The sequence below is a fragment of the Cibotium barometz genome, chromosome 25 (genome assembly GCF_041138505.1).
Source record: "Cibotium barometz isolate CiBa-2024 chromosome 25, ASM4113850v1, whole genome shotgun sequence".
In the NCBI taxonomy this organism is placed as follows: Eukaryota; Viridiplantae; Streptophyta; class Polypodiopsida; order Cyatheales; family Cibotiaceae; genus Cibotium; species Cibotium barometz.
The window spans coordinates 48,760,490-48,832,578 of record NC_141070.1 but is presented as its reverse complement, the minus strand read 5'-3'; the positions used below and the strand labels follow the sequence as shown (position 1 = coordinate 48,832,578).

General features: G+C 42.7%; 1 protein-coding gene and 1 non-coding gene across 3 annotated transcripts; both read right to left on the bottom strand.

Annotated features, from left to right (window-relative positions):
• Window positions 1-14,102: 14,102 nt before the first annotated feature.
• On the bottom strand, window positions 14,103-14,174 carry TRNAP-AGG (transfer RNA proline (anticodon AGG)). Its single transcript has one exon. It is a non-coding gene; the product is annotated as a tRNA-Pro (tRNA).
• A 2,026-nt stretch (window positions 14,175-16,200) lies between these two features.
• Window positions 16,201-62,579, bottom strand: FTA (farnesyltransferase A). 2 transcript variants are annotated; one of them, XM_086819687.1, is made up of 6 exons: window positions 62,284-62,577; window positions 37,423-37,532; window positions 37,167-37,287; window positions 36,784-36,879; window positions 16,630-17,098; window positions 16,201-16,571 (listed from the first exon to the last, which is right to left on the bottom strand). In XM_086819687.1, the coding sequence occupies exons 1-5, from the start codon at window positions 62,527-62,529 to the stop codon at window positions 16,667-16,669; spliced, it is 1,005 nt and encodes a 334-aa protein (XP_086675813.1). In that variant the 5' UTR covers window positions 62,530-62,577; the 3' UTR covers window positions 16,201-16,571; window positions 16,630-16,666. The 2 variants fall into 2 exon arrangements, with proteins under 2 accessions (XP_086675813.1, XP_086675815.1); XM_086819689.1 differs by lacking the exons at window positions 16,201-16,571; window positions 36,784-36,879 and having other exon boundaries at window positions 16,667-17,098; window positions 62,284-62,579.
• Window positions 62,580-72,089: the final 9,510 nt, after the last annotated feature.

The window sequence follows — 72,089 nt, the reverse complement described above, 5'->3', positions numbered from 1 at the left end:
CACATAAACTCACAATACCACTCCCTATACTCTTACTATTTTGAACCTCTAGTCAAATTTTTATTAATAGTAGTGAAGTGATTTCCATAACACAACCTCAAATACAACCTTTTACGTTACTATTCCATATATTCCCAATAATATTTCCTACTATAGAGAACTTATCTCATTTTTCCTCTAACAACTCCCTATATTGAGACTATTATCACTATTCCAATTCCTTAAACATTTATTCATGCATGACACTTTCTATTTCCATCCTTTACCTCCTTTAATCACCTATTTCCTCAAAACGCATCACTATTCCACAATATTTTGACACTATACCTCATTGTAGTTGGCAATATTCCCTCACTATTATCTCCCTATTTCTCACTATTTTCGTCCATATAATCATGTTTTTCTCAAATTTGAAATGTGTGAAAGACTTGGACTAGTGATGCATATTCTTTACACTATCGGAGTTGCCAAAAGGTGCAAGTCCAAATGCATGCCTCTTCATATCCTAGGCATAAGAACCCCTTTGAATCTTCCTAAAACCTATAAATAAATGAGAGATGGAGCTCATTTGAAATTCAATTGATGCATGAGAGAGCACTTTAGTCTCAAGACCAACATATGAGTCCTTACCTCATGTTATTATCTTTCCCATCCTTGATGGAATTAAGTTGAAATCTCTCCATGTTATTATCCTTCCCATCCTTGATGGAATTAAGTTGAAATCTCTCCATGAAGACATAATCAAAAGATGTAATCAAGGATGAAGGTTAACAAAGTTTGAAGATATTAACAAAGTTAGAAGATAAAAATCAAAGTACTTGAAGTGCAAAGATAAAGATTCAAACATGAGAAATATTGGAGATCTTTCTTGAATCAAAGTTTTGAAGAATTCCTTTGGAAGTAATACATGAAAGTCTTATCAATGAAATATAAAATTCCTTTTATTTTCAATATTATCCACAATCCATTGTTATTAAAATTTTCAAGAGGGACTTAAATTGAAGTTTTGTTACTTTTCAAATAAAATTAAAATGATTAAGTGTTTTAATTTCTTGATGGTATTACAAGATAGACTTTCTTGCTTAAAGTTTTTCGTAATTAAATTTTGCTCATTAGGTATATAGTGATGGAAATATTGTGGAATAGTCTGTGGAACTTAGAATCATTTTGGGTATTTTTCAGTGTTTTGAATTATGAAAAGTATGATATTGTGGATGTGTTTAGGATGCATTTATGCACCTATTATAAATAAAATGAACAGTATTAAAGTGTGTGATATTATGATTATTTAGTGTGTTATTAGTTTCCCCCCACTTGAAGGATGAAGCATCCTCACAAACACAAAAGACTCTTTCTCGTATCATGTGCATTCTCTACACAAAAGACTCTTTCTTGTATCATGTGCATTTTCTACAACGTTAGTGTGATGGAGTGTATGGAAGAAAATATATATGGAGAACGGAGATCTTTATCTCATTGGAAAATTCCTTTTACATCAAGCAAGCTCATTTCCCAAGTGATAATGAATCATACATAACTTGTTTTGTTAGAGTAGCAACATACACATAGATGCAAGAAGCAGAGATACAGAGAATCACAACACTCAAAGTAGATTAATGAGAATGAGTGAAGTAAAAGTGAAGTGACATGATAAGGTCACTTACACACTCATAAGAGTGTGTATACACGCTTGGGGGGGGAAAACCTCTTAAGGAGGGAAAAAGTGCATCAGCCCATTATTAGTCTACATCCACACATCACTACCATATAAATGGGTACAAATCCCCCCTATAATGATAATCTGAGCATGTACAAATATCATGTGGTTGATTAATCCCCAAATGAAAATTAACCCAAAGCTTTGCAAGACAAGCTTCTAACTTTTCTAGTGACCACATTGTCATACATAGAGACATAAGCAAAGCTAATCTCTCTTGCAATGAGCTTGTTCCTGAAATAATAATATAATGCAACTTAATGTGCTTTATGTGAGCATGAAAGACTAGGGTTCCACATAATTGCTAATGTAGTTTGGCTATTAATGAAGTTGGAGGTGGGGGACTGCTATACACCAATACCACCCTTTCTATTTATGTAATTAGGAAGGGATCACAAGTAATCATCATCATTATAATCACTAAGGATCACAAGACAACCTTGAGAAGGAATGTATTCTACAGATCAACAATCTTGAGTTGGCCTTTAATGAAAAAATTGATGCTATTAAATTGGTCCTTCAATCACAAATTCAAGGCATTTGTTGGAAATGGGGTACTAGGATTAAACAAACCGACTAGGGGTGATGAGCACAGTTTTACTAGGGCGATCCAACACGCACTGCGGTAGTGGAGCGGGTGGTTCAACCCAAGAAGAGGTGTTGGTGGTGGGGATGAAGGCTAGAAAGAGGTCCCAAATTAAGGGCTATGAATGATTAAGCAGAGAGAGAGAGAGAGAGAGAGAGAGAGAGAGAGAGAGAGAGAGAGAGAGAGAAATAAAGAAAGATATATTAAGCGTCTACTAAAGACCCAATGAGCCTATGAGACCAAAGTGATACAATAATGTCCATGGCATATCTCATCATGGAATGGGAAATAAAATAGAAAGAAAACATAAACATAGCTACCTCACTAGGGTGATACAAAACTATCCATGGAAACTCATCATGGAATACTAAGAACATAGAAACATCAGAGCAACATCAGCTCCAAGTAGATGGTATCCCACTCTCCAAAATATCAATCATTGGGGCTAATGAGTATGGCTGAGAGGTCTCCCTCAGCTATGTCACGTGGAAAGGTAGTTCGATGGTGGTGGAGCATGTCCTGGATCTGAAGAAGCTGATGAGGTGATCGTGGCCAACCGGGGGGCCGGGGGTGTGAGGCACGCTGGAGTGCGGAGGCTCTGTCCAAGGTAAGTCCTCTCGGGAGAAGGGATGGCTTTTTGACACCCTCGTCACACCAGCCTTGATGTATGGAGCAGCTCGTGGAGGGTCCACAAGATCGACTATATCAGTGTCCTCCACCTCCTGGGTCCGAAAGAAATTTGTGATGGTTGGCTGGCGAGGTGGTGGCTGGGGCCTAAGCTCTCTCAAGAAGGTGTCCCTATGTCTGCGGAGCTCAAGCAAGAAGAGGCCTAGGCAATGTTGGTCTTGGAAGTCAATGATCTTGGAGAGTGGACCAAATCCCTCATGAAATAGACAGTGAAACCTCTCGCGGATCTCATAGTATACTGGGCAGTGGCATATATAATGCTCCTCCATCTCCACCTCTGTGTGGCATAATCGGCAGATCCCCTTCTCTCAGGGTCTTCGTAGTCCCTTAGGCTATTCTATGCTAAGGGGTGATATTTAGCTACATGCTTTTAGTGATTCCAATTAGGCTGGATATTATGACATGTGAGTCCACTAGTGGCTTTTGCTTTCATCTTGGTGATTCATATACATCATGGAAACTCAATAGAAGCAGCTAACTATGGCAACTTCAAGCTGTGAAGCTGAGTATAAGGCAGCTTTTACATCAACTGTGGAGTCAAATTTTTCACCAAAAGATGCCACATATAATTCTACTAGTTCCCCATTCAACTCTCTTAAGATTGCAAGAGCTCCCTAGCCCTATGACCTTCTCTCTTCTGACCTCTCTTAGGGACTTCCCTCCGGCTTACCTCTTCAGGATCTAAGCCCTGTGGTCTAGGTAAAGTGGTTTGCTCTCTCTCTCTCTCTCTCTCTCTCTCTCTCTCTCTCTCTCTCTCTCTATCTCTATCTCTCTCACACCAGTCTTGATGTATGGAGCAGCCTTCTAGGGGGAAGATTTATCCTATGAGGATTGGCAGTGAGTTGAGAGACCCCAAGACATGATGCTCCCATATGATCCGTAGTAGCAAGCCATCAGTCCCACACCAAATTATCTAGGTAGAGTTTGCTGCAGCCCCGATGGTAGTGGATGCACTCTTCCAAACAGTCACATACCTCCATTGCATATTAGTCACATGGATCCCCAGAGGTACTCGAGGCTTGCCCTGGAGTCCTCAAGACAGCTAGCACTTGAGGGCCACTCTGGAAGTATGGTATGCACTAGTTTCCACTTGGTTCTCAGTATATGGGCTCCACATGGACCGCCTATCCTTCAGTATAGTTTGGACTCCCCTTTTCTCTGGCCATCTCACAAGGATACCAATCGGGTTATCCGGTTAGATCTTCTTAGCCTCTACACCATTGCACATGGATCACACCTCTGGAGCTTCCCACCACGAAGATGTAATTCTACAGAGATCACTTCCTTACACTCATTGAGGATGGATTCATCCAGTAGCCGGGCTACTTGAGTGTTCACATGTCCCATGCCATGCGGATTGTGATTTTCTAGATACGGGTTTCATCCCACCGCCTCAGAGACCGCCTCAGAGTGGAGACAGGTAGAGCCGAGCGCATCTTCAGAGCTGGGAAGCGCACATCTTGTCCCAATGCTTACTTCTGGATGAAATCATTCACCTGCATCCTAGAGCCTGCACCTATATGTACTAGTGTAGAAATAGACTTACATTATTTGAGACACCTAATGCAACATGCAATCAACATGCAAGATGTGGATATAGAGTAGCATGTATGAGATTCCCCAAGTACTTACACATTTATGGGAGGTATCACAAAGGTTTTCGAACATGATCTAGTTATTGAGACTAGTAATTTACCACTCTCTTTGTGTCAAAGGTCACGTTCATAAGAAGACATACATTCATTCAACCACAACCAAGCAAGAAGCATAGCTAGCATCAAATTACAAATTACAATATTTTTCTTTACAAATAATCTCCAAATGTCTAATCTTCTTGATCTAGCTCCCATACAAATCAAACCTACATATAAGGCCAACTAGAAATCTTCCCATTCAAGATAGATATAAGGCCAACTAGAAATCTTCCCATGCAAGCTATGTCACGATGCCAAGAAGTTAACAACCTAGTTTTCCTCTCTCTTTGACCCCCTTTGGACTACACATAGAAAAGATATTTGACTTTGTTGATTAACTTGGTTGTCTAGATCCTCTATCTTGCAACATACAAATGACCTAGTGTTGATATCCAATTTAGCATGAGGGTTATAAAGACACTTGGTGGCACTATAGGTTGGTAACTCGTAAAAAATGAACCTTGGCAAGACCAAGGTCATGATCTTTAACACCTCACAACATGTGGCATCTAGTCAATGCTTCACTTATACACAAGATCATATAGAGATTGTTACCTCTTAACTATACCTAAGAGTTACTTCCACTAGCCTAATCTTCACCATGTAATCATCATGTGTGCCAAATAGACTAAGTTTGTCTTGTGAGATGATATGCCACTCTATCTTACTTAGAAAGGTAGTATTTCTAGGCATAGTTCTAGGAGCCTAGCACTAAAAGTATTTCTAAGCATACTTCTAGGAGCCCAGCACTAGTTTTTTTCATACATTAGTGACACATGAAAGATGCAAAGGGTGTCCTTTTGGGAACCCAACCTTGTGGGGACAATTAGAAGAGGAGAATAGAGAAACTGTAAAAGATGATGTTCTTATGCATGATTAGAGGAGGAGAATAGAGAAACTACAAAATATGATGTTCTTGTTCATGATTAGAGGAGGAGAATAGAGAAACTACAAAATATAATGTTCTCATGCATGATTAAGAGTAGTAAAGCATTAGTGCCTCATCCTATCATTCTTGTAGATTTTGAAGCAACACTACTAGTTGTTGATGCATTTTCCTAGATAGTGAATGCATCCACACCATGGATACACACCAACTCCCTAAGTTTACAAGTGACTAGAAAAGCACACACTAGACATGGTGTGGTATGCCATGATTACTACATGATGGTTTCTTTGACATGGGCTCTACATTGACCACCTACCATTGTTCTATTATAGTTTGGATTCACCACAATTACGCACCATTGTTCTACTATAGTTTGGACTCACCACAATTATGCACCATTGTTTTATTATAGTTTCACCACAATTATGCATAATCAAGCAAGACATGTGTCTATGGATCTGGTCGATTTAGAAATTGGATACACCACTGGAAAGCAGGTGGCAAGGTGGGAAAAACTAGTAATTTAAATTTCATGAGATGATGGAGTTAGCCTAAGGGTGAAGAGACTGTCTGCTTCGTAATCACGTAGTAATATGTTAGTGTGTGTTGTGTGTGATGCACATAGCCACCAATCGCCTCTTACTTATAAGAATTATGAACGGACATCAATATGTAGGATGATCATGTACCTTTCTGGTGTAAGGATTTTCTTATAGATGCAAGATGCATGCTACTATTTAGCTAAACACTAGACCAATTGTGTATGATGCCCCCAGGTGGAACTCTACTCAATACGTGTAGATGTCATTACCATACTTTAGGAAGATGTATTTTATTATATACAAGGGGTGGAAGTCCTCACACAAACAAAAGTTTGATCGCTCAATTGGCGATTTAAGGTTAGATCAACAAGGGTCAAGTCGCGATGATTTGAAGGCTCTAGTGATTTGTAAAGCCGCGTCATCGATTAAGAAGTAGAATCGACAATCAAAGAAGTAGAATCACCCACAATAGTCTGATCACCACCACACGATCTAAGATCGACGAATAAAGAAATTTTTCCCCCTCCTTTGGGGGGGTCTTTATAGGCATCTAACCCCTCTAGGGATGCACACTAACTTAGGTTTAGCCTACCATGCAACTAGACATAATTATGGGCTCAAATAGTTGAATTATGGGCTAAAAAGCACGATCTGAGTTTGAGTGAGAACTAGTTAAAATGGTGGCTACTCTAGTTGAAATGTGGGTAAGCATTAGTTTATGATGCTAGAGTAAACCTTAGTCCAATGCATGTGCCAAAAATATCAATTTCAACTAATACCAATACTCCAGTGAAAGAAGCATTATATGCAAATTCCAACATGTGAAGATAGTTTAACTATCTCTTTAGTTTTCATCCATAAAAGGACCTTAGAGTATTCTCAAACAATGACTGGATCTACTCTTTCAGTTTGTCCCATCAGCCTCTCTGAATGATAAGCTGTACTAAGATCCAGGGAAGTCCCTACTGCTTTGAATCCAAAAACATGAAGTCAACTTTGCATCTTTATCACTTATTATCCTGCGAGGTAATTCATGAAGTCAAAAAATATCTTACAAAAATACCTTGGAAATGGAAATATCCATTGCAGTAAAGAAGTTCCATGTCATCTATAACATCTACAAGCCTATGATCCTAGGATATCTAGCAATAAGTCAATCTATCGAACTACAAATATAGAATCATATTTGGCACTTGAAGAAAATCCAGTAATGAGATCAGCACTTATACATTCCCACTTTATTGTTAGAATATCCAGAGGATGCAATTTTCCATGTATTTTTACATTTTTTCTTTAATCCTTTAACAAATAAGGCATTAATGAACATGGTTCAATACATCCTTTTCAACCTTGGCCAAAAGAATCTCTTCTTAACCATTATGAATCTTTTCACGTATCTAGGATGTCTAGTCATTAGGTTGTAATGAGCTTCAACTAAAATATGTTTCTTGAATTCGCTTGAAACACACGTGGTTGTTGTTATAATATAAACATTTATCCTCAAGTATAAATCCTTGAACCTTGTTTAGTTCTTGAGGCGTCTTGCTCTCTTACATCAACAAAGAAATTATTAGAGCAAAGAATTTATTTGTCCCAATCTTCTTCTTAATTTATGCAGGTAGTGGGTTGGAAATTATTGTTATAAGCAAGGAATTATTCTAAGGGAAACTGTAGAGCTACAATTTCTTTCCTTAATCTATAGTGAATCTCAAAATCAAATTCTTGTAATAATTGCATCCACCCCTTTTGTCGCATATTAAGGTCGCTTTGGATAAATATCCACTTTAGACTTTTGTGGTCAGTTACCAAAGTAAATATTTATCTGAGGAGATACTGATTCCACATTTTTTAAGGCATGGGTGGTGGACAGCTAAGAGTTCTAGGTCATGGATTACATAATTTTTCTCATGAGGCTTGAGCTACCAAGATTCATATGATTATATTGGCTTCCCTTCTTGCATAAGGACCCTGCCAATTATAAATCCACTTGCATCAATAATCACCTCAAAGGGCTTGCCAAACTCTAGAAATTTCAGCACTAGTTGGTTACAAGGTAGTCTTCAACTTGTCAAATGCACTCTGGCACATAGGGGTCCATTTAAATGGCACATTCTTTTTTAGAAGAGTTTTTAGGAGTGAAGCGATCTTGGTATATATTTGGATAAATATCTAGTACCATCTTATTAGACCAAGAAAACCTTAAACTTCCTTTATAGTCTTAGGTTCTATCGAGTCTATGATAGCTTGTACCTTAATAGAGTTAGCTGAGATTCCATCTTTAGACACAATTATTCCCCAAATATTTAATATGCTCTGTGAAAAATGCACACTTACTTTTCTTTGCAAAGAGTCTATTCTCCTTTAGAATGTTTATGACTTTTTGGACATGCTTCTCATAATCAACAACATTCTTGGAATAAACCAAGATGTCATCAAAGAATACCAGAACAAAGTCATCTAGATGCTCTCTAAAAATCTCTTGAATTAACCGATTAAAGGTTGCACAACCATTTGTAAGACCAAAGGGTATCATAGTAAATTTGCAGTGTCCATATCTTGTGTTACAAGCTGTCTTTGTCCTACTCCTTGATTCTAATATGATAATATCTAAACCTCAAATCAATCTTTATAAACATTTTCTCTCCATGCACCGATCTAAGAACTCATCTATCCTAGGTATCGGGTATCTATTTTTGAATATTAAACCTCTATATTTTAATGCATAACCTTAATGTTCCAACTTTCTTCTTTCACCCACGGGGATACAATGAGTTAAATACATTTTTGCCCAAGATTTGCTTTAGTTGCTCCTTTGGTTGCTTCAAGAATAACCATTACAGTCGGTTGTGCACTAGATATGAGTTAGCAGATCTAACTTCTTGATAAATCTATTAAGATGGGTTGAATCATCCATAGGAGGGGTGAATCACATCAGATTTGTGTAAGCTTCATGATATGCTTTGAGAGTCTTCCCTTCTTAAGAAAGTTCTACTTCATAGAGCCAAGAGGACAAATACCTCTGAGACAAGTATGTCTTTAAGTCATCCCATCTTAACTAGTCTTCATTCAAACGGTTTGCTTTAGCATGGTTCTTCCATTGAAAACATGATGAGCTAATGCCATTTTGCTACATTCATTGTTACCAACTATATAGAAATATATGTTTGTAGTATCAACCCGGTTATGAATAGTTTTAACCAAATTATTTTCTTCTCCTTGGAAGGGTGCGGGCTGAGATTTTGTGTAATGCCTCTTTAACGTCATTATCCAACACTTCTTCAATTACATGATAAGGCATGAGTCCTTTCCTAAAATTTGAAGTAATAATTTTTACTATCTTAAAAAAATAACAAGCTCTTTCACACTTCAGAAAAATTCCTCTTTGCAAAAGATATTTCTATTACTTCAAAAATTATTACATCATTTAGGGATTTCTCAACCTCTAAACAATTTTAGCCAAATTATTTCCTTCTCCTTAGAAGGGTGTGGGCTGAGATTTTTTGTAATCCCTCTTTAACATCATTATCCAGCACTTCTTCAATTACACGAAGAGGCATTATTCCTTTCCTGAAATTTTAGCAACAATTTTCATTATCTTAAAAAAGGATAAGGTCTTTTACACTTCAGAGAAAAATCCCTCTTTTTGCAAAAGCTATTTCTGTTACTTCCAAAATTATGACATCATTGGGGGATCTCAACCTCTAGTTGGTCCCATAATTATAAACTTTTGATGAGGAAGGTACATGCTTAGATGATTCAACCTAGATAAACTTTTGATGAGGAAGGTACATGCTTAGATGATTCAACCTAGATAAATATTCATCTAAGGTATACTGGATTCTACCTCGAATCTTATATTCCTTTACTAAATTTATCATTTCCATAATCATGGAAAGCATATTAGGGTAAATAATATCAATTTCTATACCAAACTTTACTTCACTTTGACGCCACACCTGCCTCCACACGAAAAGAGGCTGATATGGTCGGCCAAAATAATACTCTCTACAACTCTGATAAAATAACAACTGCTCGGCTTAATGTTGAAACACGACCTCAAGAATCTCTTGCTCTTGTGTCGATGTCAAACTCTAAGCCATTATTTCACTTTGCAACTTTACCATTGCTCTTGTCTTTTAGGTATGCCAAAAAGACATGATTGGGTTACCTGCCTACTACTATGCCATCTCAAAAGAAACTTTACTTGCATTTAACTTCTCCAGCTCAATTGCTCTCTTTGGAATTCCCTACTTTCATTGACATTTGGCACCCCTTGGATGAGGGTTTTGTACTTACTTCTTTCTCATATGGCAAGGATAGAGAATGTAGCTTGATTAAGCTTTATTGGGGTAGGTAAGTTTATAGCCTTGTCATCCTCTTACAACTAAAGCTCTATGTTTTCTATGGTAAGTTGAGAATGTCAGTAGGAGGCATGCTAGAGATAAGAAGAATATTGAAATCCTTGCGAGTTACCTCTTAGCATGTTGCTAATGTGGACAAAATGTTGGTGCGCTGAAAGCTTGGTAGGCTTCTCACTATTGGTTAACCCCCCACCCCCTTTGTTCATCGTGGTGGTTGCATGTGGACATGTATAAAGGGAAAGGAATTTTTTACACTAGATTTGGCACCTGAATGTACTTATTACCTTCAAAATACCCTTATTCCCTAAGGAGTGGTTCAGCTCCCCACCTTATATTTGGTGTGGGATGAGCTTGTGGGGTTCGTGGGCTGGTGTAGGTGCTAGATCTTATGGGTGCCTATGTGTGCAAAAAATGCTTGTAAATTGCAAACTCCTTGTGAATAATGTAGGTGTCGTGTGCATGAGCTATTAGGGCTAAAGGTGTGCCCGTGTGTTCTCCTCCAAGTGAAAACTCTAATACCTTCTTTCTTCAACTCTTAGTGCTACTTTCTTTGACATTTTTCATTTTTGTTGTTGAGAGAGAAAAAGAAGGCTTTTTCATGCCAACGAGTGTCGTTTGAGGGGCACTCGATGGAATCCAGATCCATCCAAAAATGTACTTGGATGGAGAGGAGGTACTTAGATTCCAACGGCTAGCAACCGTGTTCTCTGGTTGGCCTCACGGTTTTGGCAAATTGGTCAAGGAAAGCCATGGGCTTCTCCTTTGAAGGCAGTGGTGGGGCTGAGAAGCTTCTATGTGTGGTGTATATGTGTTCCTTGTGCAGGTGTTATGTCCTTAGTTTGAGGGGATTCGCATGTATGATTTGAAGTGCTTAACGAAGAAGGGGGTTGACTTAAGCATAGACCTAGACTCTCTGAATAGAGATGAGTAAAAATAAGGGAAAAACAACGAATTTAAGTGAATTTTTAAATGTATGAAGGGTATACTAGATTTAAGGCTTTCAGCTTACCTTGTGTAAAGTCAGACTTAAGCAAGGGTGCTACTATTATTAGAGATACAATATATAGAACCCAAAGGAATTGCACTCAACCTAGCCAACATTAAAGAGATTACTCACTATCACGCTTGTCTCAGAAGCCGGCCTCATACACAGTTAATACATCATTTAATCATTAATTCAAGAGAATACATAGCACCTGTACCCATTAATTCAAGAGATAGCGTAATACACAGTTTAAAGCATGGGACGATAGAATTTCAGAAACGACCACACGACAAGTCCCCACAGGTAGCCAATATTAAAGGTCCATTGCTTGATATGCATTAGGGCTAACATTCACAAAAATCAGAGGAGCACAATCAGAAGCTTTTTCCAGAATATATATGTGTGGCATGCAAACAACAGGATGCACATGCCAGAGTTTTAATACCCCAAGAAAAACCTTTTAGATGGGATTCATAAAATCATTCTCCCATAAGCACCCAACCTTCATGAGCAAAATATGTATGTGTCAGAAATCAAACGGTTCCATTAATCACAAGTGTTAAGAGCCCTTTGCATTACATGCCAATGCGTTACTAGGACAAACTGATGGAGTATTCAGAGAAATACAATTAAAACCATAGTCTATATGGGGCATGCAACAGCAAGATGTGTATGCCCTAACATCAAAGAGAAATTTTTTAAAATATCATCAGGTACCATTAATCATCGATTTTAATAATCCTTTACATGACATGCGTATGGTAGGGCAAACAGTAGCAATATTCAGAGACATAAGAACATAACCAAAATCTATATGGGTCATGAGGCAGCAAGATGCATATGTCCAAAAATCACAGATCCTTAGTGCTTGTAATTAGCAAAAAGGGATTCAAGTAATCATTATCCCATGCGATAAGACTGCCATCGGTAGCATAGACAATACATCAAACCCTTACAGAATAGTAAGTACCTAAGAGGTTGAGCTCCCAATCGAAGCAAGAACGATGGACATGGCCAGAGAAAAACCAATAATGTACAATACATGCTAAGTGAGTTTGTGTAACTCACCCCATATGGTGTCCATTTTATAGTCGAGGCTGAGCACATGGTGCCAGCTACCACCGCCATGAGCTTTCATGAGGAATCAGTGTGTGCAGATCGATTATGTGCATGCAGCCAGAGTAGCCAATGTAATAGCCAGAGGTGCGCAACCCCCATTATGGTAATAAAGCGAAAGATATTGTAGCCAAGTTAAAAGCCCTTGATAATGGTTATATTGAAAATTTATCAAGTTTTTGCACTATTACTAGCTCAAATATTATTATTAAAACATCATTTCATCAAAAGAAGAATCCTACATAGAGCTTATGTGGATGTAGCTCCATCAAAGGAAGAAATAAGTGAGGAGATAGGGTGGTCATGAAGGCTAACTCCAAAAGTAAGGTGATGCCAAGTGGTAGGTGGGAAATAATGTGACCTACCACTCTTAAATGTCCCGTGTTGGTGGAAGTCTACCAAAGAAGCTCACGGAACTTGCAAAGGATAATCCAAGCATAGCAGTAGGGTGTAACTGAAAAAAGCACACCATCAACATTTTTGGATTTTGTAACCCATGTAGGGTTTTTGGTTAAAAATGGAGTTAGCTTTGTCGAAAGTTGAAGACATGCATGCAAACAATCCTTTAACCTTATTTATTAACCCATATCCTATAATGATGGGGATTGGTATTTGATTGATCTCTGTAAACCTTAAAATTCAAACTTGTCATTCTTGACATCTTGTCTTCTTGGTAATGCCAATATGTAATAGTTTGTGCTAAAAAAATAGAGTAGCTTTAAAGTCAAAAATAACATGTGAATAGGCTAAAGATAATGAATGAGATGTGTGTGTTTGTAGATTCAATTGAATCAAGCTTGTAAAAATAGGGAGATTCTACAAAGATAGCTTATAAGAATCTATAGGACTTGGAAGTGAATAGATGTCTCTGCATGAAGTTGGAAATAGGTAACCTTCTATAAAGGAATTGAGTAAGCACTTTTTTTAAGTCACTTGCACATCCTCTTGTAGCTTGTTTCACTCTACTAATTTATGATTTTATATGTCGCTTCAAATCCTTGTTTAATAATCTCATGCTTTCATTCACCACGAGTTTAAAAAGCATGATGTACTTAGACACATGACAAAAGAAGAAAAAGGGCTTGCTCTTTTCTCTCTCGAAAAAAAGCAACTCATATCCACACATAAAAAATGGGTGTAACAACATTTTGCATACATGAAAAATGGGGAAAAAATAAAATACTTATATGAAATGACACTAGATCAAAAGACTTGTAATCAAGAACTAAGTTTATTCACAATATTTTTATTGCACATTCAAATAAAGATCTTAAGATGTGAGGCTTCAAGGTGTGGAGGCTTGCTAGAAGGCGTTCAATTAGAGAAAGGATTAAAGCTTTTGTGTTAGTTTAAGGGGAAGCTCTAAAATTTTATTTAAGATGTGAAGCTTGCTAGGAGGCTTTCAATTAGAGAAAGGATGAAAGCTTTAAAGGGAAGCTCTAAATTTATATTTAAGAGGTATTCAATTAGAGAGAGGTGTAAAATCTCTCAAAACGTGTCATGGTATAGTACCAAGAAAAAAATCGGGGCATTCCGAGAATTGAACTCGGGACCTCTCGCACCCTAAGCGAGAATCATACCACTAGACCAAATGCCCGTGTTGACAACATTGCCGAAAGTTACTATTATATTTAAAGATACTGCAAGAATACCGTTCAAAACAAAAAGTGAAGCTTCGAATCACATTTTTAAGAAATTGAATTGAAATTGCTCCTCTTTTGACTCATTGGTTTTACCAGCAACAAGGTACGGAGCATTGCTTTTTGCAGGGTTTTTGTTCCTCTTGTACTAGAGAGCTAGGGGGAGGGACAAAAAGATCAAAGCCTCCATGCTCAAATCACAGTATACTGGTAGAGATGACAATGCACCTGCTGTTTGGTTGTACTGATCTATTTGTGAGTGTGTACTTGCCGTGTATAGTCTTCAATAACTGGGTAATTTAGTATCAAGCCCACCTCTAAACCTCACCTAGAGCTCTCAAAGGTCCACATGTGGTGAAGTAGTCTAGAAAGCCTGAAAGCCTACACAATGAGTTTATATGTATTATTAAGTATGGCCATAGCGTTCACCTTATGTTTATAAACATAAGTTTGGCCATAGTGGTCACCTTCTGTTTGAAAACAGATTTTCAAGCATGAGTATGCTTTGTCCTAGTGTCAACAGTGGGTTGTGCACGCATGGCTCTTGTTGTAGAAAGTGAGAGACTTCTTTCACTTTAGTGAATTTGCAAAATTTTGCAATGTGACTCTACCTCTCTTTAAATGGATTACTTTTGATGGGATATCCTCCTCATGTCCTGAACTTCACCATCCCACCACCATCCATCAGGGAAGATGCTAGCCTTCACCATATATCCCCCCCCCCCCCCCCCCCCCCCCCCCCCCCCCAATTTCCACCCACCCTAGATGGTCTTCACACATATCCTTTTTTACACACCGATGATGTAGCCCTCATCTCGGACTCAGTCGAGGGGTTGAAGCTGCATTGTAGGCCTTTTGTGTGATGAGAGGGACCTCATGGTAAATCTTGGGAAGACCAAGATTATGCTTCCTTCACATACAGAGGAGATGAGGTTGGTTTGGTCAGATCATATGTATATTTACGGATCACTTTCACTGGCCTGCTTACTATGCACCCGGCCGCCCAAGCAAGACTAACACAGGGATATGTTTTTAGGCTCACTTTGAAATATGAGTACCAAATGCTGCCAATGTTGATGATTTGGTTCAAGGGGTCCTTCCAAAGAACCATGCCAATGTTTTTTTGCGAGGCTCTCAACAATCAAAAGGTCATAAATTTTGAATGGCAATGTAGATTTAGATGTAATGAACGGCAAGAGTGATTGCTTTTTCATATTCCATCGCTTGAATATTGAATCTAGGGTTCAAAATTGCCATATGAGCTTAATCTCTTTTTAGAGCCTCTCACAAGTAACTACTTCTGTAGGCTGGACTAACTTGAAGAGTTGTTTAAGGAAAAAGCCAATGTTTTCTTGTTGTCTATCTAGCCATGAGGTTAACTTGATCATTTGCTAATTATAGGCTTTTAAAAATGGGCTATGTCAACATGACCTCCATTGGAGCCTTTCCAATCTTCATGGGCTAGGACCTTTAGGTCCATCAGCCAATCGAATTATGGTAATTCCCAGCTTGTCCTCGGAAAGAGCATAGGAATTAGTCTAAGAAGGTTACTGAACACTTTTTGAATCACAATTATAATTAGCCCAGGTCTTCCTTCACTTAAGATTAAAATGAAAATCTTCCAAAACGTTAAAACTATGATTGATAGCTAACTAAATGTTAAAAGAAAAGCCAGACCCTGTACAACTTTATCAAGGCACAAGAGAACATGACATTTTCAGTCAGGGGCAAAGCCAAAATGGAGGGCTTGAAAAACCCTCTCGAGCTGGTGTGAACGTGCATGTAGCTAGATAGATCAAGTTGCATTGCCAAGTTTAACAATGGCTCTGTGCAAGAAGAGAGAGTGAAAATCCCATGATTCCTGTACATACAGAGTTCACCACGGTGACGACAGACACATACAAACACAATAGAGCACCTTGTTTCTAGAATGTGTTACAATATTAATGCAATTCTTACTCTTCAGTGCAAATTCCAAAGCAATGGCACAAACCCAACTTGCAATTTCATGTACCCAAAGGTTGCCATTAGTCAAGCTTCTACTATAGTTTTTTTTTCATGCATTGAGAAGCTAGTAATATGCATGTCAATACATGTGCCATCAATAGGCCTCCTAAAAAATACAAGGACTTGTACTCTTTGAAAAAGCACCTGATGAAATTTTCGTTTGCATGATGGCACTAAGTTGTCAAAGTAGGTCGTGGATGCTTACTTGAAGATGATGAAGCATACAAGTAATGTATTTTGCTTTACAATACATTCTAATTTAGCACCTTATAACCTTTCTTAGAAGCTTTAAAATCGTTGTTAAGCAACGTGTACATTTAATGTCAGAAACATTCTGTGAAAAGAAGGCAAATCGTTGTTAAGCAACGTGTACATTTAATGTCAGAAACATTCTGTGAAAAGAAGTCAGAAACACCACAAAACATCATCATAAGAAGGCAAATCAAGATATGGTGGTAGGAAGGGTGGCTAGACGCCAATCCCAATAAGGAGCACGCATTGAGTCTATCTCTTTCAGGTGTGCACATAAAAAATGAGCAAGGTGAAGAGGAGTACATGTATCTTCATCCAAATCAAGCATGAGCATCAGGTCATGAGGAGGAGGAGGTTCATATCCTAAACATAGGAGGTCCAGCAGAAGATCAAGTGCAAATATGCAGTCCTTGTTCTTTGTTAGTTCCTGCAAGCAAACATCTGCAACCACCTCACTCTTGACCAGCAACTCATTCTCCCCTTTGTAAAGTCCTTTGAGGTATCTCCAAGGACTCTCATTTGCAGAGTTGGCTGCTATTGCATCTCTACAATACTTCACTTCCGACTCTCGCATGCTTTGTATTCCCCCAAGAAGCGGACTATTCTTGATTACAAAGTACCGCTGCACTCAAACCCAAAAAAATCTTAATAGAAGTCTCTTTTCTGGAAAAAAAAAACCCAAAATCTTAAAACTTCCGGAAAAAAGACACTACTAACTAATTGATTGGGGTTTAATGAGCAAGGATTGCCCCCCCCTGATGTGCAGAATGCTAGATAAAAATGTGTATATAATGTTCTTACTTTATTTGGCAGGCTAAGTTGTTTTTATTAAATTGCTTTCTAGCTTTTATTTTGCAAGTAGCCTAGTGGTGTGGGTTTGTGACCAAAAAGGGAGAGGCTACCTAGTCATCATAAAGAGAAACACTCCTAAGAGTCAAATGTTGGTAAGGTTGTATTTAACCACGTTCTGTATCTAGAAACTTCTTCTAGTTCTGGTTTCGGGATCACCTGAGTCTCCTACTAATTCAGATCGGATTCTTCCGACATTTAGTCCTGGTCCAGTGTCTAAGGACCCCTTATCAGCCTTTGGGTGCACCATGCCAACCATCAGGAAACAGCCTTTGGGTGCACCATGTCTAAGGACCCCTTATCAGCCTTTGGGTGCACCATGATTGGATGGTCGGATAAATTGCTTTGGTCGTGAAGCCCCATTTCCCCCACCAAACTTAGGACATTAGCAAAGAACAGATTAGATGGGTATGAGAGTGATCCCGAGTTCAAATCCCCCCAGGCTCCCCGATGGCATCCAGGCCGGTCACTGCCCTAACTGTACCGCCTCCGAAAGGGAGGCCAAACCACCTTCAGTTGGGCACTCAAGTTGCTACTACAGAAGGATGTACTCAAGGAAAAAAAAGGGGGCTCAGCCTTAGAAAAAGCCCACAAAAAAACATGCATAGGTTTTTCCCTCTACTGCTGAGCAAGGATGCAGAAGAGCATAACGACAAATGGACAAGTGCAAGCAAAGACAGCAAAGCCCTGAACACGTGTGCAAGGCATGAAATAAAAAATGCAAATAGGGCCAACAGAGAAGAGTGCGTCAGCGATAGCGTATCCATCATCAATTGTGAGTGCATCAGTAGTTGGATGAGATCATCAAGAAGGACAGCAACCCTGAAGAAGCATCAGCATTGCTAGTCTAGCTGTACTAAAGCGGCTGGCCCAGCCCAAAAGTTTTATGGCTAAGCCACTTCGAAATTAATTGGCAATTTCCACGCTGATTTCCCCAGCGTGGAAATTCGCCCCCAATCATAGCTACTGAGTTGCTTTTTTTAAAAAAGTTTGGAGAATTAGAAATTATAACTCACACTCTCCATCTTTACAAGACTCCAGTGTGCAAAGCCTTGAGCACAAAAGCTCCAACAAGTAGCCTGCATAGGAAAGTCAGAAGTGATCTCCTATGGGGGCAAGAGCAGCTGTATGCACATGCACAAGCATTACAATGTGAAAGGGGGGGTCGAGTGCACGTGGGCTGCAAGCAACCATAGTACTGACAACCTGCAAGCTGGCCTCCTTTGCCAAGACAGGTCCAATACTAATGTACAGCTACTTGGCTGAGGGAAATTTGACTCAGCTAAGACTGTTCAAAGACCTAAAGCACAGCCATATTTTCCTATGCGATCCCATTGCATTCTGTTACATACCTAGTGCTAATCCTTGGGATTAAGTGGCATAATCCAATAGAGTTAGGGGAGCCCTAGGATAAGGAGAAAGCAGGCTAACACATGCGGGGAAGGTAATAAATCCATGTGCACTGGCTATTTACAACAGGAATCAAGATGGTTATTTATAGTAGCAAATTGCAATGCGCACTATAAAAGTGGAACATGGATTATTATTGTCATTACCTAACTACTAGTCAGAGTTCAACCAAGACTCCGGCCATGCATGTAGTAGAGCATAGATCGGCATGCCAAAGGCATGGATTTGTGGGAGTCAAACCTTAGCCCTTGGCTCGGGGGTCGTTCATGGCATGGATATGTGGGAGTCAAACCTTGGCCCCTGGCTTGGGGGTGGTTCAAAGCATAGAACCTATGGTTGGGAGGTGAGCTAGCATACACCCCTCTAAGGGGGTTTGCACTAATCACTCATGTTTTACGTTTAGGAGATCAATGGGGTTGTAACAATATCTCACTCCGTGACAGCATGGCTTCTTGGCCAACTCCTACACGGAGCTCTATGAAGTTGTCACCATTTGCTCTCTCTCCCGAACGAGGCTAGACGTCGAGATGCAAGTCTCAAAACCGGAGACTTCCAAGTTTATATGCATTTGCACCACTCTTGTGCATGCATTAGAGATTTCATAGCTGTATGAAGAAAGGGCCGGGAATTCCGCATAAGCCCCTGGAACTCATCCTCCAACCAATCCATATACTAAGAAGGCAAGAAACGGACTTTCAATCCCACCTCAATGTTGAGATTACATAGTGCGAGAGAGAGAGAGAGAGTGTGGGAGCCAAGGTGGTTCCAAATGTAGTGAACGATACGTTTAGTACGTTTGGAAAACGTGCTGAAAAGATTCCAAACGTAGTGAACGCTGTCCCCGATATATATACATATACAAAATTTATAGTTTACTTATAAAATTTTGAAATATGAAGTTTGAAGATTCATCAATGAACATTAAAGCACTTACTAATACTATACAACCTTTAGTTTCAATTTTGCGGGAGGGGGAGAGAGAGAGAGAGAGAGAGACTTGGGCGTGTGTGGGAGAGAGAGAGAGAGAGAGAGAGACTTGAGCGCCGCATAGAGACGCCCGCAGGAGAAGACTTGAGCGCCGCACTGAGGCAACCACACACATGTAAGGAAAAGCAGAAAAAAAAACGACGTTGACTTGCATCTGTTTTTTAAACCTATAAAATCACAAGTGCACTTTCACTACATTTCCAAATATTAGTGACAGGGTTGTTTCCATATGGCGTATGACGGCTTGTCGTACGGAATACCGTATGGTACATACTCGTACGGATTTTCTCAGGAAAAAAAAATTCTGAAAATTTTTTTAAATAATTTTTTTCCCCAAAAAAAATAAATTTTTAAGGAGGTAATGGTCTTTTTTTTGCTTATCTATGGCTGTTTGAGCTTCCTCTGTACTATGATGCTTCCCTCCTTTCTAAAATACTCCATATCTAGACTTGGAAATACCTAAGTTTATAAGTATTTTTTTAAAACACCGTATCTTATCGTACGATAAGAAAAAAAATTTATATCGTACCGTATTTTCTCGCACGGTATCGTACCTGACAACTATGGTTAGTGAACGTTCTGAACGTTTGGATTACATCCAAACGTAGTTTGGATGCAACTATGGTGGGAGCACAATGGAAAGAGCGTGATTGCACAACACAATGATTAATGAATTATATGCCCAAGACTTCCACCATTGTCATGTGCACATATGCCCAAGACAAGTTCCTCAACTAGTCCAGCAGGGGCAGCCAGAAAAAGACCAGAGTTTAGGAGCATGCTACAGTTTTGGGCCAAGGTTGGACTTGGAGCAAGGGCATGGAACACTTGGGTGCTGTCAGCTGAGACAAGGAGGATGTCGGCTGAGACCAAGGAGCTGTCGGCTGTACCTGATCAGAGGGCGGCTGTACGGCAGGAAGTTGTTGGCTGCAAGCGCTACATGGAGTATGAGCTAGACCAATCGGACAAGCGTTAAAGGGATTTGGACGGTGGACTGGCTGACCAGCAGTTGGCCAATTGACCAAGTCTTTGTAGTGAAGGCCTATAAATAGGGATGAAGGCTCCTCATTAGAATCATTCAACTCCATAAGAGTTGGGTCCTAAGGGTCCTATAGTAGGACAAGATTTTGGGTGTTTACCACCTTTTGTATAAGGCAGCCTATGGCTGTAGTGGAGGTACCTTTTTGTACCATATTAATATACTGAATTTCCAGCACATCTCTCTCTCTCTCTACTCTCTCTCCATATCTGCGTTTTGCATCAGCATGTTGTTAGGGCTGAAAGAAGACCCCCAGAGCTCCCGCATGTAACATTGTTATCAGAGCATCAGGCTCAGCAAAGCTAAACACTAATTCAGTCCCATATGATGGTGTACAGGTTCTCAAGGTACAGGAAAGTACACGGATACGAAGCCCAAGGCAAGGAACACAGAATCAGGAAGAGCTCCCAGGAGGTTTGTTGGTGGTGTTCCACAGAGCCAGAGGGGATGGCAGTCCTGTGAGCCAGATAGGTTCTCAGGCAACGGTCCCAAGGGAGGATTACCCTCCAAGGGTGATGTGAGAGTGCCAGACTCATTTCTCAGGAATGAAGACCAAGACAGTGTTCAGAGTCAGGGCAGGAATGGATCATGGACTAGAGGGAACAGATGCATAGATCTTAGTCTGTGACAGAGTAGTTGGAGACCGGGCCGGGTTTTCAGAGGAAGAAGGTTCCCAGAGATGGATGGATGACAAAGGGATTTCGGGAAAAAAATGGGATGATGACAGTCATCCAAGAGCAGGTTGGAATCCCGTCATCAAGTTTAGCAGAGGGGGATGTCATGTGCACATATGCCCATGGACAAGTTCCTCAGCTAGTCCAGTAGGGGCAGCCAAAAAAAGACCAGAGTTTAGGAGCATGCTACAGTTTTGGACCAAGGTTGGACTTGGAGCAAGGGCATGGAAGACTTGGGTGCTGTCAGCTGAAACAAGGAGGATGTCGGCTGAGACCAAGGAGCTGTCAGCTGTACCTGATCAGAGGGTGGCTGTATGGCAGGAAGTTGTTGGCTGCAGGCCCTACATGGAGTATGAGCTAGACCAGTCGGACAAGCGTTAAAGGGATTTAATGGACTGTGAACTGGCCGACTGCTCAGTTGACCAAGTCTTTGTGAAGGCCTATAAATAGGGATGAAGGCTCCTCATTAGAATCATTCAACTCCATAAGAGTTGGGTCCTTAGGGTCCTATAGTAGGACAAGATTTTGGGTGTTTACCACCTTTTGTATAAGGCAGCCTATGGCTGTAGTGGAGGTACCTTTTTGTACCATATTAATATACTGAATTTCCAGCACATCTCTCTCTCTCTCTCTCTCTCTCTCTCTCTCTCTCTCTCTCTCTCTCTCTCTACTCTCTCTCCATATCTGCGTTTTGCATCAGCATGTTTCTAGGAGTGTTTAGGGTTGAAAGAAGACCCCCAAAGCTTCCGCATGTAACAACCATGTACAATGCTTTTTTAGGCACTAGGGCCCTATCCTTTGTCCCTTAATAAGAGGTGGTTCACACCTAATGTGTTCACACCAAAAGACTTAAATAACCTTTCACACCACTGAGACTCTGACTATTCCAACAACCCCCCTCAGAGCGAAGATAGTGAGACTAGAACGCAAAAGAAGCAACCAACCTCCAACTGCATCACTTCACTGCAGAGAGGCAACCTAACCATGCGCACCTCCCGTGCCATGCTATTCCCTCAATCAGCTTATGACCAAGCTGAGATTATTGCTTAATCAACACCCCCGCCCCCCAACACCCAGGGGCGAATACATCTTTGCCTTTTATAGCATCAAGGCTTTACAACATATCCAAAAACATTTAAAAAAATCAGATTTTGGAGGAAAACCCGAGCAGAGAACCCATGACTTCAAAATAATTAGATTTTGGGGGACATGTAGAGAACCCTTAACTCAAATAAAAAAGGACTAGAAGTTGAGGAAGAAGAGTCTCCCCTCGATGCAATGAAGATCCTTTTGCGTTGTCGTTTCCAAGCCAATATGACTTCGATCGAGCTCATGCATATTTTTCAAGGTTCTAGCCTCTTGCACCTGAGCTACACCTCTGTTTGCAGCACATCATCCCCCTCCGGTAACCCTACTGTGCACACCGTCTCCAGCCGTATTCTCCATGCTCGTCATTGTCTAGGTAGATTAGATGTGTTCAACGTTCACCAAGTACAATGCTTTTTGTAGGCTTGGGAGGAGCCTTACCATTTGACACATAACAAGACACATGTCAACACACACACACACTAATGACATGTGGCACACTTATCCTATCCACACATAAGAGTGGGTTCACAGACACATGGACAGATAAACACATACAAGGGGTGGTTCACACATACGACGCTCCAAATACCAAGCAATTTACAATCCTTAAGAGTAAACCTTTTAAGCAATCTTTGTATATACTGCATCACGATTAAATTTCAGCCTTTAAGGCTGAATTACATGCTTCTTTTGAAAGGTCAGATTTGGGCCTGTTGCATTACTATTTGGGGATTCAGTTCTTATAGCATGATGATGGGATAGTCATAGGTGTCCAACGAAACCTTGAAGACTATCACTCCTTAACGAAGCTTGGCATGATAGAAAGCCATATGTGGCTCATGTGCGTGTCTTCGGTTGCTTGGTTTATGCTCTTGTGCTTGAGCAACATTGTACCAAGCTTGATGACAAGGCAGTGAAATGTATTTTTTTGTGGGCTATAGTGCTGCGAGTAAAGGGTGCCATCTCTACCATCTTGCTTCTTAGTGGGTCATGGTTAGTCGAGACGATGTCTTTGTAGAAAATTCATCTCAATCCTTGCTTGAATACAGAAAACAACCATTTGTTGGCTCACATGATCTCTTTGATCCTCTTCTCTTATGGGACACACATACTAGGTGTTGGGGATCTGGACACAAAGAGAGGAAAGCAATTCAGCAAGATAAATTGGTGCCTCCTTAGATGTCACAAACCTTGCGGGACAGCAATGTAGTGGCTCCTTTGGCAGGGCGAACATGTACTAGTTCTCACCATACATCCGGACATTTTGTGGATCATGCTCTCATTGCCTCTACTTGCAATGACGAGGAACCTGTTTCCTTTGAGGAAGCACAGGAAGATCATAACTCTGCCTTCTTGAACAATGATTTGCACAAGGAGGTATATGTATCTCAGCTTTGTTTTTTTGTTCAGAAGGGTCAAGAAAACAAAGTGTGTAGGTTATGGAAGGCTTTGTATGGTCTTAAGCAGGCTTCGAGAGCTTGGTATGAGAAAACAGATGCATACTTGGTTTCACAAGGGTTTGTAATTAGTCCCATAGAGAGCACGCTCTATGTCAGAAAGATGAAAGAGGGTAATACTCCTGGGATGGATGGTTTGCCCAATGAATTCTTTCAGGCGTATAAGGAATGGATTGCTCCCTATCTTTTGAAAGTTTGGTTTGAGACTCTCAGCTATGGTGCCCTCCCTATCTCTGTTAACATTGGGGTCATTAAGCTCATTCATAAAAGGGGGAGAAAGGACTTGCTTGACAACTGGAGACCCATTACCTGTCTTACCTCTACCTATAAGGTTTTTGCCCTTACCCTTGCTAGGAGGCTCAGCCCTTTAATGGATGATATCATTCTACAGGAGCAAAAAGGCTTTATTAAGGGCAGATATATCCTTGATGCCATTATCAACATTTGGGAAGGGTGTGAGTTTGCCCAAGACATTGGGCTTGATTTTCTTTTCTTCAAAATTGATTTTGATAAAGCATATGATAGAGTTGAATGGGACTTTGTTCTACAATCCTTGTCTGACATTGGCTTTGGGAAAAATTTTATTAAATATGTTCATGTGCTACTTGGTAATGCTAAAGCTATTGTCTCTCTTAATGGATCTCTTACAGAGCCTATCACTCTTAGGAGATCTATCAGGCAGGGCTGCCCCATTGCTCCTCTTTTGTTTGTTATTGTGGCTGATGCTTTAGGTTGGCTGGTCAAGGATTCTCTTGATAAAGGTGAGATCAAAGGTATTCCTGTCCCTGGTTTTGATCATGATCTATGTCTGCAACAGTTTGCTGATGACTCTAATTCCTTTATTGCCAATGATGACTTAAGTGTTAAAAATTTTTGGAACTGCCTTGACATCTTCTGTGAAGCCAGTGGTTCTATTATTAATCACTCCAAGACTGGAGTATGGGCCTCTAAAGGTAACATTCCTGACTCTATCTCTAATGCTGGTTGTACCCAAGTCCTCTCTGGGACCATTTTCAGGTTACTAGGGATTCCTATGGGTTTTGGCTGCTCCATCAAGAGTAGATGGTCCTGGGTTATGGAAAAAGTCAAAGCCAAGTTCAAGCATTGGAATGATTATAACTCTACCCTAGCCTCTAGACTCTTTGTTTTGAACCACTATATCCTTCCTACTGTCATATACTTCCTTGCTTGTTGGAGGCCTCCTGAGACACACCTTAGAGAGCTTGACAGGCTCACTGCTGACTTTCTTTGGGGTAACAGTGCCACCAATAATAAAATCCATAAGGTGGCACCGTGGCATTAGAGAAGTGTACCCTGCCTAAAGATCAAGGAGGTTTTGGGCTTCTGGAGGAGGTTTTGGGCTTCTGGACATCAGAACCATGGCTGATAAACTGGCTTGCAAATGGAAAGTTAGAAGTGTCTCCACCAGAGACTTCTGGACTTTTTTCATTCACAGAAACTGTGGGCGGTTTCATCATAGGAATCTTAAGGCTTGGGACAAATTTTCCCCCAATGAGATATTTATGTCCAATGCTCCATTTAAGGCTAAGGGTACTACTCTTGCTAACCAGTATTGGAATGCTTGGTTTAAGTATAAGAGTTTGGTGAGCTTAAAGGACAAGAAAGAGCTCCTCTACCTGCCCTATGATTCTATATGGTTCAGTAAATTTGTGCAGCCTATCTCTGATTCTCAGCTACGCAGAGGTCACAAGTTGTACAAACTTGGCTTTTGTAGTTGGAAGGACCTCTGGGTATCTAATCACTGGGCTGACCAGTATGACATCCTTAGCATTGCTACTGTCTCTCCTGCTTGTCTTAATCTTTTAATGGAAAGGTTAACACTTATATCTTCCATCTTCCCTTTGTTGATCCCTACCCCTCCTCAGCCTATTACCCAATTGGTCTGCTGGAACAACAGTAGCCCTCTCCTGCCTGTCCCGAACCTGTGCAGAGATAACTCTAAACTTATCCTCTTGCTCAATGATAAGTGGAACTTTAAGTGGAGTACTAGCCAATGGAGCTACAGATTTAAGTCTATTTGGGCCTTCTCCCCTTCTGTTAAGCATTCTTGCTTTCTCTGGCTCATCCTCCATAAGGGGATCTGGACAGGTGCTTGTGCTGCCAAGATTGGTAAAGGTAATGGTTTGTGCCCCCGGTGTAATGCTAACATTGAAGACATTCCTCACATGTTTTTTCATTGCAGGTACAATGCTAAGTTTCTAAACCTTCTGTATACCTGTTTTAAGAGTATTCACCCCAACCCATTTTCTCCTAAAGAGGTTCTTTTGGGGGAATGTATGCACCTTGATCCCCCATTGTGGCATATGATCAGATGTCTGTTCCTCCATGAAATCTGGAAAGAAAGAAATGATTATGTCTTCTCTAATGGAGGGAGGAACCATATCTGGGCTTTAAAAGCTCACATTTCTAAAGTTGCTGTGCAGGTTATGGGGGAGATGAAGGATGCAGTGGAAGATTTTCAAAAGACTTTCCAAGAAGTCAAGCTTGGAAGATGGCAGACTTGGAAGTCTAGGCTCATGAAGATCTACTCAAGAGATCGACTGTCAATGATTGATGGAATCCTTTCCTCATAGTACAAGAATCTTGTTATTTTGTTAGAAAGCCCTCAGATGTTCCTATGCAGGACTATGTAAGCAGTTGTGCCCCTCGCAGAGCCTTTATCTCTGCTGTAGCTGTAACTTTTCTTTTCTTCTAATTTAAATCAAAGCCCCGATAGCATAGTCACTGGCATCAGTTTCAAGAACATAAGGCCGACTAGGATCAGGTAATGCTAAGATAGGTGCTTCCTTGACTTTATCTTTCAAAAGTCTGAAGGCCATATCCAAATCGTTATTCCAAGTGATAGGCTGATTTGACTTACATCCACGACCTTTCAATAAATCGGTCATCGGTAGTGTGAGCTGAGAGTACTCCCGCACAGATTTCCGAAGAAAAACTACAAAACCGAGAAAAGAACGAAGTTGTTTCACTGTTCGCGGTATAGGCCAGTCCAGAACCTTCTGAACTCGGTCATAGTCAATGCTCAATCCATCTCTAGTGATCTTGTGTCCCAAGTAAATGATGTCGGTCATAAAGAACTCACATTTACTTAGCATATAGTCGATTCTGTCTTAAAATAGATAAGACAATCGTGAGGTGTCTAACATGATTCTCAAGAGTACGACTATATATCAAAATATCATCCAAGAACACCACCACAAATTTTCCCAAATGTTCACGAAAAAGATCGTTCATCATTTGCTAGAAAGTGGCTGGAGCATTGGTTAACCCAAAAGGTAATATGAGAAACTCATAATGGCCATACCTAGTCCGAAAGGCGGTTCTTTCGACATGCCTTTCATGAATACGTATCTGGTGATAGCCAGTACGTAAATCTATCTTTGTGAAATATTTCGCTTCTGCTAACCGGTCAATCAGGTCATCTGATCTAGGGAGAGGATAACGGTTCTTAATGGTCAGCTTGTTCAATCTCTTGTAATCTATACACATTCTCCCGGTATTGTCCTTCTTTTTCCTAAGCAACACACGTGCACCCCAAGGTGATTTACTTGGACGGATCTGGCCTATCCTCAAATAATCTTCAAGTTGTTTAGCCAACTCATCTTCCTCAGCTTGGCTCATCTTGTAAGGTGGAATACTGACAGGATGAGCACCAGGGATCAAGTCAATACGATGATCTACTGCCCGTTCAGGTGGTAAACCCGATGGCAGTTCCTTAGGAAATACGTCTTGAAACGAATCAAGTATCTTCTATAATTCTTTGCTTTCAAACACACTTAATTCATTGACATCCATGGAAGGTATGAGAAATGAAGAAAGTGGAATCAATACACAATGGAAAGCGGTATACAAAGAAGAATCCATTATATTTCCAAAATCAATTGTATTTACAAGAGGTCCCTGAGAGGGATGAATACAATCACCTAAAATACTATACTTGGTGTCCCTATGCTGAAAAGAAAAAATATGACTAGACCAATCTATCTGGACTTGAAGAGTCTTAAACCACTCAATCCCTAATAACGAGTCTACATTTTCTAGGTGCATTACATAGCATTTCAGAGTATCTTTGTAGTCCTGAATCTGGATTGGAAGCATCTCCACCTTTCGATCCCAAACTTGCCTTCCCGCAGGTAAGCGTACCTCATAGGTATGATCGCTGGGTGTCGTATCAAGACTCAATTTCTGTCAAAGACAACTGGTTAGCCGTCTTTGGCTTGGGTCCTGCGTTTGTCTTGGTACCCTTTTGCTTTGGGCACTCGTTACGCATGTGTCCTTTTTCTTCGTAGATAAAACAACGTCCTTCCTTCTTGAGCTTTAAAGCCCTAAGGAGTTGTTTCTTCTTCGCTGGTGTCGAACTGGAATTCTTCGAAGGTTAGTCCGAAGACTTTCCTTCAGTCGTGTTAGCCATAGGTGCGGAGAACTTTCTTTTATGCTTGTTCCCCTGCTCGGTAACGGGTTTCGACTCGGAAGAGACCATTGTATCATCATAGATACGAGCTGAATGAATGGCCTCATCCAATGTTTTGCATTTGTTATTTTTTACCTGTAAACGGTATGAGTCTGGTAAACCAGCTACGAAAAACCCCAAAAGAGTAGTGGGATCCATCTTTGTAGCTTTCATCCGCAAGTCCCTAAACTTCTGGAGGTAGACCTCATAAGTGAGGTGCTACGAGGTCATGGTCAAAGCTGAAAACCGGGCAACAAACATCATAATCATCCTCTTTCTTGACGAATTCTTTCTTGAAGACGTCTTCGAATTATGCCCAACTTGTTGGCTTAGGGTTGAGTTCCTTCCACCAAAGCAAAGCTTTGCCGGACAGGAAACCTGCTGCTAACTAGATCTTTTTTCCATCATCATATGGATGAAACTGAAAGTGAACTTGCCACTTGTGTAGCCAAGTGTCCACGATCTCCTTGGTGCGCTGCTTTTGCTCGCCCCCGAACGGTTCCGGAGTAATGTTGGGGCCCAAAGCAGAAGCCAAGGTATCCATACCCGATAGAGTAGAGAGGGTAGTGGTCAAAAGAGCGATGGAGTTTTGCAAAGCTTGCAACTTGGGTTGCGATTTGTGCCCGACGTTCTGACGAAGAAGCTTCGAGAGCTGCTTTGAACTCTTGGAAATCTGATTTTGACACATAATCGTCAATAAGATCGACATCGGTATCTTCCGTAGCCGGCAAGCCTTCGCGTTCAACAAGGGGCTTCAACTCTGATTCTTGGGTCGACATCGTGAAGAGGGTAAGTAGAGAGAAAATTCGATCTTTGCACAATGAAAGTGCAAGGGAACTTGAGAGCTTGAGAGCTTGAAAACTTGAGAGATGTGTAGCAAGAAGCCCACTTAGGGGGTTTATAAAGATTTTTCCAAAAGCTAAAAATCCCCAAAAGCTAGCTTTAGCTTTTGCTTTTGTGTTTTTATATATATATATATATATACATATTCTGTTTTCTTTATTTTAAAAAAAACACCGTTAAACCTTGGAGGGGAGGTTTTTTAACTTTTTTAAAAAAAATATTTAAACTAAAAAAAACGAAAGCAGCTCAAAATGGCGAGTGCTTTCCTTGTTTTTTTTCTCTGTTCCCTCCTGGATTTTAGCCGCCGACGTGCTGCTGTCGTCACCTTCTCTGCCGGTGTTTGCTTTCAAGCGTCTGCGCCAACCTCTTGTAGGCCTGCCCACAAGGCGGCGTGGGCCTGGTCGCCTGCCCGCCTGGCCTAGGCGCCTACGTAGGCCTGGCCTGGGCACCAGCCCGCCTGGCCTAGGCGCTGCGTAAGCTTGGCTGCCTGGCTGCGTAGGCCTAGGCGCCTGGCCGCCTGGTTACGCAGGCCTATGTGCCTGCCAGCAGGGCCGCCTACATAGGCCTGGCCGCCTGCATAGACAACTAGTGTCCAACACCTACCCAACATGCAGCTCTTCACACGACCAGCAACTCTTCACGACCAGCACTGCAACGTTCGCCTCGCACTCTCTCTCTCTCTCTCTCTCTCTCTCTCTCTCTCTCTCTCTCTCTCTCTCGTTCGCGTTCAACCAAAAGCAACGAACATGCTTTTTTGTTTTCTGTTTCTCTCACTGTTGAAACTGTTTATACAGTTCAAAGCCATCTTTCCTCTTCTTTGCAAAGCAAACGACCCTACCATCTACCATCCCCATCAACATGGGTTTCTTTGATGAAGAAAAACACATACTATTCTGAAAACAACAGTATGCACAGAAAAAACAGCAAGCTTTTTTAACACATACCTTTCTTCGACCTCATCTTCTCTACCTACCGACTTGCTCGTTCACGAGGTATACTCTGATACCACTGTCAAATCCACAACGGATCTCCTCGTGATCGTTCCTAGTACGAGACTCGAATCCTGCAAACAAATGAATAAACAACAAGGGGGTGCAGGCCTAACTCACCTCCCAATCATGACAGAAGTGGGTAAGCCCACAGTCTTGGCTGTCCCCACCGAGCCACGAGCTGAGCTAACTAGGTTGAAACTTGACGCGTCCCATACCGCCACGAAGCTGCCCTCGCGGGCCTCGAGATTGCTACCGGCCTCGGCTGCATAAAGCATGTGCACATCTACACTAGATCCAGGCTCCAAGACCATAGAGCTCTCACAAACTCGCGAGACTCTCTATATCCCAATAACTAACCTTGGCCACCCTTTTATAGGCTCTTGGCCAGTCATCGGGCGTCCACACTTGGGCGCCCGCCCGTCCCCCTAACTCAGCTCACCAATCAGCCTACCTAGCTCCAAGCTTCCCCAAGCCTCGAAACTAGTCTTGCGTGCGTGTAGCACACGGTAGATACACACTGTGCACATGACAACTCCTTTGACTAGATAAGAGGAGTTGTTGGCACATGTAACAATATGTCCTTTGCGTGCATCTCCAGTGAAGTAGATAAGTGGCGTTGTGACGTAATGTGCTTGTTGTGGCACCACTGTCAAAATACCACGGATGTGTATATGCCACCGTTATGCATGCATCATAAAGAGAAGGATCATAGCTACACTGAAACTGGAATGCCCATTCATCCTAAGCATAGCTGGCAGATTCCTTCTTTTTAGCACTAGGTGATGATGCATCGTCCCACAGGCATATCTAAGTCGTTCTTCTCTTTCTCTTTTGCAAAGACTCTTCCTGCATTCATTAATGTAGTGACTTGGCTTCTTCTGACAGTAATTATATTTGCCCTTCTTTTTGCGCTTCTCATTGTCACCCTTGTTAGCATCTTTACTAGAAGACGCAACTAAACCACCATTGGTAACAAATGCTTTGCCTTTGCTTTTTCCTTGGGCAGCAAAGGCTTGATCCCCATGCTTTATGCCAAACTTGTTCATTCTGGATTGCTCCTCTTGTAGGAGTAAAGACACCAACTAACCAAATGAGAATGAGTTGGGATTTCCCTTCATCAATCTGAGTGTAGTGGCAAAACCTTGATACACGTCAAGTAACGCATTGAGAATAGTAGTGACTAGAGAGCTGTCCGCAATGATCTCATCAATGTTTGCAAGTTGCTCTCGAAGGTCTTTCACCTTCATCAAATACTCATCCATTGAGTCAACATCATCCATACTCAACAAGTCAAGCTATTTCTTCAAATAGGCTACGCGGGTCTCATTGCGCACTTGGTAAAGTGCTACAAGTGCATCCCAAGCCCTTCGCAATGACACATAGGCGTATGTGAGGTATAATGCTCCTCTTCACTGATACAGCAAATGATAGCATGTGCCTAAGCATCTCCGGCATCCAGTTGCAATGAAACGTGTTTCATTCAGTTTGAATGAAACAAAACGTTTCATACGAATGAAACACGTTTCATTCGTGTCCACCTGGGAACTGTACGATTTAAGCGTTTTTTACCCAAAGCCTTTAGTTTTAACTTGAAAACATGGTTTAATGTGTAAATGATGCATGTTTAATATTGTTTGCACGGAAGGCAACATATTTTTTACATATTATAAACTTTTATATAAATTTTGGGGCCTGTGACCCCCCTGTTTTGTATAAAACGTTTTTGAAACGTCTGAGATTCAAAAGAAACGTTTATGAAACGTGTTTCATGAAACACCTAGAAACTATGCACCCGCCGCTAATCCGCAGTAGGGGGTGTGGGTGCCAGAATGACAAATGACCCCGAAGTGTCACATGTAGCTCTGCTCTGGCCACCTGTAGGAGCAGGAGCAACTAGCTACTACAAAATTGGCAAGGGAGGATGGACGTCCTCACATGTAACCATAGCCCATACGCCCATGGCAACCAACAGATGCCTCATCATGAAAGCTCACAATGGTTAATTTGTCCCATCCAATTTGTCCTCATTGCCAAGCATTTTAACCTACAAAAGACTCTCTGTCCCACACCAAATGCACCTAACCAATACATTACAAAGGCAATGTCCGCTGAATGCAACCTGTATGGCTGTGAAGTGGCCCAATGGTGGCTGTAAACCTACAAATTTAATGAAATTACTAGTGTAGGGATAGAGATTACTAGTGAAATGTCAAAAATTGAGTTGCCGGTGGCTGATTTTTCGAGTAGCCCCAAATAGTTTAACCAATGGTGGTTCAATGACAATTGTATGGGCATCACCCGGGGATATACGAACAAGTACAGGTGACGCACATGTACAGACTGTATGGCGGTGGAAAATGTACAGAAGGGAAAAAACATTTGGGGCAAAATCAACCTGGAGCTCTGATACCAAATGTTGGAACCTGTAGGTCAAGGTTAGCAACAGCAAGACACTCACAATAGGGCTCAAATAGAGTGAGAGAGTGAGAGGCACACAGCTTGATGATGATTACCAAGTGGAATGAGTGGTACAAGGTACAATGGATAAGTACACCCCAAATGATAAGTGTTAGAGAGTGTTCACATGCATGGGGAAAAAACCTCCTACAGAGGGAAAAAAATGCCCCAGCGAGTCCTAGAGTGTTCACACACCACTACCCATGACGTAGATGTCTCTGTCCCCCCTACCGTCCGTCACTTAGCTCCCCACCTCAATCTCCACTCTGCTCTGCCCCTGACCCAACGTCTCTAGTACCTAGGGATCCACCTCTACTCTGCTCCGCCAGTGGCACCATCCGCCCCACCCTTGGCAAAAGGGGGAGGGGAGGGGGGGGGGGGGGGGGCGCATTTGGATGGCACACGGGGGTGCTCTCTCAGCCCTGTCCAAGCAACACCCACATGTCCTTACTCGGGGAACCCCACTTTTTGGGCCCCTTCATGGCAGTTGCACCCACACCTCTATTCACACCTGACCTTCGAAGTTCGACGCTCCCCCTCCTACACCCTCTCCTCATCGTCGACCTTCTGCACCGACATTGACCTCTTGCACCACTCGCATCTACTACTACTTCATCCGCATCGCTCAGACATTTTCTATTAGATAATTTTCTTTGCTCTCTACATAGTTATTTTCAGTACACTTGCAAATGTCTTCCTCGAATGAGCTACTCGCAACCTAAAGGTTGCATTCCGTGGGCACTCTATTTACAATGTGTTGGACAAGTAGCATTTGCTGTGGGATAGATTACTTTTTTGTAGGCAGAAATGGCTAGAAATGATGTATGTGGAATGCTTCTTGCTGAGGTTAAGTTGGATGGGACCAGCTATCCACTACGGTCATACATGATGAGGCATGTACTTGTTGCCAAAGGCTTCTGGAATGTGGTCATTGGACTTGAGGCACGCCCTACGAGAAGGCAACATGTCGAAGGCAATCTGCAGAGGCATGGCTTTGCCATCTCGTGAATTCAGGCTTGTAGATGAGAGAGCAGCAGTGACAAAACAGTAGAACAATGTATTGGAGAGAGACTATGAAGCAGATTGAGTGAGGAAACAATAGGCTCAGCTGGGTGAACGGTTGCAGAGAACAATGAGAGCAGCAAGCAAAGGTTGAGCCTTGACTGAAGGAGCTCGACATGAAAGATTCAAGAGATGGCAACGGAACAAAGTAAGGTAGCGTGGAGAAGACGAAGACTGTAGATGAGGAAGCGGGACCCAAGCTGCAGGCCATGAGCAGTGAATGGCGGGCAGCAATGCAGGAGCCGTGCCCAGGGGAAACTTTAATTTTTTAAATAACTCTTTAATTGAGATTTTAAGGAAAGCTTCACACACATGGGAGTTGTGGCCAAAAGGAGAGTTGTAATTCTTGGAAAATGTATATCACACACACAAATTTGTATCGCCTTGAAATACCCAGAAAATATCGGTTTATTTCTCGCTCGCTGCCTGCCTTTGTCCAAAAGGCTTTGTATTTTTTCACCCATCTTATGAGGGTAATTGTACCCAAGCCTACGTGCTCAAAACGAGGAATGTTTTGATTCACTTATCATGGTATGAGGGTTCTTTGCTCAAAAATGATGCATGTGTGATTCTCGATGGATTTCGAGATAGTTGTGAGAGTAGCCGGCTCTTACAAGTGGTGGTGTGCATGGGTTGGTGCCTTTCCCAAACACCGCGGTGGTTCAAAAAGGATGAGGGTGGATTCGCCCAAGCAAGTGGTGCTCAAACGAACTTGGTGTCTACGTTGGGCAGATACGGCACATGCACGTTGATACATGCGAGCAGGTCTAGATGTGTCTAGCCACATGTCAAACACTCCAATTTGCATTGAGGGGGAGGGGGGAAGCCATCGCCATAGCTGATAAAGTGGCCGGACACAGCGTTGAGCACGGAGTAGCTGTTGCTGTATGAGGTTTTTTCTACGAACCTCTTCTCGCAGCAGTACTTGGCCACCTTGTCATTGTAGGTCTGCCGAGGCCCCTACCTCACTAGCACGTCAGTAGTAGTTTGCTATAGGTGCTTTCGAGGGTGATATTGTGTCTACTTTGACAGCAAATCCTACAACCCTTTCTATCGCAGGGCAAGCTAGATGGGATGGCAAAGACCGCTTGCCATGCTTTACTAGGTACGCAACAAGGCACATGTTGCCTTTTTGCATCGGCAGCTTGAGACAAAATATGAAGGAGAGCGATTTGATGGATGGTTTTATAACGAAAATCAAAGATTTGAAGGAGCATCTTGCAAGTTTGGATGAAGTGTATCCTGATAGTTCATTGGTGCCCATTGTTCTCAATGCATTACCGGACTCATACCAAAGTTTCACTTCTACCATTAGACTCATGATGAAGGGTAATCCAAATGCCATGACATTTGAGGAGTTTGGTTTCAATGCTCTTGCAAGAAGAGCGGACAAGGCAAAACATGTCTGTTATGCGTATTGAGGATCAAGCCTTTGCAACAAATCAGCGTGGTAAAGGCAAAGCATTCTCCTAGGGGGGTAGTAAGTCTAAGACAAATTCAGCCAAGTCCTTCTGGAAAGGATGCTGAGAAAGAGGGCGAAAAGCTTAAGAAGAAGGGCAAGTTCAACTATTACAGAATCCTGGTCTTTACATTAATGAGTTCATAAAGGCTGGCAAATGAGAAAGAGAATAAAGTTTCAGGCATGCCTATGGCTGATGCATCAGCACTTGGTGATGAGAAGAAGGAATACGCAAACTATGCATAGAACGATTGAGCAATCCATGTGCACTATAGTTACGATCGTTCTCTACATGATGCATACATGTCAGTGATACATTCGCATGTCTAGTATTTTGATAGCGGTGCTAGCAAGCACATTACTTCTCAACAAGATCTATTTTCATCTCTTGGGTCTGCTCCCCAAGTAGGTACTGTCACATGTGCGATGAGAACAACAACTCCTATAACTTGAAAGGAGACAACAAAGTTGTACTCACTTCTGCAAATGGTGGGACAATCACTCTCTCGGATCTTTTGTATATACCAAGCATTAAGAAGAACTCGTTGTCAGTCTCAGCCGTTCCTAGAACAGGCCCAGTGGTCAAATTTGTGGATAGCATATGCATAGATCATGATCGGAGTATTGGTGACACCATTGTTGCCTCAAGTACATTATGTCATGGCCTTATAGGCTTGATGTTTATGAGAGGTTGGCACATGATGCTTGTTTAATCACTGCCACTCGTGCTATAAGTGACGTGGAGCTATGGCATGCCCCCTTTGGTCAATTGAACTTTGGCACTTTGTTGCACCTTTAAAGGCAAGATATGGTGTCAAAGTTGCCACACCTTAAGGCACCTGTCAAACATGTATGTGGGGTGCTTTTTGGGCAAGATGTAACAGGCATCAATCTCGAAAGACGGTTCAAAGAGAGCTCATTACAGCCAGTACACAGTGATGTATGCGGTCCTATGCGGACACCATCTATCAAGGGATACCTCTACTTTGTGACATTTATTGATGATTACTCCAAGCATGCTTAGTCTCTAATGGAGATAGCATGTTGCATGGTGAAGAAGCAAGATTAGCCTCTTGGTTTTTGGATGGAGGTTGTTATGTACGCCACTTATGTGCTGAATTGATGCCCCACCAAAGCCTTGCAGACAGTGATGCCTTACGGAGCTTGGAATGGAAAGAAGACCTGTGTGGCTCACATGCGTGTGTTCAAATGTCTTGCTTATGCGCTTGTGCTAGAGAACACTACAGTAAGCTTGATCTTCATTGAAGAGAGCACTTTTTCAAAGTGCCACTTTCCAGTGCATGGAACACCACTCTTCGATGGTTCTGCATCCATGGAGTACATCTTAAAGAAATATCTCTTTCGTAAGTGCATGCAGTCATGTCATGTTAAACATAAACACGTCATTCCTCTTCTTCTTTCAAGGTCAAACACATAAACAATTTAAAAGACCCTGTAATTGTCGCATGCTGAATAATGTGTCTGGACCAGCTGTCAAGCTTTGGCACTTAAAATCACCTGATTCCAAGCAGAATTGTTGTATACATCTTGCTGTATTAATCTGTGGCAGAAGTCCAATTCACCTTCCCATCCTCCTAGAGCTCGAAGTACCCACTGCATGAAACCATTATAATGTTTTCATGACACCCAACTGACAAGTTAAAGCTGAGCCATTCTCCAACATCAATGCATCAATAAAAAGATCTGCATGAGGCACCTCTGTTGATACAGTGCATTTCTACAAGCTCTCCATTTTGCAGGTCTTCTTGCCTGGCGGTGAAATATCTCACAACCTCATGGTGCAGAATGAATGCAGATGAACAAGACCAGCTTAAATGACAAATGTAGAAGGAGATGCAAAGGCATACACAACTAGATTGAATAGCCAAACGTTTGCTGACCTGTCGATGAGACCAGGCATGGTAGTTTTTGGCATCATCTAAAAAAACTTTCTCAGTGAATTGCAGCTCACACTCCATTGCTGCAGAGCCCAGATTTTCTGTTGTCCATCTTCGATGATGCCTGGAAAATTAAGCATCCCATAAGTTATTTTCAAGAGCTTGTACGATTCGAAGCAAAACAATTGATCCTTGCCATTCTTTGATGAGATCACATACATGTGACCTTTCTCAGGTCCAAAAAAGAGAAGATAATTACCAAATTTGATAGTTCTTATAATTTGACTCAGCTATTCTTGCTATAAACTCTAGCTCCTCCCAAAGATCATGAGACAAAGCTTCTAAGACAAGCCTTCTGAAGTGCCAAACCTGGGAAAAAAGCATCGTTGACTTTGTTAAAATTACAAACCTAACACATGAAGTTTTTTCAAACTTACCAAAGACTTAAGTTTTTTCAAATTTACCAAGTTGCATCATGGTGTAGATTAGGGTTAGCCGCAGGAAGACACACAAAGAGAGAGAGCAAGGTGTGTGGTAGATCACAAATGCAAGTCAACTCTTGCATGTGAGTCATCCATATAATATCCAAGTACAAAAGTTGAATGGATAGAGTGTCCTTTCACACTTGATACCCAAGGGGAAAAACCACAACGAAAAAGTGCCCTTGGTTAAGCCCTGTTCACACGTAGCACTACTATAAGTGAGCATATGGCTACAAATTCCCCCTGTAGTGTAAGTGTGAACCTGTACAAGGTAGCAGATAACTCACTCTATGAAAGTAAGCCCAAAGCTTTGCGGAAAGCTTCAAACTTCTCAAAGCCTTTGTGAACAAATCTGCAACATTATCTTGTGTAGGGCCTTAAGATAAACTGATCTCCCCTGCATGTAATCTCTCTCTGACATAGTGATAATGAATCTCAATGTGCTTGGTACATGCATGAAATACAGGATTCTGTGCCATGGTGTCACGTGCATCCATGCACTATGGTACACGGTGACAAACTGGCTCATCAACAGTGCAAGAAACATGTACATAAGTAGTAAATTTTAGGATTGATTTGCCGTATGCCGTGACCCCTTTGTGAGCCCAGTCTGGGACATGTTAGGCACGAGCTACGTAGGTCCGTTTCCCAGCCTAGTGTCAGGTCAGTCCTCTTAACCCATTGTGGAAAATTCAGCAAGTGTTCATCATTCAGGAGCATGTAAATGTCAGCCATAGCAATAGATGCATTAAGAGCGTATAATTGCATTTCATATAGATGGGGCAGCTCTTAGGCCAGCCCCAAGGCAGCCCCCAAAGTGTGGGCTAGCCTTGCAAGGGGTAGACAATCCCCTAGCCTTGCATATAGGCTCATCCGACCAGCCATTGGGAGGCTCTGGAGCAGTCGGCCAGACCCATTGAGGTCTTGGGGCCCAGTCGACTAGGACTGGCAGCCACCCGACTTGCTGCAGGCAACCGAGTGGCATTAAATGCTAGTCGGATAACAATCCTACAGCCAACTGACATTAAATGTCAGGCGTGGACAGTTTCAGCCAGCCGACGGGCTTAAGGGGTAGCCGACTAGGCACCCTGAAGCATATAAAAGGCAAGTGCTGTTCAGTCCATAAAATCATCAGAAAAAACCAGAGATTAACATCAAAAGACAAGCATGTGTGCCTAGGCTCTTGCCTGTGCACACTGTCACCATTTGGCCACCCGAATGGTTCACTCTTGCTTTCACACTATGTACATATTGGATTGGTGTCCATGGCTTATGGAATGTGCCTATGCATGTGATTGACACGTGTCACGCTATATAATTGGATATGATATTCCGCTGGGACTTGACGTTATCATGCCCGGAATATCTGGAGGACTTGGCTTTCCGCTGGGACTTGTGCCTTTGTGTACATGCCCGGAAACACCTGGAGGATTGGCTTTCCACTAGGTCTGGTATCGCATATACTTGCCTGGGAACGCCTGGTCTTATATGGTTTCATGAACGGAAATTGCTCATGCCAATGCTGCAATGCATAGCATCTTTATGTGCTTGCCTGCAAATGAAATTGCATGCTATTTTCATGCCTACATGACCTATGTGTAGTTCCCGGCTAGGGGACGCCCGCCCGTGAACCGTGCGTGTGAAACTGTCTGCTGACATGGTTGTGTGGCATGTGAACAGGTGGTAAGTATTACCCAATCTAGGCTCAAATAGCCCTTAGGACTTAGCCAATATTTATAAGTGAGTGCGTTCCCACTTCATTAAAGTTTGGGCACCCAAAAGTCACTTATAAATTATGACCGCTTCCAAGTTCACACTTACTAAAGTCCCGAGACGGACAAGACTCAATGTCCAAGACCTGATCCTCCCCTTTTACTCATAAATGGGCATCTCCCCATGTCCCTTCACCTGATTGGACCCCAATTCACTTACTTATTAAGAGAAAATTCGTGTTTTCTCTTCATGAAGATTTTTGGAGGCTGAAAACTCTGTTTTTTCACCATTTCTCTCCATTTCCAAGCTCTCCATAGCCATACCCAACTTGCTAGGGTGTTTTCCAAGCTTCCAAGAGTGTTTCCAGGTGCTAATCACTCTCCTACTCACTCCCAATGACTATAATTCAGCAAAACAACTCTCATTTTTGCTGTAATTTCTGGTCTTTTTGCTGAAAACCCTAATTTCAGCCTTCCTTTCTCAAATTGAACCATAGGGGAAGCTTTCCCAGGGTTCCCTTCATCCTCTTGAAGACTTTTGTCGCGAAGGATTGCGGCAAATCGAATATATCAACACTCCTAAAGCTTCCAACGCGAAGGCTTCCACTTGCAACAACTTCTATGAAGACTGGTAAGCTAATTGGACAATGTGTTGTCATTACTTATTCAGTAGAAGGGCAGGACTCCTTGTTTAGCCGCCCTCTGTAGTATTTCTCTTGTCCTATGTGCTCTTGAAGATGTTGCTATCTTGCTTGGTAGAACATAGAGCCAATGGTACAGAATATGGGCACTGAAATCAGGCCGGGCATCAAGGCAGCTCCTCGGTGATCTACATCGACATACCATTGTTTTCTAAATGCTAAATTTCATATGCATTGGCATGGAGGATTTGGCAATGGATGCCCGTGAAGCTATGTATTGAATTTCTCCAATAGTAATACAATTTACTCAAGGGAGGGGTCGGCCGTTCCGGCTCATTGTGTCTCTTGTCAATTCAACAATTTACTTCTTGTATATGAGCAAGTGTCCTTCAAATCTTAGTGCATTTAAGTGTATTGATTAGCATTGTGTTCAACCAAGTTACATTGGTATCAGAGCATACGGTTCTCTTTCACTTCTATCGTGAGAGACGATCATCGTGAATACTAGCTATCTCTACACTTAAAACATTATGGACAGCCATACAATGAATGTTGGAGATGCTAATACAAGAGGCAGGGACAATGAAATGCATGCCTCCAATGCTTTACAGGATGAGCAAACTCATGTGGTGCACAATAGGGACATGAATATGTGGGACAGCCGTCCCGTGGCAGAGAGAAGATGCAAGAAGAAGAGTCCATAGTCTTGAGGACTGAACTTACTCGTATGCAGGCTCTTCTCCATGCACAACAAGAAGAATTGAATCTTTATCGCCGCGAGGATCCATTGGTACATAACCGTTTGAAGGCCAAGAAAGCTGAATCTTATATGGATCATGCAATGGCAATGATTGCTCAAGAGTTGCACATGCAACCGAGGGATGCAGCACGTGCATACTTGGCTCGTACCGAGGATGCATATGCAGAAAAGGCAACCATCCCACATGTCTTGGAATCCCCACTGGTGCCCAAACAAGAACTTATGTCTAAGAGGATAAATCTCCATGCTATGGGAGAGGAACAATCAGTGACTTCACGCCATGCAGAAATACCTTATGTAGCCCGTGAAGGATACAATGTTTATGACAGTGGTCAAAATGTATGTCAAATGCCATTACTGACTGAAAATGTACATGCACAACACATGCAACATGGGCTGCAATTTCCTGTTGGTGCAGGTATTCCGCGTATCTCTCATGCCACTCATGCCTTCGAGTGTGCTCGTGAGGGAGAAGTTATGGCTGAAAATGTATCAATGCATGTTGAGGGGCCAGCCATGCCTCATGCTTACAGGACACATGTATCTATGCCTTATGCATCACCTTTTGGTCCTAAAATGATACCAGTCATCACAGGGGCTGTCCCAATGGACAAACATGGGGGAAAACATGTTGAGATGCACACACATGCATCAAAGTCTCGTGACTTTAAAGCCGGAGACAAATCTGTGAAGTTTGACACACATCATGGGGAATATGATGCATCAAAGGCACTTGCTTTTATTGCCCAGTTTGATATTGCTTTCAGTGATGAGGATTTCACTCAGAAATCCATGATCCGGCATGTAAGCATGTTCATGAAAGGCACTGCTACCCATTGGTGGCTCACGGAGAAGCTCTCACCGAATCCTGTTAGATCATGGAAAGAGTTCAAGGAGAGGTTCTATGCTCAATTCTTGCCTCCCAATGCATTGAATGAGATAACAATGAAGTGGGATTGGGTAAAGCAAAATGAGGGGGAATCGGCAAATGCATATGTACAAAAGTTTTGGAAAGTGCTCTTGGAGGTGTCTCCATTTATGCATGTCACCGAGGCGGAAAAGAAGAGAAGGTTTCAATCGGGATTGCAACCCGTGTACAAAGCGGGATTACAAATGTATCCTGGTCATACCTTACACCAATTAATCGCAGCCGCCACCGCCACACCGAGCAATTGGAACTCAAATTGAGTCGATCCAATAAGGCTAAACCCTCACTTCAAGGCAAACAGAGGGCTGTCCAAAACCTGCAAAATGATAGACAGCCACCTAAAAGGGACCAAAACCAAGCCAAATCAGATCCAAAAGCTGAAAATAAGTTTGCTAAAAAGCACCCTTATAAGCCGGCAAACTTTGGTCTTAGTGCTGAGAAGAAGGAGCAATATATGCGTGAAGGCAAATGCTTTACTTGTGGCAGCACTGAGCACATGGCAAGAGCATGCCCAAATAAGAAGAACAAAGCTGAAAATGCGAATGTACCGAAGCCCAAGGTACATATGGTTCCCGATGTGCAAGGGGATACAGTGCATGAGGGCAAAGATAGGGTTGTATGCAAAGCTTAGGGACAACTCAAGAATCAGCCCGCTTTGTTTATGTTTGATGATTGTGCAACGGAGAATTTCATATCCACTCAGATGGCAGCTGCTTTGGGTATTGAAGTGGAGGACATGGGTTCTCAAATTGAAGCAGGGGCTGCCTTTGTTGGTAAGTGCAGGTCATGCCTATTTTTGGCAAGTTGCGCATACACATTCAAGGCTATGTGGATCATGAGGATTTTCTTGTGGCGCCTTTGAATGGCTGTGATATATTGCTTGGAAAGCCTTGGCATACACGTATTGATCCGTGCAAGGCTTACAAGACTAACAGGATCACCTTCATGCATAAAGGCCGGAAGATCATCGCATTGATCTTGTGCCGGGTAGCTCACCACCTAATAGGCCAGCCTATCGTGTAAGTGCATCCCAAAAAGAGGAGATTATGAAGCAAGTAAATGAGCTTATTGAGAAGGGTTTGGTTCAGCCAAGCTCTTCCCCATATTGTTCACCCGTCCTCTTAGTTCAAAAGAAGGACGGATCCTTTCGTATGTGTGTGGATTATAGAGCTTTGAATAAGCTTACCATCAAGAATCGGTTTCCGATTCCACGCATAGACGACATCCTTGACAAGTTAGATGGATCGACATGCTTTAGCCGAATTGATCTCAAGAGTGGATATCATCAAGTGCGTGTAGTGCCTGAGGATGTACACAAAACTGCTTTCAGGACAGCATTTGGGCTTTATGAGTATCTTGTTATGCCTTTTGGTCTTGCAAATGCCCAGGCTACATTCAATAGAATGATGGATCGCATATTCCGTGGGTACAGGAAATTTACAAGTGTCTTCTTTGATGACATCCTAGTCTTGTCAAAGACCGAAGAAGAGCATAAAGTTCATTTGGCTATTGTTTTTGAAGAGCTCCATAAGCATAAACTCTTCATAAATGCAAAGAAGAGTGAGTTCTTCTTGTCAGAGATACATTATCTTGGGCATATTGTGTCCAAAGATGGAGTGCGGATGGATCCTGCAAAGATTGATGCAATTCGGAATTGGCCCGAATTGAGTTCGGTGCATGAGATCCGTAGTTTTCTTGGATTATGCTCTTACTACCGCAGGTTCATTCGGCACTTTGCATGGATTGCTTCTCCTTTGCATGATTTGACAAAGAAGAAGGCCGTGTTCAAATAGACTAATGTAGAGAGAGATGCATTCCTCAAATTGAAAGATGCAACTACTCATGGTCCAGTATTTGATCGTTCCGGATTTGCAAAAGTCTTTTTGTGTGGAATGTGATGCATCTGGAAATTGCATAGGAGCTGTCCTTAATCAAGAGGGACACGCCGTGGCTTATGACAGCCGTAGGTTGCATGATGCGGAGCTATCTCTTGGCATATATGAGAAAGAGCTCTTGGCTGTAATTCATGCACTTACTATATGGAAACATTACCTTCTTGGGGCTGATTTCACTGTGAAGACAGATCACCAGAGTTTGAGGTATTTTCTTACTCAAACTAAGTTGTCAGAGAAGCATATGAGGATGGCCAATTTCCTCTCTATGTTTCATTTTTAGATCTTGCACACCCCGGGAAAGAAGAATGTAGTGGCCGATGCATTGTCACGAAAGCCGTATGTAGCAGCTATCTCGGTTGCCTCTCATGGGGACTTGTCTACCATGCGTGATTTGTATCATACGGATGCTGATTTTGCCACTATTTGGGCTGATTTGATGGCTGGTCATGCACATGCCTCATATGTGGTCAAAGAGGGTTATCTCATGAAAGATAATTGCCTATGTGTGGTGTCTGACATGAGGCAAAAGGTTTTGAATGAGTGCCATGCTCCTCCATATGCTGGTCATAGAGGCATAATGCCTACTACGCACATGATTGAGCGGTATTTCTTTTGGCCAGGTATGCGGAAGGACATAGAGGCACATGTACGTGCATGTATCACCTGTCAAAAGGTCAAATTTGATAGGCAAAAGGCACCAGGTTTGCTTCAGCCATTGCCTATTCCCACGCAACCATGGGAAAGTATTACAATGGATTTCATTATGGACTTGCCACGTACCCAACAGGGTAATGATGCAATTTGGACAATTGTGGACAGGTTTAGCAAGCAAGCTCATTTCTAGCCGATCAAAAAGACCATCAAAGCTGAGCATATGGTTAAAATATATCTTGCACAAGTGTTCAAACATCATGGAATGCCGGGGGATAGAGATCCCAGGACTACAAGTCTCTTTTGGCGGGCCTTATTTGATAATATGGGCACCAAATTGCACTTCTTATCAGCTTATCACCCTCAAATGGATGGGCAAAGTGAGGCTACAAATTCAGCCGTGTTGGATCTCTTGAAATGTTATGTGGCAGATCAGAAGTCTTCTTGGGAGAAGTACTTACCACTTGTGGAATTTGCATACAACAACACAGTGCATGCATCTACGGGAAAGGCCCCGTTTGAGATTGTTTATGGTAAGGTGGTTTTGCCATCCATCCTTCGCACAAAGGATGAGATATTTGCAGCTGATGAGTATGTAAGAGACTTGGATATTACTTTTGCTCAGGTACAGACAGCCATTGCAAGGTCACAAGACAAGCATAAAAAGGCTGTCTTTTCGAGTGATCGAGAAGATCAATGAAGTGGCTTTCAGATTGGCATTACCTAGTCATTGGCACATACACAATGCTTTTCATGTCAGTCTCCTTCGCAAGTATGTAGGGCCGGAGCCCGGTGAAATGGTCATTGAGGATCCACCAGAAGTGGATGAGCTTGAGGAGATCTTGCAACCAGAGTAAATTGTGTATCACAAGGAACGCAACCTTGCTGCAGGCAAAGTTGTGAGGCGTTACCTTGTGAAGTTTAAGAACTATCTTCCCATTGATGCTAAATGGGTAGATGAAGAGTTCTTCAAAGATTGCCCGCATGTGCTTCAGACATATTTGGATGCATTTCAGTTGCGGACAACTGTTTAGAAGCGGGGGGGAATGTCACCATTTGGCCACCTGAATGGTTCACTCTTGCTTTCACACTATGTACATATTGGATTGGTGTCCATGGCTTATGAATGTGCCTATGCATGTGATTGACACGTGTCATGCTGTTGGCTTTCCACTGGGACTTGTGCCTTTGTGTACATGCCCGGAAACGCCTGGAGGATTGGCTTTCCACTGGGTCTGGTATCGCATATACTTGCCTGGAAACACCTGGTCTTATATGGTTTCATGAACGGAAATTGCTCATGCCAATGTTGCATTGCATAGCATCTTTATGTGCTTGCCTGCAAATGAAATTGCATGCTGTTTTCATGACTGCATGACCTATGTGTAGTTCCGGGCTAGGGGACGCTCACCCATGAACCGTGCGTGTGAAACTGTCTGCTGACATGGTTGTGTGGCATGTGAACAGGTGGTAAGTGTTACCCAATCTAGGCTCAAATAGCCCTTAGGACTTAGCCAATATTTATAAGTGAGTGCGTTCCCACTTCATTAAAGTTTGGGCGCCCAAAAGTCAGTTATAAATTATGACCGCTTCCAAGTTCACACTCACTGAAGTCCCGAGGCGGACAAGACTCAATGTCCAGGACCTGATCCTCCCCTTTTACTCATAAATGGGCATCTCCCCACGTCCCTTCACCTGATTGGACCCCAATTCACTTACTTATTAAGAGAAAATTCGTGTTTTCTCTTCATGAAGATTTTTGGAGGCTGAAAACTCTGTTTTTTCACCATTTCTCTCCATTTCCAAGCTCTCCATAGCCATACCCAACTTGCTAGTGTGTTTTCCAAGCTTCCAAGAGTGTTTCCAGGTGCTAATCACTCTCCTACTCACTCCCAATGACTGAAATTCAGCAAAACAGCTCTCATTTTTGCTGTAATTTCTGATCTTTTTGCTGAAAACCCTAATTTCAGCCTTCCTTTCTCAAATTGAACCATAGGGGAAGCTTTCCCAGGGTTCCCTTCATCCTCTTGAAGACTTTTGTTGTGCAAGATTGCGGCAAATCGAAGATATCAACACTTCTAAAGCTTCCAACGCAAAGGCTTCCGCTTGCAACAACTTCTATGAAGACTGGTAAGCTAATTGGACAATGTGTTGTCATTACTTATTCAGTAGAAGGGCAGGACTCCTTGTTTAGCCGCCCTGTGTAGTATTTCTCTTGTCCTATGTGCACTTGAAGATGTTGCTACCTTGCTTGGTAGAACAAAGAGCCAATGGTACAGAATATGGGTACTGAAGTCGGGCCGGGCATCAAGGCAGCTCCTCGGTGATCTACATCGACATACCATTGTTTTCTAAATGCTGAATTTCATATGCATTGGCATGGAGGATTTGGCAATGGATGCCCGTGAAGCTATGTATTGAATTTCTCCAATAGTAATACAATTTACTCAAGGGAGGGGTCGGCCGTTCCGGCTCATTGTGTGTCTCTTGTCAATTCAGCAATTTACTTCTTGTATATGAGCAAGTGTCCTTCAAATCTTAGTGTATTTAAGTATATTGATTAGCATTGTGTTCAACCAAGTTACACATACTTATAGGCTACAGCCCTACCTGTGCTCTCAGTCCAAGGCAAAGAAGCTCAGTCTCTTCAAGAGTATTCACGCTCTTACCTATACATACTTACAGCCCTACTTGTGCTCTCAGGGGGGTTGGAAGATAAAGGAGTTGTGGTTGCACAAAACCCTTTATTGCATGGTTTGGGACTTCTTGCCCCATGGGGTTGGGATGTGGCATTTGTACACATCTGCTTGGCTTTATAGTTGTAGGCTTTCTACGGCAGTTGGCAAGATAAGGACATGTTATGTGAATACCCTTGTGTATCCCTTGGGTTTGAGGTAGTACTAGATGTTGGTTCCTTACCCTTCCCCGTGTCCTATGTTCCTCCTCTAAATAAGGAAGGATTGGAACTTGGTTCCATGGTGAAGAAGTTTTTGTAATGGCCTCTTGTGGAAAGTAAGGCTCCTACTTGTTGGTAAAGAAGTTTCTATTCCCTATTCCTTCTCTAAATAAAGAAGTTTCTATAACGGGCTCTAGTCTAAAGTAAGACTTCTACTGGGTTTTGTCTATAATTATAGTTGGGTGTTCAAAACAGACATGTACTAATTGTCATAATTGTGGTTGATGGGCTGTCCTGTGAGGGAGGAGTGGGTGGTGCTGCTGTCACCAATTTGGTCCTCTCACCAGTCTTTGAACAGTGTTTCACACACTGTCTGGAACCAAGGTGTGAACGGGGATTTTCCACAAAAGAAAGCTAGAGCATTTTAGTGGCATGGTTTGGCGTGGAAGATGGCCATTCAGCATGAGCAACATGGGATTTTATTCATCAAAGTGACTCATAACATTTATAAATCAGTGTGTTCACATATCATTAATGATGGACTGGACATATTATTATTTTTGGGCTTGGACAGGTGGACAAAAGGAGGCACCTAGATGAAACTTGGGCATCAAGCCAAGAAAAGCATAAAGTTGATAATTTTGGGCCAACACTTGGAGTACAAGCCAAGGAAAGCATAAAGTGGATATTTTTGGGCCAGAGACTCAGCCCAAGGCAAAGAAGCTCAGTCTCTTCAGGAGTATTCAGCACACCTTTCTCCGTCTCGGACCAGTGTATTTCTCTCGAAGATAGCTTCAAAGTTGCCTAAAGCTTATGCACAATTCTGCCCAGCATTTGGTCGCTTTGTCCTTGCGTTTGGCGGTCAATCATTCAGTTTGTCTGCTCAGTCTTATGGAGACAGTTCAGCTTGTATACAACTCTCCAGAAGAAGAAATAAAGCAAATACTCTTGCTTGCAAGGGGGGCCCCTTCAGTGGGTAATTCGGGACCCCATCTGGTGTCACCTCTACTACATCTATTTTCAGATTCATGTATGTTGTTTTAAAGGATTGCTAAAGACTCACTAAACTCATGTCTTCGTTGTTTCACACAGTCCTAGCTCGGCGCATGCTACATTGGTATCAGAGCTTGGGACATGATTCAACCAAGCAACCTAGGGTGAGGGCATCCGTTGGATGGTAAAGCTGAGATCGGGAAAAACCACTCGCCCATCCACGATGGCATCAAGCTCCGAAGACATCACTAAAGAAGAAGAGCCATTCGAAGAAACGCTTCCGCAAAAAGAAGACGAAGACACCCAAAAGCTAAAGGAGCAGATAAGGCAACTCCAGATTAAACTCGAAGGAGTGCAAATGGAAAAAAAATGGTGTCGATGGATGATTGAAAAGGAAGAGTGCGACCGTGAAGCAAGACTGGCCAACCAACTGGCAGAGAAAGCCAAAAGCAAAGCCAAAGAGTAGTGATTGAGGGCGGAGATCGAAGTGAAGGCGAACCACGAGCGAGAGCCCGAGAAGACTCGAGGGACCAGTTCCAACAGACTCTCCAAACTCTTCTTTCCACCCTTCTCAATCCTCCATAACCCCAGCCATAGCCTCAACAACACTTATCCATGCCTCACCGAACTTCAACAAGTACGACGACAAGTGCGACCATTCGGTTGTGACTCAGTTTATTCACCAATTTGTTGCCCACTTTCCTCTTTCAAAAATCACAGAACCCCAAGACAAAGTCCATCTGGCGGCTCCACACCTCACAAGTGATGCAGTCACTTGGTGGCAACATTGGTCTCGTTTGCATTCAGATCCTTACACTGGCTTACCGGACTATGATTGGGACATCTTTGTGTACGACTTGAAGACCAAGTTTCTACCTCCGCAATACATGACAAATCTAGAAGATGAGTTCTACAAATCATGGATTGCACAATTCTCAATCTAACATGCTACGACCAAGTAGATAAATTCCAATATTGAAGAGTTCCCCTGTGCTCACTTACTCCAACAAGGTGATCACATCAGGTCAACAGTTGGGGAAGTCCGAGGAGGAGAAGCTCAAGCAGTTCATTCAAGGATTGGATCGAAACATTCGGTTCCCCGTTCAAAATTTTGAACCTCAAACATATGACAAGGCTTTGACTCTTGCACAGAATCATGAGATGATGCTCAATGGAGGCAAGCCCAAGATCGCTCCAATCACCCCCAGACCTCAGCAGCAACCATCTAACCAACAATCAGGTAAGGGGGCTCCCAACAACACCAACAAGGATCAAAAGAAGAAAGGCAAAAATCACTCTGGGAAGGAGCGACAAGATGGACCTAAGAAGACCCCTGAAGAAAAGATCATGGAGGGCCTTACTGGAGAATTCCTGCAGTCAGATCAGAAGGAACGGTACTTCAAAGAGAAGCGTTGTTTTTTTTGCCATTACACGGGACATGCCAAGAAGGATTGTACCAAATGGCAGGCGGAAAAGAGCAAACAACCAGCCTCTAAAGTGGCTACTGCCACAGTTGTACCACCCCCGCCCTCAACCACCAATGTTGTTCAGCTTTGCCCACTTTGAATGTGGAACCCGCAGTGGTATTCGATGATAAGTAGGAGAGTGGAGTTAAAGAGCGTCAGAAAGGTCTTGTCACAACGAAGGGACAATAGTTTCCTCTTCGACATGGGCAGTTCAGAAGATGCCATCTCTTGGCAACCAAGATGAAATGTGCCCTTGTGCCGTATCATTTGGACGTGGACGGGTTCACTCCCAGCCTATGTACTCATATTTCTCAGAAAGCTCAACAATTTGCCTTCACAATTTAGAAGGTCCAGTTTCAAGGGGACTTCATTGTCTCATCCCTTCTTGGGTGCGACATGATCCTTGGAATTCAGTGGTTCCGTCAATATGCGCCCATTCCTGATTAGAAGCAGGACACCTTCACAATCGTCGAAGGTTTGTCTGAGCCTACTATCATTCGCACGGATCGGAGCATTCAAAGTATTCCACTTATTTCCCACCTTCAAGCCACTCGAGCTATTAGAAAGGAAGCTGAGTGTGCGATAATCTGTGTCTTCCCACGGCAAATAGCGACATCCACCGTGACTCCATAGAACCCTAGATGATCGGCCTCCTCCAACAGTTTTAGGACATCATGTTGAGGGATGATCTTCTACCAAGACCCCCACCCTCTCATCCTGAAGACCATCGTATCGAATTGGTACCTGGAGCTGATCCACCCAATCAGTTTCCGTATCGTCTTTCCAAGGCGTTGGAAGATGAGTTGGAGACGCAACTAGCATAGTTGCTGAGGTCTAGTTTCACCCCATGCCAAGGATAGAGTACATCTTTCAAAGGCTCAACGGTGCTCAGTACTTCACAAAGATTGACCTCAAAAGTGGCTATCATCGATTTTCGAGGCCGATGTCCCAAAGACTTGCTTTCGAACAGAACGAGGGCATTATGAGTTTCTGGTCATGCCTTTTGGTTTGACCAATGCACCGGCAACATTCGACAAGATGATGCCATGAGTCTTCGCCGTACTCATTGGTATATGTCTTTTCATTTTTTTGGATGACATTCTTATTTTTTCTGCCACTGCAGAGCAGCACGTTGATGGCTTTGGGAAACACGGCCTCTATAGCTCCTCATCTCCTTGTCAGCTGACAGCTCCAGACATACAAAACTATCAAACCAAGCAAGAATACATCTCCTAGGACACTCTACTGACACCAGCCACATCCAGCTGACTCTGGATCAACACTAAGCCCACAATCCCATCTGACTGTTGTCCTCAGACAGACACAAAACAGTTAACAGAAGCACTGAATCACCTCACACCGGCTCTGACACAAGTTAAATCAACACCCCTACTAGCTGACAGATCTGATGTCAGACTGACACACATCTGTCTCTGTTTTTCCCAATAGTTTCTGACTGAGTCAGAACTGTCTCAGAACCAACACCCCAGATAGAAATCCAATACACCCCAGTGGTTTACCTTCATCAACTCACTCAAAACAACATATATATCACAACGATACATCACAACAAAAAGTCTCTATATCCACTCACAACAAACAGAGACCAACCCTCTGATTTCATTAGATAGACAAAGAAATTTCAAGGTCTCAACATCCCTGAGACTTCAGGATATCAACAATAAGAAACAACTAGAGCAAGGGGAAATCCACAACAAGGTTGTCCAATCTTTCAAGCTTTCAAAACCAGAAACAAGAGAATATAGGCTCTGCAACCACCCTGCATGCCATGACAACACACAGCAGAGAAAGGATTTGAGCAATCTTTGAACAAGCTCAAGTTCCAACAGAACTGCAGCAACACAAAGCTCCTAGGGCACCAAACATCCTACAAGATCCTCCGTCTTCCTTGCACGTTCTACTCTGAACCGATCCAAATCTCCTCAAATCCAATCGTGCGTTGCTTCACACAAAACCAGGAAAAATAGGCTGCGAGCTCCCACTGAGCTGCTATCTCAAAACACTTGAGTCTCCTCCCCTTCTTTGATGTTCTCCTTCTCTCAATCTCCTCTCTACTCTCAATTCTTTCTATTCTCCCAATCCCGCTTGGTCTCTTTATTCCCCCACAACTAGTGTGCATCCTTTGTCAACTGCCCCACCATCTGCACATGCAGCAGTTCTCAACTTTACTTCACTGCAGTTGTTACCAACTGTTCAGTTGGGGTTGGTGGCCATGCAACATCGCTTGTTCCTAAGGTTTTATTCATGCTCCATGATCCTTATTATCTTCAAGGGGTTCAAACAGACACCTTCATTGAGCATATTCTTTTGTCCCAGAAAAATCCTATCAACATGAAAGATGTGCATAAGGTCTTGCAGCTTTTGCGAGACAACGAACTCTACATTAATGCAAAGAAGGGCATATTTGGAGTTCAAGAAGTCCAGTACCTGGCTATGTGATCGGTTCCAATGGCATTCGCCTTGATCCTAAAAAGATAAAGGCAATCCTCGATTGGGACGTTCCAAAGACAACCCAAGAGATACGTTCCTTCGTGGCTTGTGCCAAGCATATAGCTCGCATATGGATCGGTTTTCTAACCTTGCAGCACCATTGACAGATTTGCTCAAGGGAGTGAAGACTAGAAGACAGAAAGTTTCAGTCATGGGTAGGGCTTCAGAGACTTTCTTTGCTTTGCAAAAGGCAACTTCCGAAGCACCGGTTCTTAAACTCACATCATGGGATGAACCTTTTGAGGTAATCACCAATCCCAGTAATCTCACCATAGGAGCAGTTTTGCAACAAGAAGGCAGACCAGTGGCGTATTACAGTAGAAAGTTGAATGATGCAGAAAAAAATTATTCTGTTTATGACAAAGAGTTGTTAGGGGTTATCACAGCCTTGTAGCAGTGGAAACCTTTTCTTTATGGAAGGGAATTTACTATGAAGACAGACCACTAGGCCTTGAAGTGGTTACAAACTATGCCAAGTACCTGATGGAGTGATCGACAACACCGGTGGAGTCAGTTGTTCCAACAATTTGGAGGAATGATTGAGTATGTACTGGGTAAGAACAACCCCGTCACGGACGCTCTAAGTCGCAAAGGTAATATTCAAACAATACACGAGTCCACTGTGTTAAGAGATACGAGGGAAAGATTTAGATAGTATGAAGGCACAGTATAATAGTATATAAATTGTCCAGAATTTGGAACTTCTTACAGTATGGCCCTTTATTCCGAACCAAGTCATTACACCATTCAGGACAATTGGCTCTTTTACAAGGGTCGGCTATGTGTTTTCTGGGAGAAAGGATCGGCGCTCCTCCATGATGCCCATGATTCACTTGTTGGTGGTCATCGTGGGATCAACAGTATTTTGAAGAAATTAGAAAGATCATTTTATTGGCCGAAGATGCGCAGGGATGTGTACAACTATGTTTCGCAGTGATCCATATGTCAAAAAGTAAAAGTATCTCATACCAAACATGCTAGGTTGCTTCAACCATTGCCCGTTCCTAAGGATCCATTTCACGACATTTCGATGGATTTTGTTGGACCTCTTCCCGCATCCACTAGATCTCGGAATACTCAGTGTATGATGATAGTGGACAAATTCAGTAAGTTTTGTATGCTTATATCACAAGGTTGCATTTAAAACCCGTTTTTTATTATTTAGGACATTTTGGACTTGCAAATGTTTCGAACCCTTTTTTTTTTTGGACTTGCACTTGTTACTCTCTTTAGAAGAGGTTTTTTCCCCCGTGTCCTTTTTGGCTACCCATTGGGAGGTCTAAGCGTTGGTTCTTCAAACTTAGCTTTTTCATGTCATGTTATGGAACATGTCATGACAACACATGGATGATGACCCATATGATTTTAACATTGAAAAGTACGTAACGTTTTTTACGTACTTTATCAGTCGGCAACGTTCTATACCACGTACTAAACTCGTATCGTTTCATACGTTTAAAACTACCTTGTTATACCATGTAAGCAGACGGCCACAACAGAAGATATAGCCCAGCTTTTTCTCCGACATTGGTATCCAGTTTGTGGTTTGCCACGGACCATTACTTCAGATCGGGACCCAAAGTTTCTCACTTCTGGCGAGCTCTATTCGACAACTTTGGTACCAAATTACAATTGTCTAGTGCATTCCATCCCTAGACCGATGGCCAAACCGAGATTTACAATCAGTTGGCTTTAGATGTGCTTAAAGCATACTGCCATGATCAGCAGTCAAAGTGGGAGCTTTATCTCCCATTGGTCCAAGCGATTCTCAATGACACTCACTCATCCAGTGTTGGCAAAACTCCGTATGAGGCAACCTTTGGTTGAAAATTTTCATCCCTTCTCACGAGGATGATCTCTCCTTCCTCGGAAGCCAACAAGACGATAGAAACTTTTTCAGCCATCATTGAGTCCGTCAAAGAGCGTCTTGCCAAAGCTCAGGAGGCTTACACCAGACAGGCAAACAAGTCACGAAGAGACGTCAATTTCAAAGAAGGTGAATGGGTATATTTAAGGATCATGAAGCAAAGACTGAAGCAAGTGGGCAAGCAATGTCCAAAGTTGTCATTCAGAAGTTTTGGTCCTTTTCCCATCATAAAGAAGATAAGCGACATCGCTATGCAACTCAAATTGCCAAATAGTTGGATGATACACAACGTCTTCCACGTCTCTTGGTTAAAGCCTTACATTGGACCTTCATTACAGAATGTTCCAGAAGAGCAACAGCCAGAAATGGTTGATGAAGCAGAGGTGATAGAGCCTGAGCAAATCCTTCTACATCACTAGAAGCATGATTCTAGATGACGTCTTCGCCAATTTTATGTAAAGTTCAAAGATGGAGGGACCCATGAAGCCGTTTGGCTAGATGAAGAATTCTTCCTCGAGTATCCACAGTTATTGGTAGACTACCTTGAAGCTATGAACCTGCCGCCAAGCTAAGCAGGAGGGAATGTCACGTGCACCCAAAGCACTGTGGTACACGGTGAGAAATTGGCTCATCAACAGTGCAAGAAACATGTACAGAAGTAGTACCTTTTAGGATTTATTTGTCATATGCCATGACCCCTTTCTGAGCCCAATCCGGGACATGTCATGCACAAGCTACGTAGTGTCAAGTCAGTCCTCTTAACCCACTATGGAGAATTCAACAAGTGTTCATCATTCAGGAGCATGTAAATGTCAGCCATAGCAATAGATGCATTAAGAGCATATAATTGCATTTCATATAGATGGGGCCCACGACAGCCCCCAAAGTGTGGGCTAGCCTTGCAAGGGGTAAACAATCCCCTAGCCTTGCATATAGGCTCAGCCGACCAACCCTTGGGAGGCTGTGGAGTAGTCGGCGAGACCCATTGACGTCTTGGGACCCAATCAGCCAGGGCTAGCAGCCACCCGACTTGTTGCACGCAGCCGACTGGCATTAAATGCTCGTGGGGTAACAGTGCTACAACCGACTGACATTAAGTGTCAATCGTGGACAGTTTCAACCAGCCGACAGGCTTAAGGGGTAGCCGACTGGGTACCCTCAAGCATATAAAAGGCAAGTGTTGTTCAATCCATAAAATCTTCAGAAAAAACCAGAGATTAACATCAAAAGACAAGCATGTGTACCTAGGCTCTTGCCTGTGCATACTTACAGCCCTACTTGTGCTCTCATCCCAAGGCAAAGAAGCTCAGTCTCTTCAGGAGTATTCAGCACACCTTCCCTCAGCCTCAGGCCAGTGTATTTCTCTCGAAGATAGCTTCAAAGTCGCCTAAAGCTTATGCACAGTTCTGCCCAGCGTTTGGTCATTTTGTCCTTGCGTTTGGCAGTCAATCAGTCAGTTTGTCCACTCAGTCTTGTGGACACAATTCAACTTGTACACAGTTCTCCAGAAGAAGAAATAAAGCAAATACTCTTGCTTGCGGGGGGGGGGGGGGGGGGGGCTTGAACGGTAATTCGGGACCCCATCTGGTGTCGTCTCTACTACATCTATTTTCAGATTCATGTATATTGTTTTAAAGGATTACTAAAGACTCACTAAACTCAGGTTTAAAGACAGGCTTCGTTGTTTCACACGGTCCTACCTCGGCGCATGCTACACACGGCTATAGCACTCTGGCTATCAGTGAGAATGGTGGTGGGTGCCTGCTGACACTCACGAAGATCAGCCAATAATCTCCTCAACCATACACAATCTATTGTGGCTCTGAAGACTGCCCTGTACTCAGCCTCGCAAGTAGATGTGGCCACAGTGGGTTGCTTTTTGCTCAACCAAGATATGCATGAGCTACCAAGGAAAAAACGATTCCCACTGGTGGATTGCCTGGTACCATAATCACCAGCCCAATCTGAATCATTGTATGCATAAAGCTGCAAGCTGCCCCCTTGGGATAGAGCAAACCAAGATCCAAGGTACCCTGAAGATAACGGAAAATGCGTTTGACTGCTTGCCAATGCTTTGTGCTTGGGTTGTGCATGAATTTGCTCAACAGAGACACCCCAAAAGATACGTGAGGCCTCATGTTACACAAGTAAAGGAGGCATCCCACTGCCTAGTTGTAAATGCCGGCCTCAGAAGGCTCACCAATATCATGCATAGTAAGCCGTACACCTAGTTCTATTGGAGTAGAAATTGGCTTACATTCTTCCATGTGAAACCTTTTTAGCAAACTTTTTATGTACTTAGTTTGTTGCATAACAATGCCATCATCTCTATGGATAAACTGTATGCCCAGATAGTAGTGTAAAGGTCCCAAATCTGACATATCAAATTCAGCTGTCAAATCAGCCTTGAAATCTGAAATTTGTTCTTTGCTAGTCCCTATTATGAGCATGTCATCTACATACAAGATGACAATGAGAATATCGGCACCAGTTTTCTTCACATACAATGTGCTTTTAACTGGACTATTCACATAACCCTGGCTGGTTAGATGAGCATGCATTTTATCATACCAAGCTCTTGGAGCTTGCTTTAACCCATACAATGCTTTGTGTAACCTGCATACTTTATGTTCCTCGACACGAATTACAAAACCAATGGGCTGATTTACATATACTTCCTTCTATAAATCCCTATTTAAGAATGCAGTTGTAATGTCCAACTAAAGCACTTTCCATCCTTTTTGTGCAGTTAATGCAATCACTGATTGGATTGTAGTCATCCTCGAAGTAGGAGCAAAAGTCTCCTCATAATCTATTCCCTTTTTCAAAGAATAGCCTTTAGCCACAAGTCTTGCTTTGGTACCATCAAACTTCCTTTTGACTTTGTACATCCACTTTGTTCCAATGACATTCTTGCCTTTCGGCAAGCCCACAAGATTCCAAGTATTATTCTTCATGATAGAAGAGGTTTCATCCTGCATGGCTTGCACCCAGTGCTGATTCTCCCGAGCTTCTTCATAAGAAGAAGGCTCTTCTGAATCAAAGAGACCACCCATGGCTAATGCAGACTCCCCATGATGCATATTCAATGCATGGTTGGAACTAGTCCTTGTTCTACCTGTCACTGGAGCTGTAAGTTTGCTATCTTGCAAAGTTTTCAGCAACCATCTTGGGCCTTGGCTGTGTCTATGGCAGTTTGCTCTTCCCTGACAAGATCTTCGACTTCTTCCATAGAAGGGGACTGAATTGCTAGTCGTTCCACATGTTCTACATGAGGGTAGGGGCTGGCTGATTGGAAGCCCCACTAATTGCAATGGGTAATAGCCCATCAAACATGTCATGTATGCCTGTATAATGACTTTTATACAAGTTGTACATGGGCTGAACTGAATTTTCAGCGAATACCACATCTCTGCTAACAAAAATCAGGCGTGTTGCTAGTTTATAAAGATGGTATCCTTTGCTCTCATTGCTGTAGTGCACAAAAATGCATTTTATTGCTTTATCATCTAGCTTTGTTCTTAGTTGTTCTGGCACATGTGCATACGCCAAACACCCAAATATACGCATATAATCCACTTTTGACTTTCAGCTGTACCAAGCCTCAAATAAAGTTATGGTCTTCAAAGCTTTCGTTGGACACCTATTCAACACATGAGTTGCACACATTATAGTTTCCATTCAAAAATTGTGAGGCAACTTCTGTGCTTTCACCATGCATCTTCCCATCTCCATGAGAGATCTGTTTTTCCTCTCAACTACACCATTCTACTATGGTGTATGCGGCACAATACATTGGTGTTTGATGCCCTTTTAAAGCATATAATCCTTGAATGCATTTGACATGTATTCTCCACCTCTATCTGAGCAGAGTGTTTGGACTTTATATCCACATATTTTCAGCCATTGCGTGTCGAAAGCATGTAAACACCTCTGCTTTAGCTTTCAAGGGTAAACTCTCTCTCTCTCTCTATCTCTATCTACTCCATAGCCATGGTTGCATTCACCATCAATCAACAGTCACATCATTGAGTTGTGTACTTCCCAGATGTTATCCATTAGGAGCTCCTAGTACCTTACTTTTCCTCATAGTTGTTGTTTCAGTTTCAATTAGTTGTTTAGTTGTTTTAGCTTTTCTTACACAGACATTGTATCAGATCCACCAATTGTTGTAACCTTTTTGGTCTCATAGGTCATTTTGGCCTTTTGAGGACGTTAATATATCATTTCATTTCATTTCATTTCTCTAGTAATGTCTGCACTCTGCTCCATAGCCATGGCTGCCTTCACCTTCAAGTCGCCATAGTTGTAGCTCACCATACTGCTTTAACATGGTATCAGAGCTAGCTCCAGCCTATCTACACTGATGCGAACTGCAACCGCCTTGCCATAGTCGCCACCAAAAACGATGTTCGTCGTGCTGTTGTCCAATGCCAGCATGCATTGATTGTAGACACTTCACCCGCTACCGCCTGCCTGTCTACGTCAACACCTGCAAAAGCAGCTAGCTGCTCAACCTGTGAAGCCCGACTTCAACGACCAACTGCCGCCTCTGAGCTGCCCGACTTGCTGCACATACACCTCAGAGCCACCTAGTGACTGCCCTGATCAATGCTCCACATCTATAGCCACTACGTCATCAACCAGTTCACTACCCTATTTCACCACACGCGAATTACAGCTGCCTAGTCAACAACTAGCACATCAACACAGAGGGGAGAACCTGTATCAAATCAACAAAGTGCTTCTACAAATATCATCTCATGTCAGTTTGGGGTTTTTTGAATGCTTGCAAAATCATGCTTAATCAGAGCATTAATCTTAAATCCCCCTTCTATCTCTCGTCCACTTTATGGGCTTATAGAACTGCCTATAAAACTTCGACATGGGACTACTCCATATAACTTAGTCTTCGGACTTGATGTCACAAATAGCGAAGACCCGGAATAGAAAGACAAAACTCTTCAAGTATTCAAACAGAGAGCACACAGCAGGAAAACCACAAGAATTATTAATAACAGCACACTGAGCCGAAACGGCCGGCCCCCCTAGGAACTTCTTTATTCAGATAGAAGTGTTTTACAAGAGCCCAAGATGCGGGTGCGGTTTGCACCAGAATTTTCCACCAAAGTGAAGGGACCAAATGGTGACACTTGATGCTATACTCTTAGTAGAATTCATGACCTTCCTAGCTAATATATGAAAATGAATATTAAGAATGTTCAAGCCCCCATGCATTTTTGGTATACATACATAATTATACCGGAGTAGACGAACCGCTTTGCAATCCATTTTAGTGTGCCAGAGACATTCCATCACTTTGGACATGAATCGATCAATATCTGTAGAGGACCAATGAATGTGAGGCAAATGGAACTGGCCATACGCCATAATGATAGAATGAACAATCCGAAGGCAAACATGAAGTGGCCAAGTAGAAAGTTTCCAATAATGTGCATCCAACGGGAGGTATGAAGGCTTTTAAAAAAAGCCTTAGAGGAGCACCCCGTGTCCTTCATGGCTTTCTGACATGAATGCAATTGCCATTTACGGAGCTTACGACAATCATTATCAGCTAGACGCTGATAGGCAGCCTGAGAGCAAGAGTGCTCATCAGAAGACAAAGAGCGATGCTAAGAAATATCCGTGAGAGATTGAATTTGATTCTTAGCATTTGCGACATGTCCGCGCAAGTCTCCCATATACCATTTGCCATACTCTCGAATGACATCCTCCATGCCCACAATAAAACGGTCCCATGCCCAATCTGCATCCACTGAGGCATGTAATGCAAGACGATCAATAAGCCCAACCACCATAGCTTTAAAGGCCTGATGTTTGATGTAACTCTTATTGACCAATAACAAGCGGTTGCATGGCAGTGGTACATCATACACTGGGAGACCAAAAAGCAAAGTCATACAAAGCCAAAAATGATCCAATAACCACAGACTGAAATCCAAGTTCATCTCACAAGTGAAAGCATCAAATTGCATTGCATGCAGCATATACCATCGATCCACTCGAGCCCAATACTTAGTAAATGCATTGTGATGAAAAGTAAACCCAATACGACTAAGCAATAAATGTTGCCACAAATCACAAGCATGTAAAGAATCGGTCATCTGACCCCACGCTTGGCGTTCTATCATAAGCATATGTGATCGTTGCGTACTATTGTCCCCAGGAGCAAGGGAATTGTTAAAATCCCCACAAAGAAAAGCATTGCCCATCCAAGGGTAAGCAACCAAACAATGCCACATAACAACCCTACGAGCTGAAGTTTGAGAAGCATTCAACGAAGCAAATTCATAAATAACCCCATCAATCATGCACTGGACCACAAGGAAACGACCATGTGGGTCGTTGTAAGCAACCTGTGGCTGTAATTCATGGTGTATCAACATAGCTACACCAGAAAAAGCATGAGAGCCTGCATAAAAGATATGAAATCCCGCAAAGTAACCTTCCCTGCCTGCCAAAGAGTGCTAGTTGTGTTCTTGTAAACCCTATGCTTCCACAGAGGTTGCAGGTGTAGTGTGTGTGGGGGAGAGAGATGTGTGTGTGTGTATGTGAGAGAGGTAGGAGCTCGCCTGCGCCTGCATCCTATCTGGTAGCATATCGCCTATGCCTACGAACTATGTGATAGTTGCTCGCTTGCAACCTGTGTGAAGACTAAGCGTGCTGCTCGCCTGTATATTGCTACTTCTGAACTCTCTGCAGAATCTGCCCCCTACTTTGTATATTGCTTCCTCTCTGCGTTTTCTCCTGTCCACTGCTCGTGTGTGTGTGTGTGTGTGTGTGTGTGTGTGTGTGTGTGTGTGTGTGTGTGTGTTGTACAACAGCGTTTCTGTGTGTGTTTCTGTATGGGTTTTTCAAGTCATGGAAATTCAGCAATACAAGAAAGGTGATCTCAAGCATCATCAAGTCGTTATTTATGAAGCATGGGACTGTTGTGCTAATCCTCAGCTATAGCCCTTTGTTGATACTTTGCACGAGGGTTTTTCTGAGATCAATCAAGCATGGGGAGATGAGCCTGTGCCCGAGTTTCGTGTTTCTCTTCCAGGGCAAGTGTTGCATGCACCTGTTATGAGTTTGGCTCAGCGAGCTGTTGTATTATTCTTACCCGGACGCATGCCTGATGCTGGAGATGTTGCACAATGGCTGAAATCTGTGTTAAAGGTTGTTGTTGTGGGATGCTACAAGGTAGCCAGAGGCTTCTATGAGGTTATATTTACAGATGCTCAATACAAACAACAGCTTTTGGAAAAATCCCCTTGTTTTTTGGGACGCAATTGGTGCATGTATATCCTTGGTTGCCTACCAAGGACTATCAAAGTCTTATACGCCACAAATGTCCTGTTTGGGTTGAGGTAGTTAATCTACCATTATATTGCAAGCCTGCATTGCCATATCTAGCAAAAGCCCTTGGAAAAGTGGTAGGCCACCACGTTCTACTGGAAATGTTAATCGTTTTTGTGTGTTGTGGAACACAGACAAACCCAACTCCCCCACATGTGACTTTTTGCAAGTGGACACGATGAGATGCCCTCACAACAGGTTTTCTTTAAATTGAAATGGGACAATTTTGCGGGTTCATGTTTTGAGTGTGGAAAGTTTGGCCATATGCAATCTGAATGGCCGTAGGTTTTATTGAAACCTCCTCTTGCAACTGCTCATCCAAATGATGATTATGTGTCAAGACCCACTGGGATGCCAAAAAACTCGTGGTTTGGGGGTTGGCTCGTCCGCCATTGCAGCTAAAAAAGACAAGGCTAAAATGCCCAATACCCCCCCCCTCCAAGACAGGGAACAAACTGCAAATTGGGGTGAAAGCCCCTATATCATCGACAGGGGGATAAAGGCCCTTCACTGAATTGGCAAATTCCTAAGAAGACAGTTAGGCCCAAAGCCATGGCCAGTCGCAAATCGAACAGAAACAGCCCCTTCCTCAAAGGATGTTCTGGGAGTTGATGGTTTTGGAGTAGGCCGGCTTTGGTCGGCCGTAGTTCGTATATCTCGGACTTCTATGCCTGTCATTTTGTCTGACACCCCTGCTCCTGATTCTGCTCCAAATTGTATGATTGAGAATGTACATGCTGTGGATGAGCAGGCTGCTTCGTCAGTGCTTGGTGCCGTCATGTAGGTTGAGGCTTGATCTATCAGCATTCTCTCTCTTGTACATACCGGTCAAATGTGTTACTTACAATGTCCAAGGTCTCTGTAATATAAATAAATGGAGGCTACTTTGGGATTCCACACACACATCAAAAACCACTCTCAAAAATCGGAAGGAGAGAGAGAGGGGGAAGACATACCGTGTAATTGCTAGCATTGAGCTTGATGACCTCTTCTGTGAGGTGAAGGGCACGTTGGCTGCGCTCGTCGAGGGCTAGGACGGCCCGGAAGTAGTCCATGGTCTCGCGGAACTCCCTAGTGTAGAAAATGGGGACCACCGGGTTGGGCCCATCGTCCTGAGGAACTGGCGTCACGTCCGCCCACTCTGGCCTCTCGCTTAGAGGCACCCACGCCTCCCCCTCCGAATCCGACTCAGAGCTCGACATTGGAGTCTTCTCAAACTAGTGTTAGAAGGCTATACAGTATTGTACAGGAGAGAGAAAAAGGGCCATTTATTAGCTTGTGCTTTAGGCAACCTTAGCTTTTTTGAGAAAGTTTTATTACATTTTAACGTAAATGCGTGATTTGTAATTTTATGACTTACATTTTAAGCTAGCGTTACAAATGCTTACTAGTATATTCACAACTTTTTATTCTGGTAGTATATTCACAAGGCCGACTTATTAATAGGAACTTTATTAATAAGGTTCAAAATTCTCTCTGGGTGGCACTTTGCCAACTAGCTGCTTGCCTCACACGCCTGCTTACCCCGTCTCCTCACCTGTCCCTCGCCGGTGCTCCCCTTTGCTACCAATGCACGCTTGCTCACCCCACCTCCCGTAGGGTCACCTTAGCCTCAACTACTCAAACTTCCTACCCTGCTCGCCTCCCCAGCCCCGCCGACTCCACTCCCCTCTCAGGCACCTGCTTTGATCACCTCCCTCACCCGTGTGCTCAACCTCCCTTTCCCTCACCCGCGCGCTCGGCTCCCTAGCCCTCCCCTCCCATCGCCTGCTCACCTTGCTTCCCTTCACACCCATGCACTCGTGTCTCCTCCACTCGCCTGCTCGAAAGCACGAAGGAAGAAGCATGCTAATGAAAACCAAAGTTTCCGTTTTTTGGAAGCATGGAGAAAAGCCACACGTCAAACAGCATCAAATCTTGCAAGATTCTTGGCCAGAAATAAATGTAAAATATTGCCTTTTATAGCTTTAAAAACCAAAAAAAAATCTCGAATCGTTCACAAAACCTCACAACACCACTGCAAAATGTAATTGCTAAGAAATTAATAAACGCACCCCAAACGTTTTTTGGGGTGCTTATATATTTCCCTCACTTTCAACCTTGAAATGTTCAATCAATATCTAATGGTGGAGATCTCTCTCTCTCTCTCTCTCTCTCTCTCTCTCTCTCTCTCTCTCTCTCTCTCACACACACACACACACATTAGATACTCGCCCACGGAGTGCATAAAAACCTTAACTAGTTTTTTACGCACTCCGTGGATGAACCTTAACTAGGTTCATTCCCTCTTGATCACTCTACAACTACACCTCTCTAGCACACCTAAGTATGGCGATGGGTTGGAGGCAAAACTTTGTTTTGACATAGAAAATCAAGGTTGTTAGAGATGGTTTGGGAATGGGACTTCACCTTGCTCTCCCTCATGTGTGACACATAGTTCTCTCTCTCTCTCTCTCTCTCTCTCTCTCTCTCTCTCTCTCTCTCTCAACTAGTTATCATGCTTCATAAGCCCAAGGGCAAACCGCAAGAGACGAGGGTCCAGTGGGCTAGGCCAATAATTTTAAAGTATCTTAGTATTAAGGTTATAGCTTAAAATTAATTAAACAATTGCATTAGTGGCCCTTTAATTATTACAACACTAAAAGAGTTGTCAATATACAACACAATAGAATAGAGCCCCACACATATGCATTAATTAATTAATTAAAGGCTTAATGTGTGTTCAAGTCAAGAGCTTTTCTTAGCCTTGTCGAAGCACGTATCGTTCGGTCTTACCTTCGAGCCATAAATGCAACTTCCCTATGTGGGAGCGCTAGTTCGTCCGTCTCGTGTCCTCACTTCGTTGTCACACTAGAATGCTTCCTTACCAATTCAATAAAGAGAGAACTCTCTATGCCTAGATGGAAGCAATGAGAGGTGCTCCTTCGCAATGGTTTTCTCTCTATGCCTAGATGGAGGTGCTCCTTCGCAATGGTTTTTTCTCTATGCCTAGATGGAGGCAACAAGAGGTGCTTTTTTACAATGGTTTTCTCTCACAAAAGGTGGGAGAAGAAGAAGCTAATGAAAGAGGAAAATCTATAAGCAAACCTATTCAAGCAAGCATCCATATAGCATTCATGAATCAAATAGCATACAAGCAAGCAAGCATCCATATAGCATGCATGAATCAAATAGCATACAAGCAAGCAAGAAGAGAGGAGAGTCACAAGTAAATTATTGTAAGGGAATGATTATGTATTGCTTATTGTCAAAAGTTACTTAGTGAGACTAGTTTTCACACTAGGCCAACCAAACTAAAAAATGGTCCGGCCTCTATTACTAAGTCTTAAGCAAATATATACATGAAGTCCGTAAACTTTCCTTATTCAACATAAAGCACAAGGTAATGCTGATTTATATGTTCCAACAGCGTCTTATAAAAGATGAGTGCCCGTTCAGGCAGGTGGTGAGATTGCAAAAGCGCCTTACGGTAGGTCGGGGAAGTGAAACCGTGGTAACCTTTAGAGTGGTTAACATACTCCCCTTCCTAATAATGGTTGACCGAGTCCTCGTGTCACCTAAGTCAGTGAAGAAGCTACTGCCAGGGTGGAAAGGTCCAAGATTCGCGATGATGTTAGTAGTCGAGGTTAAGTGGCATGGTTCAGACTAATCCATAGCCAAATGCAAGGCAAAGTGGTGGGAAGCTTTGGTTAGCCCTAATGGTATAGGTAGGGTATTGAGGCGGTATGGAAAATGATAAGCAATGGAGAGGTTTTCCATGTTAGGCCTCCATTGGTTGTGGAAGTGGCATGCACTCTTCACATGAGGTAGTTGGTAAAAACCATCAGCACCCTATCATGGGTGGAATGAGTGCCATGGCTGAGGATGATAAGCTAGAAGAGCTGGCATCTGGTGTGACGATATAGCGGGGTCAGGGACCTAAGCATAGTAGAGGTCATTGAAGTTCTTCATTTGGAGCTGCATCTCCGTGGTGGTGAGGGTGAGGGGCAATCAATGTATGGGGAGTGAGAAGTTGGTGGTTCCTTTTCCTTCTATGTACGAATGAGCTTAGTTGAAGTCCACCTTCTTTTGCTTAGCATGAACTCAGGATCAATGGACTTCTCTCTAGGTGCAACCATGTATTCCTACCACATTTGGGGATCACTAAGGAGTGTTAACCCAATTCTAGGATTAACAAGATCTACCGGTATTATCTTACATCAAGGAGTCACGATACATACACCAAAGGGTCATACATTCAAGATATGAAGCAATAGTGTCCAAAGCTACAACTTGGACGGCCGTCCGTAATGATGTGACGGAGTATTTATGGCGATTCCCACTTCAAGAGCGTCTGTTAGCAAGTTAGGATGAAGTTCTAAGTGATGTACTTCATGGATATATTATGAGAGTAGTCATTGTAATAGCATTAGGCCTCTTATGAGCCTAAAGTGCCCGTCCGGCCACAGTTTAAGTGAGTGTGAACACTTATGACCATGTATATAAGTGAATATCTCTCATAATACAACATACTCTTCCATTGTGCAATTGAGTCTTGTTCTTGCTAATCCTCTTACTAATATCTCTCCCTAATACATGCTAGTGAGTGTGTGTGAGTGAAGTGAGGCGAGAGGAGGGACGAGGAACCGTAGTGCAACGCGGCAGTGTAACAACGCTCACGGGAGGCACAGTGGAACTGCTTCTCAAGGAGTTGTAGAGCTTTGAGACCTCAAGGGTTACGAGTTCGCCCATTGGAAAGATCCTTACGATAGCTGCGGTTCACCAGGTAATCTCTTGTTGGGGTTAGGGTGAGCCATAACATTTTTGGCGCCGTTTACCGGGGAGCCATCCCTTGGCCTTTTCCATCTTTTTTCCTCTGATCTACGCATTATCCATTGCCCACTATCTTGATTAATGGTTTCCCATGAAAAAGATGTGGATTTAATGGTTATTTGTGTGAGATTTGGTGTAAAATAGCTCTCTTTTTTGTTTTTGTAAAGAATGCTTTTTACTTAGTTTTTAGCTTAATTTGGTGTTTTTGTTGTTGTTATTGCGGTTTTTCATGTTCTTAGGGCTTGCACATAGTTTGTATTAGGCTTAGTTTGCATCCATTGCATCAAACAATGCAATAGAATGCAATTTTTAGTGAATGTTAGTTCTCTTTAGTGTTAAACATAGAACTAAAATCATTAATTTTAGCTTAATTGCATGTTCTTTGTTTGAATTGTTTACATTAGAGTGTTAGCAAGCATTAGGAGTAGCTTAATCCTTTAAAAATTTTCTTAAAACCATCAAAAATCCTTGAATTCGACTAATTTCTCTTAATGGACTGGTTTTTGTCACTAAGGGTGATTAATCTTGTTCAAGAGGCTAAAAAATTATAAAATGTGTAACTTGGGGTTTAAATTGATCATGTGAGTAGTCGAAATTAGTGTTTTTGAGTGTTTTGAGGGCATTTAGATGCATCAAAACACCTAATTACTTCAATAGGAGGAATTTGACTCTCTTTGCTTAATTTTACCTTAAAAGAGGAGACCAAAATTAAGAGTCTAATTAATGTCCTATTTAGATTAATTTACACATTTGTTGATGCACAAAGATTAGAATTCCTTTGCTCTATCCAATGATGTGCTCAATTGTGTGAATTAATTAGGGATTAGTGGTTAATTAACGTTCTTGATAAGTGTAAAGAAAGGAAAGATTAGTGAAAGAATTAATCTTGGATTAAATTTTAATTACTTATTTACATAACTCATAAAGGCTAATGATGAGTAGATGCTCATGAGTTGTCAAATTGTCCATTTTGGGAGTCATTTATGAAGGGTGTAAGGGGTGTCATAAAAAGGTTGACTTTTTTGATTCCCACTTACCTTTTTGGGAAAATGCCCATTCTCCTTAATTTTAAATTCAAAAAATATCCCCCCCCAAAAAAGGAAATTCGTATCTCCCACTAGACTTAAAAAAAAAAGTTTCAAAAAATGGTTCACGTCATGAATTATTTCTGCAACTCCATGGTCTAAGGTTTCACGCCCTAGGAGTCTGCGCTCCCAAAAAAAAATCGAATTGAATTTTTCTGTGTGAAGTCCGCTTCACGGCGTGAAACGCTAAGGATTCACAATGTGAGACTCTTCGTTCATGCGGCAAAAAAATAAATAAATTGAATTTAACTTTTTCGTGAAGTCCGCTTCATCCCGTGAAACGCTAAGGGTTCACGCTTCGTTCACGCGACAAAAAAAAAAGAATTTAAATTTTTTGTGAAGTCCACTTCTTTCACGGCGTGAAATGCTAAGGGTTCACGGCGTGAGACCCTTCGTTCACGCGATTTAAAAAAATGAATTTAATTTTTCCGTGATGTCCGCTTCACGGCGTGAAATGCTAAGGGATCACGGCGTGAGACCCTTCGTTCACGTGGCCCAAAAAAATGAATTTAATTTTTCCATGAAGTCCACTTCATGGTGTGAAACGCTAAGGGTTCACGGCGTGAGACCCTTCGTTCACGTAGCCAAAAAAACAATAATCAAATTTAACTTTTTTGTGAAGTCCACTTCACGCCATGAACTGCACCCTGCTAGTTCACAACGTGAAAGGGGGTCTGTCGGCCCCAAAAAAAAGGACTCTGGAAAAAACTCTATTTGGAGGCCCATATCTCCTAAACCATATATTCGTGAAGGCGCTCTAGGGCTCATCGAAAAGCTGACATTGAGCTCTTCAACTTTGGACTTGGCCGTCCGAAGTCAAAATCGCCTCCAACCAACAGTCTCAAAATTCGACCCGGAGATCAAGGCAAAAAAAACAACCCAAAAAACCATGAAAATCGTAAAAAAAAACAGTGCGAAAACGATGACGGACCATATTCGGGCTACTTATTAAGAGTCTAAACGACAAAATCATGGACGACTCAGGGAAACAAAGTTGTAGTACTCCAAAAATACTACAACTCTCTCATACATAGTTTTTCAAAATTCCTTTTGGAACACCCTAAAAAACGTGTTGCGAAATAGGGAAAAAAATTTAATGGAAAATAGGTTTTAGGACCTAGGAAGTTACTAGCATATGCTTTTTCTGAAAAATTATCTCTTAAGAGGTTCGCGTGCGTATAGCGCCTAAGCTAATTAAGGCGAACGGACACCCATTTGACCCAACGAAGAGAACGCCAGGCCTCTTGAGGCTGTAAACGGGCTGTGAAAGAATATCAAGAAAAAAACTTGTGTTTGCTCATTAAGGAGCATTTAGGCAATCCGACATGGCAAACGATAGAGGGATTAATAGGGATCACACAAGGACTGAGCCCAATGGCTGACATCTTCGAACCATTGAGATCTATTGTCACGTAGGCTGTAATGCATGTGACCGACGGCAGACCGGATGGCCATGTCCGGGGTTCAGTGGGAGAGGACGTCCATGCGGAGTCATGGGCGGCCAAGGCTAGTGTGGACGGCAGGCCACACACTATATAGCCTGGGGGATGAGGGGCAATCCTCATTCTTCCTCTATGGCTGGGTGGTGAGCCAGAGGCCGTCCCCTCCTGTGGTAACGCCCGTAGCGGCGTTTCGAGCATGTAACACTGGTTCGATGGGATTGTCAGAGTCCGCGCGTGACCGGGGGACCGGAGCCCACTCGATAATTTTCATCCACAATCTTCTCACCCTTATCTCCAATGGAGGGTGTGGAGGGAGGCGGCCAAGGAAGAATGGAGGGGAAGAACTCTCTCTCTCTCTCTCTCTCTCTCTCCCCGTCACACACAGCAAGCAGCATTGGAGGTAAGCAATTTTCGTTTTTTGCTGCGTTGAAGCTTGTGTGCAAAAGAATAAATAAATTTCGTTTGGTGAGAGCGAAGCTCTATCTCAGCTGTGTGTGGGAGTGGGAGGGGGGGCGAGAGCCCACTACTGTGTGGGGGGCGAAACAATTTTTTCGTTCGGTGGGCAGGGGGCGAAGAGGAGCCCCACGGCGAACACTAGCCCCACCAGCCCCCTCACGATTTGAACCTGCTGTGAATGGCCGAAGAGACTGAGCCCAGCAGGCTACGACGGGCGTGTGGAGCTGCTGCTGAAGGCGAAAACCACGTTGAAGTGGGCGCCTTTGCCTGTGCTGCGTAGCCAGCCAGGCCAGGCCAACCGGGCGGCCGGCAGCCAACCCCACCCACGGCGGCGCCCAGGCAGCCAGGCCAGCCCAGCGGCCAGCTAGGCGGCCAACCGGCCAGGCCAGCCTTAGGCGCCCAGCGGGCGGCCAACCCAGGCCGACGACCAGCCCAGCGGGCGGCCATGCGGCCCAGCAACGACCATCAAGCAGCCGACCAGCACATGAAAAAAGAAAATATATATATATATTTAAATTGTTCATTTTTAATTTATTAAAAATGAAGCGGGCGGCTAGACTCGGCCAAAAGGACACTCCCCACGGGCGGGCGGCCATGCCCGAAGCGGCGAGGGCCGGCCCGGCCCGTTATTTTATTTTATTTTATTTAAAAAAAAAACACACAAAACAACGGTACACCCCACGAAATAAACCCAACACGACCGTCCCGTCGTGTGACCGTAGTGCCCGTTTTCCACGAAAGAGACCCACCGCACACGGTCGTAGCGCCGCGTGCTAAGAGAGAGACAAATCCCACGGTCGTAGTGCCGAGTCCTTTGAGAGAGAGCCGTTCTATGGCCGTTGTGCCTAGTGAACACGTCTATGGCCGTAGCGCCGCGAGAATAGCACATGTGGTGATCACACATTTGGTTCAGAGAGACTAAATTTAAGCTGAGCATAGACTTAGTATTGATCATCAAAGTCACGTAGTTTGGCTATAGTGTAAATCTAAAACTGCGGTGTGTTTTACTTGGGCTAAGAGGACCGGCAGTGGCGTCAGTTGTGCCCAAATTAGACGAAGTGCTTATCACGAGAAATCAAGGTAAGCCTAATTGAGCCGTAGTGCTCATAACCCTTCACAATCTTTTAACAGATGCTAGAAGATTGTGATAAACTTTGGCAAATGAGAACCATGTACAAGCGTAGTCTTGATGTGATTATGCCTTGTGTCCAAACAAGTTGCTTACTGTTTGTAGCAACAAGAGAGCCTTGGCCCGTAGAGGCAAGCTGGCCCTTGTTGGTAGTAACAAAATAGTGTCACTACTTGGGCCTAGAGAGTAGTGACTAGTTTGATTTAGTCACGTAGATTGCTTTGTAAAAGTAATCCCTAAGGTGTGTATTACTTGGGATAAAGGGGCTAGTAGTGCTGCTAGCAGTACTCAATTGAATGGTTTATCTAGGAGTACTAATCTGAGGGATTAGCATACACCTAGATATAATAGCAGATTTAGGATTGATTTGTAGAAATCAAAGGTAAATCTGAAGGGGTATAGTCTTGAGATGTAATGCTCAATGCCCTTATAGAAGTTGATCGACGAAGAGAACTGTTTTTAAACTTACTAGCATGGTTTTCTCTTCTTTTTATTGCCATGCGTCGACATCCCACTGCTCGAGAGTTTGTGGTGATCTTTCGAGGGGGGAAAGAGTCTTTTTATATGTCACATCAATTGGTTTGGTGGTAATTTGATGGTATGGGACATCAAATTCTCACGGAATCGATTGTAGTCTTGGTGGAATGGGACGCCAAGGCTTGTGCATGTAACTTGAATCTTTGGCAGGTCTGTATATACACTTGTCTGTAGTGATAAAGTGTGCAAGATAAAATTTGAACTTTGAAAATTACCAAATATAGCCATAAGTTGGGATAAAACCCAGTTACAGAGTTCGGAGAAGCTCTAGGTAGCAAGACCATGATGGTGTGCTAGTGCTAACAGAGTGATTTAGTTCCGGAGTGATCTAAATCTAGAGGTTAGCAGTAAGACTAGTTTGGTTGGACAATTTCATGCATGGGGGACGCCCTATAGCATTTTGCAAGCGTAGTCTTGCCTATGTTCAACATAAGTGTGCGATTGTGAGCACATTTTAGTTGCTACCATATGAATTTGGGAAATATATTACTTTCCTACATAAGCAATTGTAATATTGCATGACCGGCTATTTTGCTTACAAAGTTCATGTGCGTGTAAACCCTATAAGTCGTATGACCCCTAAGGAATGAGTGGAGCATTTCTAGGATTTAATAAGGTTTTACATGGCAATAGTGAGTAGTATCTCACTCCAGATGAGCCTGGTTGTTGTTAGTATCGGATCCGACATATGCAGTGTACATAAAATCGGGCTGAGTTAGGATAGAAGGCTAAGCCGGAGAGCTTAGCGGTAAATCCTACTGTATCTGGTGAGTTTTGCCTTAACCGGAGTGTTAAGAAGTAAACTCAAAGTCTGGGGCTGAACTGGAGTGTTCGGAGGCAGACATATCTTTTGTTAAATCGGAGAATTTAGCAACAGATGAGTTTGGGGTGAACCATGGTACCCAGGAAAAAAGCTCTTCACACTAAAATAGTGCACAATAATTTTAGGGTGATAAAAATCCATCGCAGGAATGTTTTACAACTTTCCATAGATGATAGATGAAGACCATGTACTTTACGGAGTTAAAGTACATAGGTGGTGACTTCGGCGCCACATTTTTTGTAGGAAGTCACCAGTGGTGTGGTTAGGTCAGCCGAGACTCCACAAGACCTATGCACTAGTTTTTAAGTTGACCTCTATGATAAGGACGTCCAAAAAATCGTGTTGTAATACCAGAGATTGTACTGTAATGTGCAATGGAGGGGTCAATTTGTGTAGTCACTTCTTAGCAGCAAGTGACTTAAGCATCTTGTTATAGATGGTTGTATATGGTACTCCCACTCGGGGGAGGTACGCCATT

Bases quoted from the DNA above. Each gene is read 5' to 3' on its own strand.
- FTA (XM_086819687.1), bottom strand. From the start codon at position 62,529: ATGTCGAGCTCTGAGTCGGATTCGGAGGGGGAGGCGTGGGTGCCTCTA. The intron at 37,533-62,283 runs GTATGTCTTCCC...CTTTTTTCCCAG, and splicing joins TCAATGCTAGCAATTACACG to GTTTGGCACTTCAGAAGGCT. The intron at 37,288-37,422 runs GTAATTATCTTC...TTAATTTTCCAG, and splicing joins TATAAGAACTATCAAATTTG to GCATCATCGAAGATGGACAA.